Consider the following 72,089-nt stretch of genomic DNA (forward strand, 5'->3'; position numbering starts at 1 on the left):
ATCCACAGCAGCCCTGGGTGCATCATATCAATTTTTACTGTGAAATAAATTATACAAGGTACATTCAGATAATTTCACTTAGTGATGAGTAAATCTAGATCAATGTAACCTTCAGCTGTATATTTTGTTCCTGTCATACAGGTGCATGCAAATGATTTCATTTCCTTACTAGATCAATGTAACCTACAGCCATGCTGTCAAATTTTTACTGTTAACAAGAAAGAAAGAACTATATTTTACAACTAAGGTTCACAGATCCTTTCCAGCTGGTCATTGGACCAACAACTTCTTAGTATTGATCCTTCGCGGATTATCCATACCCATTTACAGGGGGTCTACTGGAATCATGAGTGGAGATGACTTATTCAAAGCCATCAGACTTTCACTTGCTGATTGAGATCGGAACCCACAGCTACCACTTGCTGGATATTGCACATGACATCATGTAAAGAACCAACGCTCTAATCAACTGTGCTATAGAACTTTGCTGTTAAATGGATTATATGATACAAAGCGTATGAAGATGATTTGATTTGATTAAGTGCTAAGTTAAACTAGATCACTGTGACATAAGTAAGCTGGTAATATTGTGTAATATATTGAGGTTTTTAAGTGCTGTTGAGATCCTGCCTTTCCAATACTAGTATCTTGATTTCTAATGATTCTATATTGGACAGGTTAGCAATGAATTCAGTCATTGATATTTGTGTGAGAATTTCATAATTGGTTAACTCTAATCACTGTAACCAAGTGAAACTGTTCGACATGCAAAAAGCATTTTGGTTTTTAAATGGGAATAATAACATGTGATATAGATTGCATAGAAAATGAAATCAAATAATTATGCTCCAATTTTCTGATCTTGCTGTGGCTAATGAAGTGTACAATGAAGTAAAATTTTATTAGGTTAGGGATCTTTACAGTGCGTGTAGCACACTTTCAATGTCTGACCTTTGAAACTGAATCATTTCCATACGAAAAACCAAATTGAAAAAACTAAAGATGAGCTCTTATTCTTGTAATATTGACAGTTGTGTTTGTATATTTAATCATTTAACAATTGTGGAACAACAAAGATTTTCCATGAACATTTCAATTGTTTCACAAAAAATACCTTCGCATTGTGTTAATTTTAAATGAAACTCAATTATAAATGTTGATTCTGTCTCATTCGTTTAAAATAAAAGATGAATATAAAAAATCAAATTGATTCCATTGACTGTCTGGGAATGTAAGAAATGCTTATAGTAAAGGCTTGTCCAAACAAGCAAGAATACTTGCTTCACTATCTGAACAAAGCTTGGGATGGCTCACTTCTGATATGAGTAGAAGCCGCAGTGGCTCAGTGAGTTAGGCTTGCTCGCTAACCTGAAGGTCCAAGGTTCAATCCCGGTAAAGGTCGAGCTAAATACCTTCGGATTTTTCAACATGGTTTCCCCCTGTTGTGATGCAGGTAAGAGGGGCTGACATGGAAAAAGCGTCTAGTCGTTAAGATGAGACAGTAAACTACAGTTATTAATTTCTTATGCAATACGTTTATTTAAGCTTCCTTAAATAGCCATTGATAAGGATTTGTATCTAGTTTGCTTTTATTAAGGGTTTCTTACTTCATAACTTCAGGTAAAAGTGGTTATAAAAACAATATATAATTGAAATTACAAAAGCACAGGCAGAGGAGTAAATTCAGTAACACCAATTACTGTTATATGAAGAAAAAAATAGAATGTGTAATAACTTTTTTCAAAAAAAGTCATATTTTCGAACTTATCTTTTCAGATTATATATATATACATTTTATGTACACATCTCACTACTGTCACTTGAGCTTTGAGCCGAGTGTTCTCAGATAACTGATACTTTCCAAAGTTGTTATTATGACATAAAAGATACCAAATGAATGCCCATGTATGTATATTATGATTACTGATGTTCATTTGGTTTGCTTAATGACCATGATTTAACAAAGATAATTACTACTTCCAATGGGTGGTTCATATTGAAAATTCAGAGATAATAATAATTGCATGGTTTCTTTCAAACCATCTAGCTAAAATATTGCCAAACAAGAACTTAATGAACTCTCTATCAGATAAGTATTGGGTTGTTGGAAGCCAAAATACTACCAAAATACACAAAACGAGGTTGCAAAATGATCGTCTATAATTTTAGTTTCCGAAATTTTAATGCACAAAATGTAGTGAAGCAAAACTTTGCAATATATTATCAAATTATGCAAATTTTGACAAAATTGATTGCACAATACCATACGACTTTCCACTACATAAATAGTAAGATTTTGTACTACATTTCTTTGGGCTAATGAAGACAGGTAACGCCATGCACAGTGCAATCAGGGAAATTTTGCCAAGACAGCGGCATTAGCCTACTCTTGTTCGATTTCCAACTGTCGAGGGATCTTTACGTTCACAGCCTGTAGCCTTGGTTTATTGTTCCATCCAAACGACTAGAGGCTTTATCCAGGTCAACCCCTCTTTTGTGCATCACTGAAATATTTTTATGAAAATGTAACAATATACACCATTGTTTCTCAAGTAAATCTGCAAAAGAGCTACCATTATTATTTGGAATTGCCCAAAGTGTTTTGTGTGCTGAAAATGGGCGAAAATCACTTCTGTTGAGCTTATTTTTTCTTACATTTATAACAGTAAAATTCATAATCTCTATTGTGCTCTTCATACAAAAACAAGAAAATACCAGATTGTAGCTTTCATGTCACTTCCTTAGTTACCTTATGTCGCACGTCACTTTGCAACTGTTGATGCGCCACATATGGTACGCACGTCACTTGTTCAAAAACTCTGATATAAACATTTATGTTTCAAATTTGACAAGTGAAAAAGATAATTTCAAAATCAGACATTATTGGTTGACTTAAGGTGCGAGTACATGAGCAGTCTTGGTCAGAGATTTTTGTTGCCGATTAAAGTCTTGAGTAAAATCTTGTGTGTGCCAGTGCTTCCACGAAGAGATTGTCGCATCCTAAAATTTTTTATAATATCAAACAAGTTCGATAATTGTCTCCGATTATTTTATCATCTGCAAAACAAACCGTCATCATCCAATCAGATTCCAAATTGAATTATGTAAACCTCAGGACACTACCAGATAACTTAGTCTCTTGATAATTGACTTTTTGGACCTGATTCTAATGAGCTAAGTGCTAATAACTTTAACATTATATTGAGTAGATTATCTATGACATACAACTAGCTTATTTCCATAACAATATATTGACAATGGCTAATATCCATATGTGGGGCTCTTATTAATTTATTCTGAATTGACTCCAAAATATATAATTTAGACTTATACAACCATACCAATGACACTATTATACTTAAGTATATGAAAATGGGATCTGGTTACTGATGTAAACCAGGATATGGTCTAACCTATTGTATTTTTAATGTTTCATAGATCTGCTTTTGATAACTATATTGTCCAATATTTGAATTAAAAGTGATATATCGTAGGTGACCGCTTGAAACCTTGTATAATGATATTTTACGCGGAATTACTTTCGAGAAAAACGAAAAAAACTATTTGTTAAAATCTTTTTTATTACTTTTTTTTTACCGCTATACGTGGTTTTCATTCTTTGAAAATATAAACCTCGTATAACAATTTGAAATCTCCGGCCTATTCAGCCAAAAACTTGTATAATAATACATTATACGAGGTTTTTCATTTTCATCTGCAGAAAAGGAACATTGAACCTCGTATAATAATATATTTTATAAGGTTTTAAATCTGACTGTTTATATATGTGTTTTTTAATTGGTGTTTTTTTAGTTATTTACAATCAAGCTAAGAATAAGAGGTTTTGATCACAAGATCCACGCCTTAACGAGCTTTCAAACGGTTCCAAAAAGTCAAAATGACCAAATATGGCAGGTTTCAAGCTATAAGTGAAAATAAGAAACTAAAAAATGTTCTTAAATTATATCTTAAACCAAAATTGACGTTACAATATTCACAAAACCCAAATATTTGGGAATGATATACTGCAGTGCTTGCCTACTGCTGGAAGAACACTAACAGTTTTTGTTGCAAACGCCAATCTTAAATATAATTAAAAAGATTATTGTGTTTTCTGCAGGATTTTAAACATCAAAACAGTTTGACACTTGTTGTCAATTTTGTTGGTAATCTGATAGCAATCATAACTTGAATCTCCACAGAGCTCATCATCCAATCAAATTCTTCAACAACCAAAAGACCGACTGGAGATTTTCTGTCTCCTCTTGTGCCTTTTTGCCTGTCAGATTTTGGCAGTCAAGATTCTAGTCTTGAACAAAAATCATGATATGGATCTTTTTCTAAGATAATGAAGAACCTATAATTATAACTGGCTCATTATATATGACTTTTATGTCACTGTAAAGAAGACTGATATCAGATGTTTTATATAATAACTGTAACTTATACTAATTATAAGAATTTATAATTATACCTGTCAGAAAATTAATGAAGGTTTACATTCTGCTTGAAAAATCCGATAGAAAAGTCAAAATTTGTTTTTTAAAAATCACTTCTTTAATATACAATTTATTGGCCCAATGCTATATTAAAACAATGATAGATTTATGTTATGGATGTTTGGTGGAAGACATCAGAATTTGAAGACACTTGTGAACTTCAGATCATCTCAAATCGTTTCAAAAGAGGTTTTCTTAAATTTGTATGTATATCGGGTAGACAGATATCATCAATTTGTGTCATTCCAATTGCCATGTGCCATTTCAATCAGACGTCTGTGGTTCATGCAATTCCACCAAAATCATCACTAATCGAAAAATATGCTGTATCACGTAAGGACCTCGCAATTAGTGATGTCATAAAACTCTTAGTTTTAGTGGAATTGCAGGGACCAAATACGTCTGATTGAAATGGAATGGTGCAAATTGATGCAATTTAACTTTTCTGAAAAATTTGTAACCGTTTAGGGCACAATTTAGATTTAAAAATTTGAATAGCAATTTTTCATAAAAGTTTCCGTTTGGGATGATCAAGTTAAATGTTCATTCGCTATTTATAGAATTTGAGTAGCAATTTTAAATATTCCAGTGGTAGACTTCAGATTGATTTTGTTCCTTAGAATTACTTTCTTTCAAGATTTGGCCTGTCAGTTTTTTTTCTCATTCCAAACTGTCAAGGAATTTTTAACAAGCATAGCCTGTAGCATATACAGCCCAGCCTCAGTTTACCTGCTTAACTTGAGCCTGTACAGTAAAACCGGTTTTAGTTACATTACCTTATACATATTGGATTATATGACTTAAGATTGTTTCTCTGTAAAGCTCCATCACACCAGAAAGGCGTCCTTACTGAGTTGCAACCATGACAGAAAATTAGCTCAGAGAGTTTTAGCTTCGCCATAAGCCTGTAGGAAGCATCAGGTATCATAAGGTTGGTGCTATTGTTGCAAATGATCGCTGTGGAGATTGTCTCCATGAATGCAATAAAAATGAAATGAACCAAGCCCATAGACCCATAGATTTATTAAAAACCTGCCTTGAGAACGCAATATGGTGGAATATATAGTAGTCTGAGTGCGACTGTTACAGATTTTGTCATTTTTAATGAGTCTCTTTCTCTCGTTTTCTTCACGTTTTTTTGGATCCAGTGCATTTTGGTCGCCGTAAGATTGCAAATGGTCGCAATCAGGTGTGACAGAGCTATTTAGATAGCCATCATGGGTCATCGAAAATATTAAAAGTACAGCAATAATAAACACGTATTACTCATTATAAAGCATGTATTTTGAAGCAGATATTGTCAGAAAACATTTGAAAGGAAATGCTCCATATATCAATCTGTCAAGCCTAGTCAAAATGTACTTTAAAAAAAACTCCACCCAAATCAATGGACATTATTTTATATTTTCAATAGTGTTTTATAGCAATCAATATTTCTAGTTAGATGTTGTTGTTTTTTATGTTATTGAACACATCTTGAATGTTTAAGTCAAAGACCATTGTCTCTAAAAACATGTCTGAAACTGTTACATATAATTCCAATGTTTCCTGGACCATTATCAAACAAGTGGTTGCCTAGCAAGATACGCCCATTTTCCTGATAAGTTTTACGTATATCAAGGTCAGTTGTCAATCTTTGTCATATCGTACCAAAAATCTAAATAGTCCAAGATATTATTGATTTAATTTTAAACCTTCACATAAAATTTCATAAAATTCTGACATAATCTGTCACCTCTATCGTGTTCACAAGCCACATTTAAAATAATTCAGCGTATCAAGGGTTGAAATTCTGTAATCATTTGTCGAATTATACCCTTATGTGAACTTATCCAAGATCTTATGAGTACATACTATAAATAAATATACACATTAATATTATAAATAAAAAATGTGGTCTCTAAGGGGCTAATGATGCTGACAAAGCAGTGTGGCAAGACAATGGCATCAGCCTACTCTCTTTGGATTTCCAGGTTATTTTTGACGTCTGTAGCAAAGTTTCTGATTATAAGTGGTTCCAAGATACTAATACAAAGAAGTGGGTAATGCAATGTGTCCAGGGCATCAACAAAGTTTAGTAAACACTGTGAGCATATGTTACTGTGTCTGACAACATATATTTCTAATAGCCATTATTATTTACATTAAACATAAGGATTTAAAAGTTGATATTTCTGTTACCATGGAAATTTAAAAGGAAATATGTTCTGTGATTCGATTAGGTGAACAATAGTTTGGAAAATCAGATTTTTTTTTTTACCAGTTTTTCACTTATTTGTACTGTTAGCCTAATAAAAAATTTTTAATTTTACAATGAACATTTCATCATGGTGGCTCAACTCCTTGCCGCGGTTCCATCAGCTAATAATAACATGATATATACCCCTAACAGTTGGAGAAGTGGTCATTACAAAGAAAATTTAAATATATGATATTTAAATCCATTTATAACCACTGTTAACACATGAACACATACATGTGTACAGGTCAATAAAAAAAATATCTGGAGGTTTGCCTTGAAAGAGAATCTGGGAGCCTGAAAAATCTGGAGATTTGCCTTGAAAAATCTGGAGATTTGCCTTGAAAAATTGGAGATTTGCCTTGAAAAATCTGGATATTTGTCTTGAAAAATCTGGAGATTGGGTGAAAAGTCGGGAGATTTTTCCAAAGTTCGTAAAATCATGATTTGAAACTCCAAAGTGATTATTTATTTTTCTAAATAAGCCTTAAGCCTTGTAAATTAATTAAATTGATCATATGCCTACAATGGCTTCATGACACAGTTAACTAAAATAAACAAATCTATAATAGGGATAGGCCTACTGAGAAATCTCTAGAAATAGTGCCTGATATTTCAAGTTTAGGGCCCTTAGGGGCCCAAAAAATTTAATATTGTTATTCCTTCAGAAATGATTGAATCAAAAATAATGTCAAGGTGAAATTATGTGAAATGAAGACAAGAAAGCAAGCATGATCCCAGCCTTCTAAATTAAATGGTACCAATAGGCCTACATCATACATGTAATATTCAGTAAATAATACAGTGGTGTAACCTATTTGATGAACATGTATGTAATATATTGACAATTGTATCTTTGGTATTGCAAAACTTCCCTCATTGCACACTGCATGGCAATGTCTGTCTCCATCAACCCAATCATTTGCAGAAGAGTAAAAACTCATTTCATTTCAGTTTTGAATTTTTTTTAAATTTTGATGCTAGCCCAAAAAACCTGCATCATTTAAAGTTGGAATCCCCTCTGAAAAGCTAGCTGTTTTTATATTCATAGCAACTTCTTCAAGGACAAAAATGGAGGACTATTATAAAGGAAAACTTGTAGTTTATGCTTCACAGATTTTTGAAAAATCAATCTAAAAATTTAAACATCTATTCATATCTATATCATTTTAAAAATCTCTTTGTTCAAAGTATCAGCCCTTTACAGAATATCTGTTATTAGGTTTGTGTGAAATGGTTTGGTAAGAAGTTTTAAAGAAATTATTCATTTCAAAAATATTGTTTTATTATGTCATGATTAAATGACGATTTATTCATTTCCATTTACAAATTTTTAATGTAGTATACAAATACCAAGCATGGAAAATGTATACAGCCAATTACCGGAATAATGAACCAGGAATTCATTCATTTGAAAATTGAACAAAAAGTAAGTTGATCCTCTCCTGGTGAAATTCCCGTCTTAGCACACTATGTAACCTTTCTGGTCTTCATAATCCAGAAACAGAATATAAGACATTAAAGTCAATTTCCTTTCATTTTAGTTTTCTTAAGGCAAAGATTCTGATTGTTTTCACCAATAGAAAGGTTTGTTCGGAAAGGCAGTTAATTAGTCAAAGGAAAGATACTGAACTGTGTTTGTACTTAAATGATTATCAATTACTGTTAAGTCAGTGAGTTCATCAGATAGAGCTACATGCATCCCATTGGAAAAAAATATGCCATAATTAAGTTTACATAAAAGGATCAATGCTATACATCTATATGAGTTCTTAACATCAAGCATGCTTTGATGCAATCTAATTAATCAATTTCGTTATTTTTTTTTGATATTTTTTGTTATGTATGTAAAAAGTTTCGTTCTCATGACATTATGATTAAAAGATCTAAGCATTTCATGTGGTGCTGGCACGATATATCAGTGAATTGATATGCATATCATATTTCATTCCATAAAAAAGGTGGGAATTTTTATAAACACGTGAATGGAATCACAATTTTTTTTCACTGACTAAGCCACTCCAATCAACTATATTACCAAATATCAAAGTTATAAATTCATAAATATGGAAACTTTGCAGATAAAGTTTTTTATCCCATTAACCAACATCACGATATGTATCGTATCATGACCATTGTATCGCAACACGTATCATATCGTAACATGATTGGCGATACACCATGCTAATGTCATGTAAGACTCATTACGTGATAACAAGAGAAGCCCAAAGTAGATCAATTTGATAGCCTCCTCTCAGCCAAAATCTCACAATTTGTGTTGTTTATCTAGAGACATGAACTCATGGCACCCTTGAATTGGTTAATAATTATGTCATTAGAACAGTACTGTGGTAGAAAAGTTGGTTTGATTACAATGGAGATATTGTAATATAATTTTCTATGACTAGTGTTTCATACAATACTTTGTATCCTTTTCAATGTATGGCAGAATTTTGTTTCCTGAAATAATGGCACTATTGACAATGTTGCAAATTGCTGTTTAATGAATAAGGGTGATGACAACACAGTGTTATGACTGTGCACATTTGGTAAAACTAAAATTTACACAGATAGGCAAACAACTATTGGCCAGTTGACTTCGAGTTTATGTTATTATACATGAAGAATTCCAGTGTTTCAAAATATAAAAGCCAGCTGAGCCTGTAATTCTGTACATACAAATACTAGTTTATGTTATTATACATGAAGAATTCCAGTGTTTCAAAATATAAAAGTCAGCTGAGCCTGTAATTCTGTTGCAAATACCATTTACGTTGGTACAGAATTTAATATGTGTAATAATTGTCTTTAATTTTGTCTGTTACAGATCTAGTGTCAGATGATAAGAGCTGAAATATTTATTAGTATATTAGAATAACAAACTTATTTATGATGAGACCAAAGGGATAAAGCAAGAAGATGTAAGATGAACTTCAAGCAAATATGTCTCTCTGATAAATTTGGTAAGAAAATTTTTCTTTTTAATACAGGTTGTTTCGAAATTACACCTCCCTCATACACGGCATAAACTGAAATAGATAGGGACAATAACTAAAATGATTCAGAATAGGAAAAAATTTGCTACAGACACAAATATTTATAGATAAATATATCCCTTTATAGTTGTCCATAAATCAACTTCAATGGAATAACAGCTTCAGATAATCTATTTATAGAACAACTTAGGTTAAAACGGGTGTAGTAATGGACACCATACTTAAAAACATTACAATTTCCTGTTGAAATTCTCTAATTCCAATTATTCTGTCATCTGATTCAATCATTGGGGAGTCTCAAGTATACCGCGATAACCATGGAACCACATCTAGATTTTTCCAATAACATTAAACAAAGTAAGAAACACTTCACTCTCTTGTTCCAATTCCTCAGTGACTTCAAATAACTCTCGGTTTCAATTATTTAGAAACTAGATTTTTTTTCTGATCATTAAGTTGAAATCCCTTGAAAATATTTCAATAGAGTTCCAACATCTTTTATAACCAAAGTTGCATCATTTTTTTTACACAGACCCAAAGGCAAATAAATTATGTATAGGTCTTTTAGATCAGTACAGGTAATTCAGAATTAAATATATAGAATTGATTGGTCTGATAATAATATATACACCAAGCATTCTACAATGAGGGAAACATAAGGCCTCAGTTTATTATCATTACTGTTTCCGTGAAGAACATATATCAGTGAAAGCTAACCTGAAGATCCAGGGTTCAACCACTGCATAGGTTGAAATAACACCATCAGATTTTTCAACCCGGTTTACCCCTTGTCAGTGATGCAGATAAGAATGGCTGACATGAAAAAAGCTGTGTGCTACAGGCTGTGCACATTAAAGATCCATCAACAGTTGGAAATCGTAAAAGCATACACCATTAGCCCACATGGTGCAGAAAAGGAGGACATAAAACTCCATTCATTTCATTTTTGGCATGTACAATAACATGATAACTATTTAGATTGAGATTGTTGCTGCAAATCATTCATTCCATCTTCATTCAAATTTTTCATGAAAGATCTTAAGTGCCATATTTTCTTGATCTTGACATCTCAAAGTATTATTCATTAGCTACATTTTAACATTTCACTCCAATAAGATTTTTTGGAGTTATTCATAATGGAACAAAAATTTTGCTTCATTCAACAAATTAAAAAAGTCAGATGCTGATACAAGAAATGAAGATTCATATGAATAATAGGATGATTTGGCTCACCCAAACATCACAAAATAACCATACATTAATAGCTTCCAAATGCCTTTAATGGAGGACATCAAAAGAGGTTGTCTAAGTATGTTTTGCTCAAGTGCTATTTGGTTTGAATTGAACTTTTTGTTGTATAACAGAAGCCACATAAGATATGATGGTACTATTGTCAGTACTATTTAATTTGAATTAAAGTTTTTGTGGTATAACAGAACCAACATAAGTTATGATGGTGCTAATTTCAGTACTATTTGGTTTGAATTGATGTTTCTGTGGTATTACAGAAGCCACATAAGTTAAAATAGTGCAAATTCCTTTTAAATGGCTAATAAATGTGCATAGCATAACAGCTCCTAATGTAGTTTAGAATTATTTTTCAGTTTGGTTCTGGCTGTATATGGTCAGTGAGATGTTCCAATTAGTTCAAGGTAAGTTCTAATTTGTTACTTTGATTAAGCTAATATTTCAATTCTCTATCATAATAGTATATATGTTAAAGGGATTGTAAAGAGGTTTTCTAAAAATTTTATGTGTATCGGGGACACTGATAGCATCAATTTGCACCATTGCAATTTTCAATCAAACATCTGAGGTTCTTGAAATTCCACATAAACTAAGTGTTTGATGACATCACTAATCCCAAAACATGCATTATCACATAAGGTCCTTTGCTATTAGTGACATCATCAAAATCATAATGGAATTGCATGAAACAGACGTCTAATTGAAAATTTGAATGGTGCAAATTGATGCTATCAATGTACCCAATACACATTACAAATTTAGAAAATCTCCTTACAGTCGCTTGAAATTGCTCAAAATGTGACATATTTAATGTTCTGTTATAACAGGTTTGCTATCAGTGTCCTCGATAAACATACAAAGTTTAGAAAACCTCTTCTAATAATCCCTTTAAGGCCTTATTCTTAACATTTTTGATTCTAAGTACCCCTTTCTCTTAGCAAGCCTCTGATATCCATTTTCCCACCAATTGTCAGCATTCATAATACAGTTTTCAAAAATATCGGGTTTTGCCTTTGAACTAAAAGAGAAAACCAACATGTTCCTATCCAAATCAAAGTCCACGAGCCCACACAATTCATGATGCAGACATTACTCAGTCTCAAAAATACACCATATCATAAAAAAAAATTTGAATTCGTGAGGTACTGGTATGATGTGGACACAATGTTAGAAAGAAATAAAATAACCATATGGAACAATGAGGAAAGATGATTTTGGCCGTCTATAGAGTTTTCACATACTGACCGAGATAAGAACCCACGATCACTGTAACTCATCAAATGAATTCATTCCACTGCCAGCTGTATTACAGCTCATCCTGTATCAATAGCCCTGCATCACACACCACCTAATATCTTCCATTTGTACATCAAGGATTTAATTAATTATAACAGTAATATGTAACCTATTATATTAATACACTCTTTTTTCTCTATAAACCAGGCTTATATTATACAAAATAATAGAGTAGATATGGTGATATAATTAATATGTCTGTAGCTCTAGGTAAATTCAAAATAAAGCCTTGTATCTCCAGGTAGTCTATTTGTATTTTTCTAAAAGATGACTCAACGAACATATCATAGATAACAACATCATTAATATAACACTCTTGGCTGTTTTCATAAGGACATTCTCTATCGTAAACAAATTACTTGTCATGATCATAAATGATCCAATTCTGGGCATGATTCTCAAAATAGACTCAATAAAAGTGAAGCATGGAGATAATTTCTGCGTCCTAGTTGAGTGAACATCATTAAAATAACACTCTTGGGGGAATATTCTCAATCATAAACAAATTGCTTGTCATGATCATAAATGATTATTTCTTTAACCATGACAAAAGCTAGGCTAGGTGTAACGGAAGGGTGTAGGATGTTCGAGACCAAGCTGATCCAATTTTGGGCATGATTCTCAAAATAGACTCAATGTGAGAGAAGCATGGAGAGAATTTGCTGCGAAGGTCAAACAAATTGCTTTTCATGATGATAAATGATGATTAATCATGACAAAAGCTAGGCTAGGTGTGTAGGATCCAATTCTGAGCATGATTCTCAAAACAGGTTCAAAGAAAGCTTCAGATTCCGCACAAGGAGGGAATTTTACACATCTTCACTACTCCTCGTCTTCAAAACACCTTTTGCTCAGCACCAGTTTCAGGTGAGCTGTATAACATGACAATTCAAAATGGCGGACGACTGCAGAAGTGACAGTTCAAACGATGAAGAGCAATAGAGAGTGCAGTTATTTTTGTTGTTATTACTGGTCTGGCTATCAGATATGGTATAGACAGCTTAATCTTTATCATGTAGGATTGATTCTGTCACAACTTCACTGGGTGCTGCCATCTTTAAATGCCAATAATGCATGCGCATTGTGCCTGTTTGCCAGAGGTAGTTTCACACAGTAAACCGTACACAATGTACCACTGGCCATAATAAGATAGATAGATATTTTCCACACAACCACAAGTGGCCAAATGCACCCTAAAAGTCACCTGCACAAGATGCACAATTAGTCGAGAATAATTGGCGCCATTTTCTCTCTGTGCCTGAAAGGCTGGGATTTAACAACAGAATGGGTAGGGTAAACAGGAACTATTTGTATTGTAAGGGTAAAAAGGCTGGGAATGGTTGTGGGTGCTTGCTTAGTTATCTGTATGTATATGCCAATATTAAAGATCTAATTCTGAAATCTCTTACAATTCATGTCACTTATTCAAAAGTCTTCCAGGAATTATGGGCCAATGACCTGCCCTGATGGACAAATAGAGCCAGATTACATGGAACAACCTTAGTTTTAAGTAATTAATCCTGGTATTATACTACAATATGTAATGGATATAATTATTGATGTATCTCTAAATAGACTCAGATTATATATTGTTTCATACAATTTCTTCCAATTTTAATCTAAATTATGGAACTACATGTATATTTAAAAACATCCTGTTATGTTATGTTATTAATAATGGCAATAACCCTGAGTTTCTAATTGATAAAAGTAATCATCAAAACAAAAACAATGGGATTAAATCTGTCATCTCAAGTTGCTATTTTGAAATTCAGGGTGTTCTTCAATGTAATTAAAACTGGAGTAAAAGTAAAAATAAAAGTGTATAAGGATTACTACCTCAACTGATTTAGTTTGGCCACAATTCTTGTTTATAAAAGATGAAAATTGTATGAAAAATCTGTGATGCTTTCCACTAGAAGGACACAAAAATCTTAAAGGAACAGGTTTGCCATTCTTTTAGACCAATCATACTTTAGTCTCAGAAACAGGAATTTTTTTAGCTAAGCTAATTAGTTATAGTGTTCACATCTCACTGTCAAAATTTGAGCCTTTAAATCCATGTGTGTCCAGAATTATCTGTGTTTAAATGTTAAAATGATGACTCGTAATTTTAAGATACTCTTTGATATAAAGAAAAAGACATATATAGAAATAGTGAGTAAAATTACTAGTTCGAATTAATTTAAAGGAATTATGCAATTTTCGTACATTTCTAGTACTTCTGAAGACTATTACTTATATTCAAGACTCAAATCAACCTCCAAAAATTGCATACCTGTCTCTTTAAGCACTAATATGAAATTCAGAACCACTTAGAGAAATAACTGTTCAAAAAATGTCAATAACCTTAGTCAGTAGATTCTGTTTATGTTGAGTAACATATTGTGTGACTTGGTTCCATCTTAAAGATTTCAATTAATGATTTTTGCCTTAAAATATTTAACAAGAAATTGGAGGTTGTTGATCTTTAACAGAAGTTAATTCACATATCATTAAGGCTGCAACGATTCACCGTTGAATAGATGAACCGCGATTCGTTCCTTCTTATCGATGCATTGCGGAAGAAAAAAATAATCGCGATACATCGGCCGGATTCTCATAAATATAATTAACTCCCTTTAATGACTAAGAGCACGAAATCCTCGCGTATTTGAGAAATTATGTCATGTTCAAATGTTAAAAAATTGCTTTTCATGTATTAATTTGTCTTCAGCATTTTTAATTTTTGTTAAAAAACGATGAAAAGAGAACATGTTAATATGCCAAGTGGAAGCTAATCGCATGGGATCTGATATAAACTTTTTCTTTTTCCAACGTAATATGTGTTTGCATAGTCATAAAATAATTTCACGAAGCTGTATTCGATGGTTTGATATTTTATTTATTTTTTTGAAGAAATTTGTTTGTCCTTGTGTGTCACAAATGATGAAAAGTGAGTTTTGTACTTCTAAGCGTGCTAAAATAATTTAAACTGTGTTAAAATGTTATTAATTATCAGTTTTCTTTTTCTTTCCCTTTTAATCAAAGAATCGCGATTTATTATCGCAATAAATCGTATCGTTACATGAGTATCGTTCAGTGTATCGGATCGCCACTTTAGGAATCGTTGCAGCCCTACATATCATTAAGGTCTTTTTTACCTTAAGAAAAGGTGAATCTTTTAGTTAGCTTTATATATTCTCTCTTGTATCGGTCAAATTCAGAATTTCTGATTTTGAAGTTAAAAATTGGAAATACCAGATAATCACATTTTTTGGGGAGAAAATGTCTGATCTTCAAATATTAAATGCTATTCAAAAAACAGTATAAATATGTAATTTCTTCTGTAAACAAGTTTAAAGTAAATATTGAATTTAAAAATTTAAACTTTTGAAATACCAGCAAATCCCATTTCAATTTCTTGGGATTAATTTTAATTCAGAATACTGCTTTTCTTTTGAAAAAACAAATTTAGCAGAGATTTTTTTTTATCTTTAATGCTATTGGTAAGGATTATACAATTGTTGATTTAAAAAAAGAAAAAAAAAGGCAAAATAATGCTAGTATTTCTAATTATTTACTCTTCATATCCAAAAAAAAAACCAAAAAGACTCAAAAAAAACATTTAAATTTATGTTCAAAATAACAATGAAGCAGTTATAGTATCTGAAAACATTTCTAATTATTTACTCTTCAAAACCAAAAAAAAAAAAAAAAATTTCAATTTATGTTCAAAGTTTTATTTTTTTAGACTTTATTGACAAAAGAAGTATGGGCCATTGATGGAACATGAAACACATATAACAAAACTTTTTACCACAGTCTTAAAACAATTATCTCTGAAGATATAAAATACCCAAAAAAATTGTCAGTGTAACATCTTGACTTTGAATGACACAGTTAAAAAAAATGTTCCCATTTTCAATTATAAAAACCAGTTAATAGAAAACTGGAAGCCATCGAAGTCAAGAAATAAAATAGTTTCAACTAATCTGATTGATGTAATGTCACTTCCCAGTAGGATTAAATCAACTGTTTTTTTTTTAGCCAATTTTCATTCCTTCGTACGTTAGTTCTATTTTTTATGCCTGACAATCTTGAACTGATACTCAGAAAACAGACTCAATGTGTACAAGAGATTAGAAATCTGCAGGTTTAGAAGGATTTATGAGGCAAGATGGAAGAATTAGAAAATGGAAATGTTGAAGAGTTTTGCTGCCACTTTACAATTTAGTTTTAAGATTTGAATTTGTTGAACTCTTGTCAATCATTCTGAGAACCATTCCATTTGAGACTACCGAGGTGAGATGGTCTCAGAATAGTTCTCAGAACAGAACAGAACAGAAAAATTTGGTATTCCAGGAACAGTTTGTTGCGCATGTGCCTTTACACTTTGACTTTTCTCCTCCGTTTCTGTAACCATGCAAATAGTTTTCATCAAGGTTACCAGGACATCTATAATTACCTCTGTGGAATGAAGAGTTCCATTAATATATATCTGGGAGTAGCAGACCATTCACACATTATAAATGAACTATTCTCGGAACGCCTATTATTTTATTGTAAACGATAATTTTGTGATTTTATCGCGTCCTTGTCTGGACTGAGAGTCGAACATTTCCAAACGATCTTATGTAAACGACTCTTTATGTGGTTGACATATAAGACATGATAACTGTTCCCTCTTTTGATTACTTACTTTTGATTATAATCATACTTACTTTTGATTATAATCATACTTTCATTTGATCATACTTTCATTTGATCATACTTTCTTTTGATTATAATAATACTATCTTTTATTAAGATAGCTTGCCAGCGCAAGGTAATATACCCCCACTGGCATCTTTGATTTTAAATAAAAATATGAAAGAGCAAGGGCAATAACTCATACTAAATATTTTACGATTCTTCTTATTTTCAATAGGGTTCATCCTTGGGTGATTACGAACACTCATGCCGTTAAAGTATTGTAAAGTGTTTACGAGCAATTTTGGACAGACAGACGGACATGGGTGACGGCAATATACGCCCCCCATTTCATGTGGGTGTATAAAAATCATACTTTCATTAGTTTCATTTGATTATTTTCATACTTTCTTTTGATTATAATCATACTTTCATGATACGTTGTGTAGAACATCATAATTTAATGACATGGATCTTAAAATGCACAATAATGCAAAAACTTTTTTAAAAATCAGAGCCTAGTTTATTAACTAATAAAAAATTCACAGACATATTTATAAATATATATATATATAAATAAGTTATTGAAAGTTTATAGAAAGTTTTTATTGTATGGTGAATAATATTATTCTTCCCCAGACAAAACCTTTTGTTCTTTAAATTTTAAACATTTTAGATTAAATGAAAACTATGAAAAACATAATGTTGTCTGCAAAATCATTATAACATTATGTTTTATAAGGAAATAATCCAATTAGACAATGAATTCGTCTGGAAATACTGGTTTTTTTTTTGAAAGAAAAACACCCACAGAAAGTATTGTAAAGAGTCATAAAGATACATTTCATCAATGGATTTGTTATGTATTCTATATATATTACTAATGTAAGTAATTACTATATAAATTGTTAGCCCCATTGTGGGTCATGCGCTATGTTTTCTCTATTCCTGATTATGCAACTGTTTTTTCTATGTGCATGTCATCTTTGCTTTACATAAATTGTTTATCTGAACAACAAGCCCTTATTCAGTGACATTCATTTTTGATTTGTTAAAAATTAAAGAATGCGATAAAGATTTTTATGGCATCATCATGTATATCCATGTGATGCACAAAATTTAAAGGTACAGTGCAACAATTTGGTGGCTGATTTGGCCTTGAATATATGTAAAAACTGTATGAAAATCGCATAATTCCTTCAAATAAACCTCAAAAAAGTTATTCATTTCGCTAACAAGCTTATCTACTCTCTGAAATTTGGAGTATCTGAAAGTTGAATGTCTTGTTGATATAGACTCTGACACCAAGACATCTTCTGTCATAGCTGTGTGTAGATACGGGATTATTGAGTCTAGTGTATATACATGATGTCATTGTTCAGATATTCAAATATTCAAGTCTGTTAAATGGGAAACTCGTTGAGATAATATTCAAACATAGTTAATTATGGATACACCTAGATTTGAAAGCTCTAATTTTTACAGTAAGCTGTAAACATTATTACTGCTTAAATTTGCAGAACATTCATGTTTCTGAGACCTATGAATGAATTACTCCTAGAAATCTCGCTCCTGTCCCTTTAACTAAAAAGTGTTTTGTCCTCTCATTTTTCATATAGAAGTCATGCATACTTTCTATTTTTAGCATATTTTGGTTAAGTTGATCCCTCCATGCTTTCCAAAATGTCTTTCTATCGTATCTAGTGAAATCCATACATCCAACTATTTTTATTTTAGAAAATAAGAAAATTTCATAATTGATTGGTTAATAAAATCATTTTTTGATATCACTGCTATAATCATCTCTGTTAAATCTTTAAAAATAAAGCCCCAGTTGTTATCCCTATAATCATTTAGCATGTTCCATGTATGCACTACAATTATAAAATCGCACAAGTATTATTTGCTGGCTTTTGTTTTTCACTTTACTCAGAAATACATGGACCACATGTTTAAATTATGTTCAGATTTCTACTAAATCTAATTAGACTGACTGAGAAAACAGAGGAATTTGAAAGTCTTGGCTGGAATTCTGTTGTCTTAGAAGCCATTGATTTTCGACGGAGCAAGACTTACGAAAGTTAATCTCTTATTGAAAATCGTTTACAAATGGATGGCTGACGTATCTATAGAAATGGCTATATTTAAGAAAGGAGACAAATACAATTGTTACAAATAATTGGCTGTGACAAATTGATCTAAATCTATTCTGATGCCACCCCCATTTTGTTTACTGGAAAAATAAAGTTAATTACCTACAGTATCAGAGTTTTTCAAGACAATAACGAAGTGAAAATTTTCAAGACAATTTTTAAGTCTATGAGACATTTGAAAACTCAGAAGTACCATGTACTTTAAGATAAATACAAAGTCAAAAGAACCAGATTTCTTTAGAGTTTGAGACATGTGAAAAGTCAGAAATACCAGATGCTTTCAAGACAATTACAAAGCTAAAAATAAAACAGATATCTTCAAAGTTTATAAGACATTTGAAAACTCAGAATTACCAGGTACTTTCAAGACAATTACAAGGCTAAAAATAAAACAGATATCTTCAAAGTTTATAAGACATTTGAAAACTCAGAATTACCAGGTACTTTTAAGACAATTACAAAGCTAAAAGTACCAGATTTCTTCAAGAAGAGTACTAGATTTTTCAAGACAATATTCCGAACCAAAAAGTACCAAATTCATTCAAGACTATTTCAGTTTTTTTGGTTATATTTCAACCAAATATGGTGACAAAAATGCTAAACTTGTAACTGTGATTTTATATTTACAGTGGATATGAATTGCATTGGATAAAAGTAATTCCAATGTATCAGCACGATTATTTATAAGCCTCCTTTAATAACAATGAATGAAACAGAATCAGTCTGTATATAAGAAATTGTGTTATAATTGGAATATTTAAGTATAAAAAAAATTATATCCGAATGTTCTTTAACAATTGTTTACTTCTAAATAGTGATTAAATTGTTATATTTTATAAGTTTCTGCTGTTTTCTCTTTCTGTACTTAATAAATGAATAGCGATTATTGACACAATAAATGGTTGAGTATCATTGCGCTTTTTTTGTAGGTCGAAAATTTGTTTTGCTAAAATTTGTGAAAACTTTACACCAAAATCTAGAGAAATGTGTCCCTTAATGTATCTGAAAGTTTTAACTAACAAAATCCAGCCATTGATTTTTAAACGCCAGAACTATTTAAAAAGGTAAATGAAATGAAATGAATGGTGTTTTACGTCCTACTTTTCTGTACCATGCAGGCTAATGAAGACGGGCAACGCCATGCAGGGTACAATGAGGGAAATTTTTGCCAGGAAAGCGGCATTAGCCTACTCTTTTTCGATTTCCAACTGGCGAGGGATCTGTAACGTGCACAGCCTGTAGCACACGGGGCCTCGGTTTATTGTCCCATCTGAACGACTAGACGCTTTTTCATGGAAGCTGTAAGAAAACTACTGTGTAGATTTAAGTAAAATAAATGCCTAATTGTAGAGAAATATGTCTCCTTCATATTCTAAAGGTTTCAACTAACAATATCGAGCCATTATAAAACCAATCACCAAAACTAGGTTAAACTGCTTCATTAACAATTAGTACTCTCCATTTTAAATTAACCCTTTTAAAACAAATTCAGTTTGATCAAGAAGATACATAGATATAAATAACATACTTTAGAAATATTTTCAGGTATAATTTACGACTATTTTGATATTAAAAATGTTTTACAAAAAAACAGAATGTCCCTCTAACTATGTCTGCAAAAATCTAATAACGTGGCAGATGGTAATATATAATTCATATAGTTTGTGGTAGGTACCACCGTCCGTTAAATACCATCCTTCCGTATCAGACAAAAAATCTCTCATATTAATATCCTAGAATGACTAATGAAATATTTAAATCTCATCCTAGCTGAAGGCTTCTCAATGTTCTAATTAACTGTGAATATAATGCTATATTGCATGGAATTATTTTCAGTATGTACTTCCTCTATCAAAATATTATTCATTACACCATTTTTTTTTCTTTCGTTAAAAATTGTTATAAATTTCTAAATTCATATCACATTCAAATGAAATATAGAATTTTTGTTTGTCTTTTTCTTTTGGCCTTGTGGTAATAATGATGACATGCAATGTCTTTCCACAATTTTCAAAATGGTTCTGTGGTTCCTGCAATTCCAATAAAACTTAACAAAGCCAATATCAGTTATCTTCTTATATCATATAAGGCCCTTTGTGATAGTGACATCATAAAACAGTTAGTGTTAATGGAATTGTGAAAACCACAGATGTCTGATTGAAAATTTGATTGGTGCAAATTGATGCTATCAGTGTCTATGATGCACATATAAAGTTTTAAAAAAACTCTTCACAATCCCTTTAAAACACCAGAGGTGATGCCCTTGCACATTTCTCATATTGTAATATAGACACAATCCAGACACCTAGCCATCTAACTGCGTTGTAGTGTAGTAGACATGATTGACCATTGGGAGTAATCAAGTCCACAATGGAACTGATCTGATGCTATTACAATTTCAGAAACATCCAAGGAATTTTGATTTTGATTCTTCATTATAATATTCATTATAGCTGTGTCACAGCAGACTTCGACCTTTTGTGACCCTACTGAGACTAAAAATGTACATAATCACTTGCAAACGTGAAAAAAAACACGAGAAAAAGTCCTTATTACAAATTCTTCAACCTGTGACATATGGGACAATTTTGTGTTCTTAAAGAAGCGTTTCTTAAAAAACTATGGTGCACTTCATTTTATGGCATTTATGGAGATGTTACAACACTTCTCTATTCTGTGGCTATCTCGATGGCGATTATTGGCAACAATAGCGCTCACCATGGTATGTGACACTTCCTTGACGCTTATACGTTATGGGATCTTAACATTCTGTGAGTTAATTTTCAATTGCCGTAGCAGCTCAGTAAGGAGGCCTTTCCAGTGTGACAGGGCTATAACAAAATTCCCATCTAGGTACTAGTTGAGTTAGAGCCGACAAGTTATGTACTAAAAGAAAACACATGCTGACAATTTCAGCCCAAGGGTTTTTAGAAATAGCATGAAATCTGATAAAAATATGTTACTGGCTACTTTTAGAAAATGAAGAATAATATCACTCTAGGGTTAACTTGTACTTTTAGTTTATGAACTAAGAACACGACTGATGCAGATTAATTTTATTGTTCTTATTAATTCTATACTAATTAACTTTTTATGTTAGCTGAAGCACTGATAGAAGAGTTACCAGGTTAACCCTTTAAAGATGGGTTCCCTTATTTTCATTTATGAAACTTAATATGTTAATATGTATATGAATAGAAAGTAGAATGGTTCTAATAACTTGCAAAAATACCAGTTTGTCTCAAATGTCCATTATTAATTCATAATTAGCTCAATTATAAGAGAATTACCTGCAGAATTCCAATGAGTGAGCGATCGAGAAAGGTCAAAAAAGTATTTTTTGTTCATCCAGACTGTACATACTTGGACATTTATGATTGGTTAAAACTCTTAATTATATGCAATAAGGAAAGTTTGATATGATTAAGAATACATGATAATTCATTAGAAACACCAATTAATCAAATAGTTTGCTTAATTTGACACAAAAAAAACAAGGAAACACATCTTAAAGCACTAATGGCCACTTGACAAGCCTCAAAACTATAACTGTTTCCAACGGTAAAATTGCCAAAACTTTATAGTTTGGGAACATTCGACAATTTATAGAGGGTAAAATGAAATGTAGCTTTCACTTTACTTTGTGGAAATGTAAAAGCCAGCTCTTTCTAGTTTGGCAATAGGGGGTGTATTGGTAACAAATTGTTAGTTTGGCAATAGGGGGTGTATTGGTAACAAATTGTTAGTTTGGCAATAGGGGGTGTATTGGTAACAAATTGTTAGTTTGGCAATAGGGGGTGTATTGGTAACAAATTGTTAACTTCCAATAAACGATAGTTTTGTATATTGTGAGTTTATATTCTGTTGGACTTTTTGATCAAGGATAAAGATGTTTGGGATCAATTTAAACAAAGGACGTTCGGTAATGAAGCCTTAAATAAAGAGACTAAATTTTGAAGCAGCTTTACAGTATGGGTGCAAAGAAAAATTCCTTATTGTACTATTTTTCTGGCATTATCACATTAATCTTCAAATTTTACCTTTTCTTGATGCCATTGGCATTATTAATTGAGTAAAAACTAATGGTATCATGAATTTGAGTAAAAGTTGAGCATGAGAAAAATTTTGTAACCCTGGGCTACCAGATCATTTATGTATAATGTATTTAAAATATTTCTAACTAATGGAGCCCTCATACCATAACGATTACCAGTTGCTTATGGTTGTGAATAATGAAAGTGGTCATGAATTTCAAATGCAACTCAGTTGAGTGAGAGTTGCTTTCAGCACTTATGACCTCTATTCTTATTCGCAACCATACGTAACTGATAATGGCTATAGTTTGAGGGCCACTTTAATAACTCAGTGAGTGTATGGTTTACACTACTGCTTTCCTTGTTGGGCAGTAACAGCTTGATATTTTCAGTAAATACGAGACATATTCCTGTTACAACTTGGCATTTATTTTGTTAAAATCTGTATAAATTGTTTTCAATAGTTTCCATTCATGCTGTAGCTTTAGCTGTATTGTCCAGTCATGTCTGATTGAAGCTCCAAAATAACTGACAACAGTTTTAATCTTAAGGACATTTTCAATGAAAATGGGCTTGATTTTCTGAATTTTTCATGCATTCTCGATCAAAACTGGTACAAAATCTTAATTCAAGTGCTCAAATGCCTGGTTTGGAATTTCTCAAACAAACAGCCCTGCTTTTAAACTTAAGTCAAAATTGGAAAAGAGAAAGAAATATTACTTGTAATGATCAAAGTATTTTCTTGTGCAGCAATGTAAAAAATAAAGGCAATTATCAACAAAAAATTGCTTATTAACAGATAACACAAAGGTTATTGTACCTTCATATCAGATCAAGTGCAGTGGGAATACATGCTAATTGCCTGTTGTATTTATACTTCTAATGAAATGAAATGAATAGAGTTTCATGCTTTACTTTTCTGTACCATGTGGGCTAATGATGACGTGAAATGCCATGCAGAGTGCAAGGAGGGAAATTTTGCCAGGACAGCAGCATTAGCCTGCTCTTTTTGGATTTCCAACTGTCGAGGGATTGTTTTTTTAGTGCGAGCAAGTGACCATCTCACTGAGCCACCGCAGTTCCCTACTGCTAGTAGATCTAACACAAATAGTCGAATACTTGTATTATTCAAAACAGATTTATTTCACTATTTTATTTTTTTCGGCATTTGCATGGATTTTTCCGCATTATACGAGGTTTATATTTTCAAAGAATGAAAACCACGTATAGCAGTAAAAAAAAATAATAAAAAAGATTTCAACAAAATACGCGTAAAAATACTTTTTTTGCGTTTTTCTCGAAAAATAATTTCGCGCCATATATCATTATACGAGGTTTCAAGCGATCACAATATGCTAACTGACAGCTGGAAAATGAACATTGTAAGCTATAACTGTAATAATAATAATAACTAAAATATAAATTATTAAATATTACCAAAATTAGTAATGCAAGTGAGAAAATAAGAGATTTGATGCACAGCAACTCTATAATCAATCTGTTAATGTAATTTTTCTACTAAAAATGTCATCGAATGTTTGAGTATTGAAAATTATGAGATCGTGAATTTTACCATTGGACTATTTGATAGAGGCATTGAATATTCATAACAAGGCTCTGATTGATTGTATTCAAACAAATAGCTGTATCACAAATTTTTCTTATACTAGGGTATTTTGGTGTTCGTAATATCTTAACACTGTGAAGATGATTGAACCTATACATCAAGTTATTCTGTTCACCACTTCGCAATTTTATACTTCACAGCTTGTATTAGTCAGAGATATACCAGCCAAGTTGGAAACAATTTTAATGATGTAAAAATGCATTTTCCTGATTTCCCTGTTGGCTTTTAAAAATCTAACTGACTAAAATGCTTTTCTGTCATGAAATTTTAATGAGATTCTCGCATTTTATGATTGAAGGCACATAATAAAAAGTTGTTAACAAAGGAAGCTATGATATATTAATCCTGTTATTTTAAAATCTGCATGTGGATAGCACTAGAGAGCAAAATATCACAAGAAATTTTTTTTTTATGATATTTTATGTGATACAGATACTAAGCAAAATGATAAGATAGATCGCAAATAAATTTTAATTCCATTCACATTATTCATTCATCAATGGATTTAAAATTGTGATGCATATTGACTCTTGGATTTTTTACATTGAACTCTCTTTGATGACAGCTGGCACCAGATTTTTTCATTATTAGCATTATTAGTGTAGCCTAGAATTATCTCAAGATGAAATGACATATCTTATTAAGCTAACAAAGACATCAATGGCAGCTAATATCCTGATAAATTTTACTAGGACAGCATCATCAGCTTACAAAAGAAAGCAAGTTTACTTGATGAGTCTCTGCCGCTCCCATGTTACCCATAGAACATTGTGATTGTCAGCAAATATTTTTGTTTAGAATCGATACATATGTCAAGCAGTATATAAGCAAATGGCATTAATAGGTAATTTAAGGTGATAGTACGTCTTAGAATGAACATAAAATTTAAGTTCTCAAGAATGGTCAATATGAGTATATATTCACTTACCTGGTGTCATAAAGTTACAACAGAATCACCTGTAAAATCTGGAAAATTGGAAAATTCATAAAACTAAGTAATTATTAATCTTAATACTAAGCGTTTTTCAATAGTTAATTGTATATTTATGAATAATTACTAAGTTTTTTGGATTTATCGGATTATATAAGGATCCTGTTATGTTATTTATGACACCAGGTATATCTACTGATGAATATATGCTCTTATTGACCAAGTTTAATATTCTTAAATTTTATGTTCATTTTAAGACGTAAGATTCCTTTAAAAGGACAGCATGCACCCATTTTCAGTGTTTTTCTTGAAATATTTATAGCTTAGTCCTTATCAATATTAATGTTCAGAAAACAAGGATTACTCCTTCTGACATGAATGGAAAAATTGAAATGAACATCACAAAACCAAAACCAAACCAAAACTGATATATTGTTCAACAATGGGACATAAGATTATTGTCTGAGCAAAGTAAAAAGTTTTTTGAATTTTTTCTATTATTTTTATGAGGATTTGGATAGCACCCTCAAAATAGTAGTGTTAGTCTTAAAACATTAATGATAAAAATATAATCATAAGCACACATAAAGTCTTCAAAATTTGTTTTTACAGAGGACAATTTCTGGCTCATTTTTTATGACTTTTTGGGCTTGAAATTGCTAGGAGGGAAATGGGTTTCTTTTCAATGTAAACTTACAAACGATTATATTTTTATCAATGCAACAACATTCTAAGACTATCAGTATTATTTTGCGACTGATATTCCTATTCCTTTAAAAAATATCGAAAAAAAATTCAAAAAACTTTTTAATTTTCTAAGACAATAAGTTTTTTAATGCCTAGTTCACACCAACGGCGAATGCTGCGCTTTAAATCGGCGAGCAAAGGGCCATCATTTTTTGTTTACTTTTCCAAAAATATCACGATCTCCTTAGTAATGTTAAGCTAAGCTTTGCTCAAAGCTTTCCAACGATCTATTACTACCCTGGCGCTTTAGTCGAACTTTGTTAAGCTTTGTTCGCCGCTTTAAAGCGCGATCAAAGCGCCGTTGGTGTGAACTGAGCCTACGCTAGCCCAAAGAGCCCCTTTAAATTCCACAAAGACAACATTTTCTACAGCTTCATTAAAGAAAGACATTTTTTAATTGTAATCAAGAAAAAAGAAACATCTAATTAGCTGTAGCCTGTTATCTTTCACAAATTACTAGCAAATAAATAACTAACAAATATAAAAAAAACTTGACTTGATTTAATGAGGTAACATTACCTGAATTTTATTGAATCTTTCATATAAAATCCAAGAGATATTCCTCCATTAAAAAATCCTTAATTAATAAAAAGACATAGAGAGATAATCCTAAAATATTAGCATACAAAACTCTGCAGATGCAAGGAGGTATTTCAAGGAGAAATTTAACTTGACTTGCCTAAGAATTATTGCTTGCTTCCATCCTAGAAAATTGATGTGTGTACCATCCTGCCTTTCAATGGATTAGAAATTGAGCACCACTTTCATCATGTAAAAAAGCACTCAGCATTTTGGTGGGTGGGGGGGTGGTGCACCCTGATTTGAGTCAGAAGTGCTAGAAATATACGAAAATGAAAATTGCACAATTCCTTCAAAAATATCTAAAACTATGAAATTTCTTTTCGTATTTCTATATAAAAACGAAACATCCATTTTAAGTTTCATCAAAATCAGTCGAAAACTAAGAGAGTAATAACATATTCAAGATTTTGGGGCAAGGGCAATAACTCTGCTTCTAACGGTCGAAAATAGCTCAAATTCGAACTTGATCTGTGTTTAATGAATATGTATACACATACTGATTTTCATTTGATTCCATTAAAAAATCTAGACCGTTTACAAGCAAATATTGACAGACTGACGAATGGACAAGGGGTGCCGACAATATACGTCCACATAGAGAGATGTGGACGTATAAAAAGTGGTTAATTCTGAACAAACATGGATTTGAAGTCTAAAATTTCAGCACTGAGCTGTGAACACTTGGCTAAAAATTCAATTTTTTTTTTTCATTTTTTATTTTTGAATTAGTACAAAACTATAAGGACATCTTGTCAAGGCTGTTTTTATTACATATTGGCAAAAGTTCAGTGTACATTTGATTGATTTAAGTAAATGCCTGTTTAGATAAAATTTGAAAATCAAATTGATGGCAGTGGCCTTGCTTGATTAAACTCAATCCCATTTACAACATCTCTTAATTGATACAGTCAAATAAATGAGTCAACTTTAACCTGTAATATTGATAATTTTCTTGCGGAAAAATCTCATTTGTAGACAATTACAATGTGAATGCTCTAGGGACCTCCAGATAGGACTGTATATTGAATGATCATCAAGAATAACCATCAATAATAAACGAATGCTCAAAATCCTTTCTGATTAACCTTTGGAAACTGTTTCTTATTTTAAGAGATATTTGTCACTTTGTGCAATTGATAAAACTTTGGGTGAAATAAAATTAAAGGGACAGGTGGGTCATTTTTTTAAGCTAATCGGTAATAGTGTTTACAGCTAGCTCACCATTGAAATTTGAGCCTTCAAATCTATGTGTGTCCAGAATTATCTGTGTTTGAATGTTAGAATGATGACTGGTCAATTTAAGATACCCTGTGATATATAGAATTAGCTCAATTAGAAGAGAATTACCAGCAGAATTCCAATGAGTGGCCGATCAAGAAAGGTCAAAAAGACTATTTTTTATATCAAGACTGTATATACATGGACATTCATGATTGGTTACAACTCTTAATTATATGCAATAATAACATAATGATATGATTAAGAATACATAATAATTCATTAGAAACATGCATTAATCAAAATAGTTTGCTTTATTTGACACTAAAAAATAAGGAAACCCAACTTTAACAGTTGAAGTTTTAGAAGCTTAAAATCAAATATGCAAATCTTGTTAACATATTAAATTGTAAATATCAAATGCCTCAAGTGATACTGTTTTATTTCCAAGACATCTTACAAGAACAATGAACCTAACATTTAAAGAAAAGAAAATACAACAGTTATGGTATTTCCCTTCCAATTCCAGTTCAGCAGATTGAAGTCTTATGAATAGTCACGTTTTAACATTATGTCATTCATATCGCAATAATGAAGTAAAGAAAATCTGTAAATATCAGCTTAGGAATATAGAGTATTTCAGATATTCCCTCAAGGCAATTTATTATTCACTATTTTTCATTTAGCTATTTCTATGATTTCTATGATATTCTAGATTTCGGTGACATTAAATAGCCTACTCACTTACTAATTATATTACATCCGAATTTCTAAAACCCACAAATACCTAGTTTCCGAGGGCGAGGAATGGAAATGAAATGAATGGAGTTTTACGTCCTACTTATGTGCACCATGTGGGCTAATGAAGACGGGCAACAAAGTGCAATGAGGGAAATTTTGCCAAGACAGTGGCATTAGCCTGCTTTTTTTCAGTTTCCAACTGTCGAGGGATTTTTAATGTGCACAGCCTGTAGCACACGGGGCTTCAGTTTATTGTCCCATCTGAACAACTAGAGGTTTTTTCCATGTCAGCCCCTCGTACCTGCATCACTGACAGGGGGAAACCGGGTTGAAAAATCCGCAAGGTATTATCTCGAGGCGAGGAATGGAGGTTTCATTTATATACCAGTACCACTAAAAAAGTAAAGTTACATGAACTTTTATTTGGTTAGAAAGTATAATCAATAACAATTTAACAACAACAGATATCTCATCAATGCACCATAATATCTCATCATCACCAAAACCATTATTTTTGACAATTTTCATACATCTTTGGATCCCATGTATCACTCACTATTTAGCACATGAGAACATTTAGAAGGAAAGAAATAGAAGTCAGAAAATTTTTATGTGAAATTTATGCTTAAAAAAATCAAATCAGAACACAATTTGTTATACACACAAGTATTCTGTGTGATTTGTTATTAACAGTGACGATATATGGTTATTTTTTTTCATCCAATCCTTGGATGAAAACAAAAATATTGCTGTTTATCAGTGAATCATTGCAGCCCTAGTCCTGTGTTTTGAGATTGAACTCTTCATCAAGGTGATGGAGTTGTACAGTCATGAGTTTTACAATCAGATATTCTTTATATTTTTAGGTGATTCAGCAACAAGTTATGGCCGAGAGTTCTTCCTGCCTTATTTGAACTTCTGCAAAGAGGAATTATTCTTAGAAATAGTGCCAACATTTCCTGGAACTGACCACATCCAGTTGACAATAGAAGATCAGAACAATATTACTATTTATAATAACCAGATAAACCAATCAGAAGTGCTAAATATATCTTACATGGAGCTCCATGCCGGCAATACCACAGGTAATTGGATTAATGAACACAGATCTTAATGAAGGTGTTGGTCATCAGCTTAATTGGACATATCCTGTAGATAATGAATAACATTCACAGAGACAATTCAATTTTGAGCTATATGGCCACTTTGTATGATTTCTTCTTGTATGTTTGCAATTGATTTGATCCTTATTTGTCTAAATGTTTTCATTTAGGTACATACTGTAGTGGACCATACTTAAAAAAAAGGTCCATGCTTTACAAAAGGATCATACTCTGAAAAGGACCATACTTTAAAAAAGGACCATACTTGTATTTTAAAAAAAAAGGACCATACTTTACAAAAGGATCATACTTTAAAAAATAAGAATGGGTCAGATAGACCAAAACATCTGTCTCTAACCCAGCTTCTGATAGCTATTTGGACAGATGTGGACTGTTGTTGGGACAGAAAAAGAAAGCCATGTTAAAAGGGGACTTTCTGCATCTAAGCAAGCGTGGGGGTTTTACACCTATTTAGATACCTTGGAACTGCAAAACCCATATATATTTGGAAAGATTAATATTTTTTTCTCCCTACACCATTTATGTCACGTCTCCGGATTTGCTCTAATAAAAAAGGAAGAGTGTGATTTTTGCCCTACAAAATCAAGAACAAATTATATGAAGGTCTTAAGTTAACTATAATGATAGCCAAATTGTTCACCAAATTGAACAATTTGTGTAAAAGAAAAAAAAAGATTGTGCTATGAATTAATAGAGGTTTCAAGATCTTTTTGAGTTCTGATTTCAATTAAAAGTGTCCAGACTATTACACACAAGATGGAATTGAAATCCAAAGTTCTTGTGTCCAATTTGCCATTCCTATTGATCAGGAAAATTCAATTGACATCATGGTATTCTTAGTCTAGACTCTTTTTTTATTCCTTTGTTAAAAGAACTTGGTCTTCTTCACTATAATTCCGTGGAATAGGTCAAAAACGTCACTTTGTGGAATAATATAATTTAAAGCTGATGAATTCTATAGATATGACCTACTGGAAGTGATATACTGCTCTTGAGTTGGCTTAAAATATGTCTTATATCATTTGTTTTGATGGGTCGTGAGAAATATCAAAATTTATGAGACTCTAAGGAAGGTATCGTGGGTGACCGCTTGTAACCTTGTATATGCCATATTTGGTCATTTTGAGTTTTTGGTACCGTTCAAAAGCTGATACAAGCGTGGATCTTGTGGATCAAAACCTCTTATTCTTAGCTTGTTTGTCAATAACTAAAAAACCACTAACTAAATAACATGTATATAAATAGTCAGATTTAAAACCTTATAAAATATTATATTATACGAGATTCAATGTTCCCTTGTCTGCCGATGAAAACGAAAAACCTCATATACTGTACTATTATACGAGTTATTGGTTGAATAGGTCGGAGTACTCAAATTGCTATACAAGGTCTAAGCCTTTTAATCCTACCAGCCATGTAATTATACACCTCGGCTGATACCAAGTGATGTCATATGACATGTTATATGAAGTTGTATTTCAATAACGCTAAAAGGTAGTGCAAAGAGTTAAGGTTCCATGAAAACTTTACTTTATATGAGGCCACGATTATAAATTCCATTTATTCAAAATGATACAATTTTGACATATTATTCTGGTCAAGTTTTTCTGGTAATCCTGAAAAGCTGTATAGAATTGATGTAATTTAAAATGATATGACATCTAACACAGTATAGATTTATATGAATACAAAATTATGTTGCAACAAAATATCCTATTAAGATTGAAACAGAACATCCACAGAGCAATAAAATAATGAAATCGGCAGACAATTTTCAGGGTATGGAAATGAAAAGCCAGAAATAAAGAAAAATTTATATTAAGCATTTTCAAATGGCAAGACTAACAGTATTTGCACTAATAGAAAAACCAAAACTGCATCACAATGCTACACAAGGAAAAAACCCTTGTATTTCTTAAAAGTATTAGTTAAAATCACCATTTTAAGGAGTAAATAAAACTAGGATAACTAACACTATTGGCACTAACAGAAAAACCAAAACTGCATCATAATGCTACACTAGGATAAACCCTTATGTATATTGAAAGTATTAGTTAAAATTCCCAATTTTTCAGGAGCATATTAAGTAAATAGTGTTTATATGTTATCATGTGTAGTTATCATTGCAAAGTAATACTAATATTCTACATTCTGTTATGTCAATTCAAATTTAATATACCAACAAACTTGTGAAGATCAAACACCTTTCTTCCAGAAACTTTACAAATCTAGTTGAGAAAGAATCTTTTGAGCTTGATGAGGCTTTTCTTTATTATTGAAATGAAATGGAGTTTTACATCCTACTTTTCTGCACCATGTGGGCTAATGAAGTCACCATGCAGAGTGCAATGAGGGAAATTTTGCCAGGACAGTGGCACTAGCCTGATCTTTTTCAATTTCTTTCAACTGTGGAGGGATCTTCAACTTGCAAAGCCTGCAGCGCACAGGTCCTTGGTTTATTGTCCCATCCAAACGACTAGACGCTTTTTCCATATCTGCCCCTCTTACATCACTGACAGGACAAAACGGGTTTGAAAAATCTGAAGGAATTATCTCGACTTATGTTCTTTTTTATTGACAAAATAATCTTGAAACCAATCAATCCAGATATCAAAATTCCAAAAATAAAAATTCTAAAGACTTTGCAAAATATAACCGAAGATTAAAAATGCCAATTACAAAATAAGTACACTTAAGCTTATAGAACCAAACATAGTGACCTGTGTTTTACTGAAAAGCTTTCCAGCAGTAATGCCCCTAAACAAACTTCTTCTAACAAACCAGTGATCCTAACCTAAAATATAGAACCTGTCAAACTTTAGCAGAGATATGAGCTGAAATAGACCAATATCTGAAGATTGGAAAACTAAAAACTGCATTTTGAATTTGTTTAATATATTTTAGCACATTTCTTCCGACACCTTTAACCATTGTTAACTTCTCTTGCAGGTTTAAAGATGAAAACAACCAAACCAGTATCTGTATATATCAAGAAACATAAAGGAGATATGACAATGGTCTTTCCTACTAATGTTCTCAACACCCAATATGTTCTTCCAAATTTCTCAAGTATTAATGCTTTTGACATTTATCATGTGATAATGTATGCAATAAACCCGGATACAACGATAAACTTTGATGGCAATATGTGTTTTCATATACTCGCTACACATGCGAATGACAACACAACACAGACCTACGATATTGTGTGTGGGTTTTCTAATGTGTCTGAAGACGACAACACATCAATGCCAAAAGACAATTCCATGAATACAATTGGTTTGAACTCTTACGAAATGGTTATTTTGGAATCAACCACTTTAGATGCAGTGGTCAATATGACCTCAGACAAGTTATTTGGTGTGCTATTACTAGTGCTAGACAATGAAAGTGACTCCAATGACTCCTCTTGTGTTGACATGAACATCCAGACATTAGAGTCAATACCACCAGCATCTTCAAATGGAAAACATTTTTATTTTTCAAAATTTGAGCAGCAAACAAATTTAACGTTTCATATAACAGGTAAGTATTCATTTATTAATGATATACACATAAACAATTCAAATCTAGACGACTCTCCTCCTCATCCATGATCTGATTAATTTGTTTTGTTTCTCCTGTTCTGGGTCATTTCATATCAAATTGTCTAACCACTTTTAAAAGTAGCATAAATTGTGGCAAATTTTGTGGTAATAGTAAGTACTGATGTTGAGGGGATTTAGGCAATTGTTTATAGTGCAATATGGATGTTGAAGCTATTTTGTTTTTATGAAAGGGTTTCAAAAGATTATTTCTAATTCCAATGGGTGTGTTTTGGTGAAGCTTATAGTCTATTCTTATTCTTTATGCACAGTGCAATTTTTTTTTTTTTTGTCATTTCAAAAATTCCCATATCGTTTGTCTTCCAGCCTATCAAAAGTGTAGATTTTTTTTTCATATCTGAAATCCTCTCATAAATTATACACTTTGAAATGAAACCTATTTTGGACATAAAATTTAAAATCAGATTTTAAAAGATAACATTCAATTATTGTAAAAAGAAGTATTTAAAGTGATATTACGTCCAAAAAACTTAGTAATTATCCATAAATATGCAATCAACTATTGAAAACGCTTAATATCAAGATTAAGCGTTTTTCAATAATTACTTAGTTTTATGAATTTTCCAGATTTTATAGGGATTCTGTTGTAACTTTATGACACCAGGTAAACTAACTGATGAATATATACTCATTTGACCAATACGAGAACTTAAATTTTAAGTTCATTCTAAAACGTATCACGTTAACAAAATGCGATTCTGAAATCACTGGCGTCATGTTCCATCAAACGGTCTTATTAATAGTTCCTTCAATTTTAGCAAAACTTGATTAGAAATCGGAATGTTTCGTTCAGAATTGATCAGTATAAATTGATATAAATAAATCTTCTTTGAATTCCCATAAGATGCGAGGTGTCTTATGTTATTATGTTATGTGACACATTGTACAACAATATAAATCAAACTCACCAAATACATAATGATGTTTCTTCAGCTTCATGTATTTCTGTTTATTGATAGAGAATTTTAGTCTATGACAATTATGTCCTCACAGTATATCAAACATTTGATCCAGTACTAAGTCACCTCCAAAAGTGCACAGTTTATTTTTTGTTAAATGGTTATTTCACAAAGTTTTAAAAAAGTTTCACAAAAATATTCCACCATGTTTGTTTACATGAGCTTTCAAGGCTATTACATATCACGTGATCCACATATGCACGTGCAGAAGGTTAAATTGGGTCAGTTAATATTTTGGCCGTATTTGATTAACTATACTTAGTGATCTATGATTCATCGTTCCTTCATTGACCGAGTTCGATTGGTATTCAATTTAGCGTGTGTTCGACTGATGTAATTAGTGAATTTTATTGTAAATTGTTGTTATTGTAGTTGCGATTCCTTTTTTTGTACGAATACCTTTATATATTGTCTGTTGCTGGATGGAGGCAATTCAGTTATTTGTTGAAAATATCAAAGAATCGTAGAAATTATTTTATTCACCAAGATTAAAATAATACTGATGAATGGGTTCATTCATAAGAAGAGAACGTAATTGGTAAAGATCTACTAACTTCTCTACTTTTAATAATATACTTTCACAAAACGCTTTGTCTCTTTTTTTTTTTCTCTGGTACGATTCATTCAGTAGAAAACAACAAAAACGCGTCGAAAACTTTTTGCTTTATTGAACTTATGAATATAAGGGAACAAAAAAAAGTGTTTCTCGGATTTACTGTCTCAGTATATTGAATACGTGATACCTACCAAATTAATTTCTTATTGTGCGACTAAAACACATTTATAAGATTCAACCGGGCATCCCTGGGTTTAATAAAGACTTTGAATCAGACATAGACAATCGTGTAATTAATTAGTAGTCTACATGTCTCTGTTTACCGAATCCATAGAAAGCAACGACCTAGACATCAGGGATCGGTTGGAGTTTGTCCATGCTGGTTTCCAATCCGGAAATTTTTCAGAAATGAAAAGTAACAGGGAGAGCGAATGCTACATACTTTAAATATGTATCTGTAATTGCAAATTTTCCTCTGTATGATAACGACCAAGCGTTTGCTTCATTGTCAACTAAAACTGATTCCCGGCGATTCCTGACTGGTCTATACGGCCTAGGGCTTTTACAAGTAACCCGCTTATTGTCATTAACTTATAAAATTACTTAGTTTTCATCCCTTTCAAATGGCATGAGTTCTACCGATAAATCATTTGATGATTTAGTATCCAATTGCGTTTTACTGTGATATTAATTTCGAATTTAATACAAAGAAGAGATCAACCTTGGAAAATAGGATACGTCTTTATATCTACAATTATATTGTTTTACATTATAAAATGACATATAATTTTAGGCTAGAAATCGGAAAGGTATGGGAAACTAAAGCTAAGACGCTATTGCTTGATAAAGTCGAAACCATCATCGTCGAAAAGTCGCAAGTTATTTATTACAGTAATTGTTATCCATATAATGTGTCATACCCCTAGTTACTAAATGCCACTCAAGGAAGCTAGGATAGTATCATTTTGAGTATAAAATCATATTGTATTAAAACAAATTTCCGGCATCTTGCAACTTCAAAGGAGGCCTTGAGTGATCATTGCCTATATCTGAAATACACTAAATGGGTTAAAATATAGCTAATTATACGTTGTAAGTGGTTTGTATTATTGCAAAAGTCTAAGAGTTAAAAGAAAAAAAATACGTTTTATAGTTAATTAGAAATTTAGACAATGTTAAATACGATGATTGTTTTTGTGGTCCTAGTTTGAAATTTAAGAAGCTAATCTTGTGAATGTAATTTGAGTCTGACGTTGCTTCAAGGGTTATAATTAACTAAAAAAAAATAATTACCAGACATATGCTTATAAATTATTCAATGTTGAAGGGGTTTCATTTATTTTCAGCTAGATCAATTATGAACTTCATATTTTCTTAAGTTATTCTTAGGGACAATATGGTACGTGTACAATATACTACTGAAGGTGGGATAAGATAAAAATGCGATGGATCCATTGAGGTACTTTGAATCGAACGTCGACCTGAACCCATATTGACGTACCGACACATTACATAATAGTCTCCGCTTGTTCCGGCTTCCTTGATAGTGTTTCGTCATAAATAATTTTTTGATGCCAATTTGAAGGATTTCGTCTGGTAAGGATGTCTGGACATTTATCCTACCGAATGAAAATGTCCGTCTATGACTTATAAACAGTGGCGGAGCCATGGGGACACTGAATACAGAAATTCATATTCCACTAATTATTAGTTAACTTCATTATTAGTTCATTGCTTGGGAATATATTGTTTCACAAGAATATTAAACCTTTTCATCTGTATAGCCTATAGGTTTTTAATTCAGTAGAGTATATGTTCATCTGAACTTTATAATTCAGCGTCTGAAAAAGCTCATTTACCATTGTCATTATACACGATGTTATACCGTAACATTTCACTAGAGACGTTATAAATTCAGCAAACTTAATCTTACGGATCTTTGTCCTCTTTGTTTTTATTCAATTTAAATATATTTTGATTTTGAATATCATATGTAAAAGGTTACGCATTTAGATATATATATGTAAATTATATTAATATTATTGCCAGACAGGGTCACAAGGTATGGGTTCTTAAGAGAATTGTCGACAGATTTTCTTTGCCAGATTTGTTTTGCTGTCATAAATATTCTGCTTATCCGATATGGAATATTCCAGGTTATAACACCTTTATGTAAATTATTCTGGCCGATATACCAGACGAGGACAAAGTATATCTGGTCCCTGTGAAATAACTAGGGAGTTTATAAATTAAGTCACACTTGAGGTTCATTTAAAATAAATCTTGTCATATACATAAGTACTCTTGGGGATCAGTTTTGTCAATATGTAAATTATCTTAATTTTTGTATCAGACGAGGTCAAACTATATCTGGTCCCTGTGAAGTAACGGGGGGTTTTAAAGATTGAGAGACACTTGGGTTGCGTTTAAAATTAATATTCTTATATACATAAGTACTCATGGGGATTAGTTTTGTCAATATGTAAATTATCGTTGTTTTTGTATAAGACGAGATCAAGAGGAGAGGTATCCAGTAACTGAGGAAATTAGAAATTCAGGAAAACTAAGGAGAATCGGGCGTTGAATGTTAATACTTCACAATAATTTTCACGGCCCAGCAGTTGGTATAGCATGTTTCCTAAGCAATGGTACCATGATCGAAGTACCGTTGCTAAAGGAACATACTGATGTGGCAAATTGTTTTCCTTTAATACATTGTATCAAACGTAATGTTGGATTCTTGAATGCTAATCCATTATATTTTAATCTCTTTTTTCAGGCCTTGAAGATGGAACAATTAGCATAGAAACTGACCAATCATCTTCTGAATTATACCTAACGTCCAACGAAACCCTTCACTGTGACTTCCAAGCAGCCAAATACGTTTCATTAAGGGCATTAATTCCGGTACAAGTGCACGTTTCGACCGTCGTAGTAATTACGGATACGCAGGAGTATTTAATCAACGATTTTTTCCTTCCTGCACACGAACAGTTCTTACGTTGCTCTGTGAACGATACGTGTATATCAGTGTGTCCCAATGTTATTAACGAGACGGTTCTGAAGTCGTCGGTTCAAATTTTACAACATACCTTTCTTGATGCAAGTAATTCTATCTTCTCAAATGTGAAATCAGAAATAACTGAACACAAATCAGACAATTTGATACTGCAAAAACTGTGGACAAATCATTCATTTGTGTATATTACTTGTAAATCTGAAACAGGGAGTGTATACCCAGTTGCTACTGGGGTGAACAAACTATACGCTGCTTGTGTTCGAAATTCGAATCCCATTGTGGCTGGCGACGGACTAGACAACGATTGCGATGGGCTCATTGATGAAGAAACGGACAACGGCGTGGATGATGATGGCGATTCGCTTGTAGACGAAGATACTCTTCATAAGTGTGCGGTGCATCAAGAAATGACGTCTTCACATTCTATGAGGATGGCGAATGTGGAAGTCACGAAACGTGAACCACGACTAGAGGACATTCCTATAGACGTCACTGATTCCGCAATGCCTCTAATTGCTGTGGTTTTATCTCTTTCAGTGGCCATATTCGCTGTATTTGCGGTGATTTCAATATTCATGTTCTTGGAATTAATGTCTCGACGTAAACAACTTCGTAACACTAAAATACGACCATTCGTGTCTTGATGATTATCGGAACTCCTTAAATTTGATTGTTTTCCACCACTGTTACAGTCATGTATTAGGAAAGGAATTTATTTGCTCAATTGATCATAGCTATGATTAGTACTAGTAGTATACAGAAGATTGATGATGGTGCTCTAACCAGATATATAGTCAGTAATCGGCAAGAGTCATTTGACCACTGGGTGTCATTTGGTCCGGTGGTCTCGTATTAGTGCGTTGGGCAACCTTCAAGGGATCACAGTACGTAAATGACTAGAAAGTTGTGTAGTGATTTTGTGAAAAGAGTCAATAATAACCGCCTGCCGACTTAGATGAAGTACGGTTACCGACCTCATTGATTAAGTCGTCGTGAAAGTTAGAAATCTGCCAAGATTGCTTTTCCATTTATCCAAGATGGTCAATAAAAAGATATTAATCTATTGATTTCGGCTCATCGAGGACAAATATACTAGTTGTTAGCAATGTTAGTGATACTTGACGAAGGGCAGTTCGTTTTGTCATTCCAGATTAAGCTCTTCAAGTTAAAATTGTTTACAAACTAGAGAACCAAACAAACTCTGGTGCTCACTATTTCATAGATTTCAAGCCTGATTATCTGTAAACGCATCAGTATGCCTCGAATAAGTGGCATCATTTTTTCCATTAAGTTTACTTTAAGAATCAAAAGCACTCAGACCCCAATAATTCAAGATACGATGTGTCAATGTTATATTGCAGGAATGACGAAGAAAAAAACAGGTCAACGCGCGGTTCACAATAAGTATTACGACCACCTTTCTGTAAGTGTGATATTCTCCATATACAATTGCATAGTAAGATGATTTGAGAAATGGAATAACAACAAAATGTGCCATATCTTAATAACTATATGCCCTTTTTCAAAAATTGTTATTTGTCAAGATATATTCTGTGTAGTGGGCACCTTTGTTGATAGTATTAAAATAAACATCAATTTTAACATGTTACTGTGGCGTTATCAGTTTTGAATTAGTTTCACATAGCTCTAAGTCTGTACTTCATTTTTGGTGGTGTGACATTTTTTTAAAAGGATGTGTGTTTATTGAAACGTAAAATTACAATTCCCAATATTAATCAAATAAATTTGAAGAATTAAAAAAATATTAAAAAGTGATTACTTTTGACCTATTCAAATATTCCACAATAATGGTAAAGTTAACGATTTCATTATCTTAGTTGTTTATAGTCATATTTTCAGTATTTTTCACCCACCATTTTTGAGTGAAAATTCTTTTAAAATTCACTCCTTTAGACAAAATTTATATCTATGGCATCAAATTATTTTTTATCAAAGCCCCTTGACGATTGCAAAAGGCAGGAAGGCAAAACGAAGTCTCCCTCTTTAGCTGAACAGCATCTCTCATCAACTGTCTCCTGATTTCAGATTAATAGATCTTCTTTATACATAGAAACGGCGTATTGTGATTTAGTAGATTATAAGTACCATAAATAACGATGTTCAAACATTTCTTCCGTGTATATATTATCTGTATTAATAAATTTCATCCCACTTGTACATAACTTTGTCTAAATCGGATCTTTATTGTTTATTGTCCCATCCAAACGGAACGACTAGACGTTTTTTTCCATGTCAGCCCTCTTAATTTCAGGTGCATCCGGGACATTTATAGGCCTTTTCTGCTGCCTATAAATTTCTTTCAACAAACCTCTAATGTTGATCAACTTATGCACACGTCTAAGAATAACAATATTCTTCCAGGGCAGATGTTGGAATCAATCCGTACCGAAAACTTTAATCAGTAGCAACAAGATCTCGACGAGTAGATTGGGATTACACCAATCCAGTGCTTCTACAGGGAATCTTATAGCACCTTATACCAAACCATACCCGTGCGTTCAATTCACAACTTCGAATGGTTCTTCAGGAGTACGGAGCATCAGAATTTACAATGCCATTTTTAAATTATAATCAATTATATCACAGATATTACGGGGTCTGTATTTTCTCAAAACAGAATACTATTATCGTGTTCTTTTTTAACATTGTTTATTCAAATTTAAAGTTGTCTGTTTCTTATATAAGCCCACTACTGTCAATTAAAGGTTATCACAAATTGCTCAGCATTTTATCAAATATTTTTTTCGTGGTACAACTAGTAACTTCAGGAAATCTCATCAATCCATCGTTGGAAATCCAAGCCTATTGGGTACTCACAAACTCTTCCTAATGCGTGAAGAGTAGCTCAGTGGAACATCATCGTTGTATCGTTGTTTCCATACAAAGCATATTGCTATTGAAAGGCATTAGGGAATGACATGCTGATATTATTCATTATGTAATTAATTATGTATTGCTAGTAAATGAATTATGATATTTGTCATACAGTTGTTTACTGAAAAACTATCCAGTGTGATGACACCGATGTTGATTCATTTCATGATGCATATTCCATGTAACTACTACTACTGAGGCCCTGTTTGCTTCGAGAATTTCACTCTAGGATTATATTTAAAGAGAAGGAGGCTAGAACCGCTATACTGGCGATATTGTTATACATGGCTAACTGCATAGTCCGTCCGAGACCAAAAAGGAGCATTATAAAAACCAACTCTATCGCTACTCCACAATGTTACGTTCCTTCTTGATTTCAAAGACAGGAGGATTTTACATTAAATAAAATGCACAAGGCTAGGGTTACTACGTTTGACTTGAACGGCATGAGCACTAGTGATAATTAAAAAAGGAGTCATATTATGTTACTGTGAATAAAGGATGTTATTGAAAAAAGACCCTGAACGAATATAATCCAAATGTCTAAAATTGATATTGAGATGAATCCGATAAAGTCGCATTCCGATAATCCATAGCCATTTACGTCACACTGCAATATATTTGACTAATTGTGTATATTCATATCTTGAAAGCTATCGGAAAATCACACGGTTGCAGTGTTGAAATATTGACATTTCCATTATCCTACAAACGATTCAATATTAATTTAGTTATTTCAGACAATATCACTGTGAATTTCAATAAATAAACAGTTTTAACTATTGTATATTACTGATTAAAAGCTTATGTCACAATTTTAAAGTGATATACCCTGGAATTGTAGATGCTTGATGAAAAGAGTGCCTGGTGGGGTTTAAGGTGGCAATAAACAATGTACGGTGTCGGCGCAGCGTACGGGGCGGGATTATCGATTCAGTAGAAAATCGAATTGTGTCCACACCCCGATCATTTCTATTATTTTCAATTATCCCGCATCGTACACTGCACCATACCTCTCTATTCACGGTTGACAGATATGAAGAGTCGTGCAATGATGTATTTATGGACTTTTGGATGTGGTGCAAAACATAAATATGGACAGTTTTTTTTTCTTTTTGAACAAACTTAAGGTCTTTGATTAATTTTGTCAAACTTATATTTATTTCCAAAACGAATCATTTCCAGTACGTACAATGGCCGCTGTGATGAGTAAATGTGTACAATTTCGGCCTGAATCCTTCTATTTGACAGTTTTGCAACACGGAATTGGCTTACGCGGAGATGAAGCGTTGCTCGGGTGGTCTTGTCCAAACTTATCTGAGATCAAGTTTAAACATAAACTTTCCATAAGGTGAAAAGCAGCACATTTAAACGCATAAATATGCATTTCAGAATCCAACTTAAACTGCTGTAATCAAGTGTTGATACAACATTTCAATAAATGTCAATAGCAACAGTATAAATAATAAATACACCTATTGTTGATTGTACATGGAGTTATGAGATATTTCTAAATGTTATGAGATAGGTCAATATGTGTAAAAAATATATGACAAAAAATATATGATAACACACACAGAGTTAATAGGTACAGAAAACACATCAATGATTCTTACTATTTTTCTTAACATTCTTTTTTCTCATTTATTAATTAAATCAGCTGAATAAAATAAAGTAATGTATGAAGATGGGCATCACTAATTAATATTTCCCAAAGTCCTATTGGTGGAAAATCTGTTAGTTGAAACTGTGCTGTTGAGAAAAAGGAAAAGTGTTCATTTTGGACAATATGTGACGAGAACCCTCATTGAGGGTATCTGTGATGAGAGTGTTCATTGAGGACACCTTGTCAAGAGAGTGCTCTTTGAGGACAAATTCTTAGGAGAGCATTTATTGAGGACAATCTGTGAAGATAACGCCCGTTGAAAACCATATGTTAAGACATCGCTTATAGAGGACAATATTTCATTATTCATTACGGACGATCTATGAAGAGAATATTCATTGTGGACGATCTATGAAGATATTATTCATTGAGGACGATCTATGAAGAGAACATTCATTGTGGACAATCTATGAAGAGAACATTCATTGAGGACGATCTATGAAGAGAGTATTCATTAAGGACAATCTATGAAGAGAACATTCATCAAGGACAATCTATGAAGAGAACATCCATTGAGGACGATCTATGAAGAGAACATTCATTGAGGACGATCTATGAAGAGAACATTCATTGAGGACGATCTATGAAGAGAACATCCATTGAGGACGATCTATGAAGAGAACATTCATTGACGACGATCTATGAAGAGAATATTCATTGTGGACGATCTATGAAGATATTATTCATTGAGGACGATCTATGAAGAGAACATTCATTGAGGACGATCTATGAAGAGAACATTCATTGAGGACGATCTATGAAGAGAATATTCATTGAGGACGATCTATGAAGAGAATATTCATTGAGGACGATCTATGAAGAAAATATTCATTGAGGAAGATTTATGAAGAGAACATTCATTAAGGACAATCTATGAAGAGAACATTCATTGAGGACGATCTGTGAAGGGAATATTCATTGAGGACCATCTATGAAAAGAACATTCATTGAGGACGATTCATGAAGGGAACATTCATTGACTACGATTTATGAAGAGAACATCCATTGAGGACGATTTATGAAGAGAACATGCATTGAGGACAATCTATAAAGTGAACATCGAGGACAATCTATGAGGAGAGTTCTTCTGAAAAACCTTAAAATAAGAATAAAATAGAAAAGAACGCCCCATGAGAACATTCCGCAGAACAGTACATTTTTTTCATATACACGTTTCAACCTATTCCAGATAAAACTAGCTCAATGAATATATCGATTTCAATCCTCGCTCAGCAAGGACATGTTGATGTTTCTGATAGATTTCAATATGTTTTAATAAAACTGTCACTCTGTTATAACGTTCAAAACTAATCTGCTCAAAAAGGTCTATTATAGACGTGTTTATGTAATCTTAGATTCATCTCAATTACGACATTAGTTGGGTCAATCTCACCATGTAACAATCTAACATACTAACACGCCATGTGTAAAAAAAGGGGGGGGGGGGGGTGTTTGCATAGGGGGCAATAGCTGAAGTGACAGATTGATTCCAGCTTCCAGTTAAATATAGAACTTGTTCGAATATTGTAGGGGGTGGGAGGGGGGCGGCGAATATAGTTCCGGGGACATCACCCCCGTGCCCCCTTTTAGGTACAGGCCTGCTTACCAATATATTGTGCACTATTCGAAAAGGATACCGTGTTATCAAACAAAGTCACTAAATCTTAATAGTGAGCATGCCCTCCATTGCCAAGAACATCCCACCACAATACTGATAATAGTGTGATAGAAAGGTGACATCGTGCCAACGATTCCTCTTCTGGAATCAAAACCAACCGGAAGCCAAGTGATCTACAGCCATAATTATACAAAGAAAACACAGTCCTGGCACTGAGTTGACCATCATTAGCAACCTAATCAGGGTGAGAAAATTCAATACGTAAGTCTACGTGTATCTAGTATACAGAATCAATATTTTACTAATAAACTGAATGTGTTCCTCAGAAAACAGGGACATACTATTGCATAATGAAAGTAACGCCCTATTTATTTATCGTTAAATGATGACTTTTGGAAAAAAAAGACAGAGAAATGATACAATACTGCTCATGCTAAAAACGTTTTACGTTTACTTTTCTGCACCTAATAATGTTCATTGTAGACTTAACGTTGCACTTTAGCAATATGAACCCGATATACAAGTCATGTTGAAAATAATGCACAGAAATAATTTGATGCCTTGCCAATTATGCTTTTAATGTATTTTCAAATTACGCCGATAATTTAATATTAATTATCCAGTAATTAGCTATTATCGTATTTTATTAAATGTATACCTTACTTCAAAGTCAATTACTAAACATATATTAAAATTTCATTTTGAAATGAGTGGAATGGAATGGTGTTTCACGTCTTGCTTTTCAGCCAATGAAGACAACAACGCCATGCAAGAGGAATTAGAAAGGTTTGCCTGCACAAACATTCTCGTAGTAGACTTAAAAGGAGAATAGCACAGATGGTGATTTTTATTTCTCATGAAAGCACCCTGGGTAAGATCTTACAATTTTGTAGTCTGCTGATCAACTTTCTCTGGTCCAAAATAGAAACACAGAGGACCAAAGAGAATAGCTGACCTGCTTCCAGAGAAGATGATAAAACTCGTTTGTTTGGACGCCATGAGATACTTAAATGAAGCAACTTATGTTTTCTCTGTTCACTGCAGTGTGAATGGTACTTGAAGAATATCTATGGGCAAATTTGAAACTCTCACATATTTGTTATAAAGTAAGTTTTTGGCTAAGTAAATCATCATAAAGCGTTCTTTTAACTACCATTAGTGACTTGTGTTTAATTAGCTCAAGAAAGTCATAACTTGTTTTGTATTCGGCACCAGTATGGAAGCATTTCAAAAATGAGAAATAAATTTCCGCCATAAAGATGCTATCGCCATGTTTTCGTCGAAACAAACAAACAGAGGTGGAATAAAGAGTCATTTGTGAGTAATTCAATCAGGCTTTATAGAGTTGATATCAGCTAGTGAAGGGTGATAAATCGCCCAATTCCCATTTGGTGATATGAATATAGAAATCCCATAGGACTGACAATCAATTGATCTCTTTAATTCGACCATGTAGGAAGAAGGTGCAACATTAAATACATCATTCCACTTAACAATTAACCTGGTGCCGTACAAGTATTGGCCATTGGGAATCCGGAATCGTTTGGATAGGCAGGGGATACCATCTACTCCTCAAAAATGCCAATCGCATCCTAAGAATTCCTTGCGCAAAACAGCTCCCTGGCATTCATTGAGACGAATTCAACTAACCTATACCATTTGCTACACCAAAAGCCTCTTCTGATTTAGGCAAATAGAAGATCACTGAACAGTGATGTATTATCAGAATCATTCTTGACGTGCATTGGTCACAATTATCCTTTAAATTGCTAAAATGACAAGAAATCAGAAGAGTAAAAACATTTTGTTATTGTAGATGCATAGAGCAGTATTTTAACAGTGGAAATATTTTGTTATTGTAGATGTATAGAGCAGTATTTTAACAGTGAAAATATTTTGTTATTGTAGATGTATAGAGCAGTATTTTAACAGTGAAAATATTTTGTTATTGTAGATGTATAGAGCAGTATTTTAACAGTGAAAATATTTTGTTATTGTAGATGTATAGAGCAGTATTTTAACAGTGAAAATATTTTGTTATTGTAGATGTATAGAGCAGTATTTTAACAGTGAAAATATTTTGTTATTGTAGATGTATAGAGCAGTATTTTAACAGTGAAAATATTTTGTTATTGTAGATGTATTGAGCAGTATTTTAACAGTGAAAATATTTTGTTATTGTAGATGTATAGAGCAGTATTTTAACAGTGAAAATATTTTGTTATTGTTTATTGTTATTGACAGTTTAAACACCACATGAATTTTAATAGTGAAAATATTACAAGATCACAATTATGTAACACTATTGTAGAAGAGATTAGTCGTAAAAAGAACCTACGCCCTTTAAAGCAGGTTTCAAACTAATCATTATGGAAACCAATTTCCTGCTTACAGCTTTACAAACCATTACAGACCCTGATATCCACTGCATCTTTTGATTGTTGAAAGTAATAAAAGACGACGAAATGAGCATCAAATCAGTAATGAATGCGAGGAACGAAACATGTAAAATGAGAAGATTATGGGAAGATCAAGGGAGACTTTACGGAGTTGCTAACTATCACCCTCAGATCACGGCCATCAACATATCTAATTAAAAGAAACGAGTCCATTGATTAGTTTCCTACCAGCAAAGAAGTCGTGACCTTTAAGCCGGTAGGCGGCGGAACCAACCAGGGTGCGATTATGGAATGAGATTTAATCGTGGAGCTGTCACATCTCCATAGTCGGTAAAATTTAATAAAGCTATTGTGTTATTGAAAAAATAAGAATGAAAAAAATTATGATATTTTATGTATTATCTCTAAATGGGGTTAAACGGATAATGCAGTTGGTAATTAGAGAAATTGTGTCAGGATTGTGTTTCAACGATAAGAAGCTTCTTCAAATTTGCATCATGGGCAAGCCCCGTATTCTCTAAACGATCTTAGCGCTATCACGTCTTCGGTTCTTATCTTCTAACATTGATTCAAGGACACCCTAGCGCTAAAAGGCCTAATTATACTGAGCGCGACCGCGAACGCGACCATTACGACTTTTCGCGCGACCTTCCACACGGATCATCGTTCGTATTGAAAGCGCGTAAATTCGCTGATAAAACGAGCTCAGAGTGAACTGGCAGACAGGTATGATCTTTGACCTCACCCTCTGATTGGCTAATGTAAATAGTTCAAGCGGTCTTTTCCCAAATATTCGCTCTGGAGGCAATCTCCGCGGTTTTCCACGCGAACAGAAATTCGGCCGCATTCGCGTTCGCCCCTAGTATAAACAACCTAATACAAAATCAGGTTAAGCAATCCAATGCGATCGCGGTCGTAGTCGCACTCAGTATAAACGGACCTTAAGATCGTTTCGAGAATACGAGGCCAGGTCTGTAAAAGGAACATTAAAAATCTTCAAAAATCATTAATGAAAATCTGCTAAACAATCTTTAAATGCAAACCTTAGTGTTTCGTTTCATATTGTTTTCAGCAGGTTACTATACAGAATTTGATATGAAATGCATATCAATTTTGTAAGAGCATGGATGGAGAGCAGAGTCACCAGCACAAAAAAGCCAAACGAAATCAAAACTCATATCGAGGTATATTATACTTTGAGTAAGCTAAGCAATGAGCACTGATCGAAATAACCACGACACTGTCCTTAATTCGAGATGATATTTTTTGTTTTTAAAATGTTCAGATTCAGATGCGGTAACCACATTACACAATTTTCCAATATATTATATTGTATATTAAATTAATTGGTTTTTCTTTGGCATCTCTTAAATTTCTTTTAGTTATCATTTTCCATACAGTTTTATGTTCTTAGTAAATCAAATAAGCTTATTGAACATTTCATAAAGTACATAGCGTAACACATATATCAACCTATATTTTCTTTTTTTCCAATAACGATTTTTCTCCGAAAGCTTTCTATTTTTTGCTGTTTTTTAAGTAAATCAAATTTCAAATTCACATTATTCCATAAAAGTCTTATTTTATTGAATTTATTTCGAAGTGATCTTAAAGTAGGTCCCTATCATATTTGTTATTCTGCTCGACAACGAATGCCATTGAACTCGTTTCATAAATCATATTTCTACATGTCCATTATGTTTAAAACTGCTAACTAATCAGAAACACACAATACTCAAAAATTAATAGAACCTTTTTGAATGAAGTGTTATTTTACGTCATACAACGAAATGCGGTGCGCCTACTCAGTTAATTGCAACACAATCGCAAAATACAACGAACAAAAAACATCTTTGAATGGTACCGGAAAATAATCATAGTCCCGCTAATATTTTGAGGCCGCTGCACCTGAATTAATTTTGAGATCAACGTCAGTACCCACAACGTCCATGGATATTTCCGACACTTTCCCTTCAAAGTATCGATTTTGATTAAAAATAAATGGATTTTCCTGGTGTCATATGGGTATTTTACGAGAATGTAAAAGGTACACACTGTTAATCATGCTTAGAGATAAAATGTTGGTTTAGGAGAGTTGCATCATTTCAACTATACATAACAATGAGTGATGATTCATACTGACGCCACTGCTGCAAAACATAACTGATAGAAACCTGATGAATGATAGAAACCTCAGGGAAATGGAATGGTGCAAATAAGACCTCTCTCTGATCCAGGTGGTTGGTAGATGACTAGTAAGCGTTCGCTTCCAGCGAATGCTGATATCGCAAACTAGGTAGTTGTTGGTAGTCGAAGTAGTTGGTAGCTGGATTGGTTCAAATTGGATGATTCTGTGTTATTGGTTTGGTTGTTGATACTTGTTAGATCTTGTCGGGTCGAATATTCCATTTAGATCTTGCTACTAATAGTCATCCATGATGGAATGCGATCACCTAAAGCAATTTTTGTTTTAATTTGAAATCTGAACCTTTTTTTTCTTTCCAAAACTGCAGAATGTTTGTTGGCGTTCTTAATTTTTGTTAGACAGCCATTCTTGTGAAAATTGTTGTCCTTAGGAATTGTAAATGAACTTTTCTGAATGTCCCCACCAGGCATTTGCCATTGTTTTTCAAATGAATTATTGGATGCATTCGTCATTCGAACGATTTTTAGATTGCTATTGGTTTAAAGGGACGCAATCCAACAAAATTCAATAGATGGTAACACGCTAAAGATCCCCCGACAGTTGGAAATGCCACTGCCCCGGCCCTGGACTAATAACACAGTGTACGACTGTCAAATATTTTGCATATCAAATACGTGTTTTATACGATTTGTGTACTACGTTACTTACATTAATGTATCACGTATACGCTGTACATGTATATAGTGTTTGGTACGAAATGAGACTTTGGGTTCAGTATGCCTATGTATCACTGTGATATTATGTTATTGGTACGTTACATATATAGTAAATATTCACCATAATGTAGGCATATCACCCTTTGTTGTCCCGTTCAATACAACCAGCAATCGAGCAAGCAAGATAGTTCATGCCCACTTTAAGAGCCTTCAAGAGAAATTCCCCCATGTCTATAAGCAGAAAATGATAGTTGCATATTCAAAAAATAAGAACTTAAATGATAATATTGTTTATAGTAAACTAAAAACAATCAGTATATAACAGATACTATACTTCTATGCCTATGTATCACTGTGATATTATGTTATTGGTACGATTTATCACTTTGGGTTCAGTAGGCCTATGTATCCCGTCCACGTTACATATATAGTAAATATTCACCATAATGTAGGCATATCACCCTTTGTTGTCCCGTTCAATACAACCAGCAATCGAGCAAGCAAGATAGTTCATGCCCACTTTAAGAGCCTTCAAGAGAAATTCCCCCATGTCTATAAGCAGAAAATGATAGTTGCATATTCAAAAAATAAGAACTTAAATGATAATATTGTTTATAGTAAACTAAAAACAATCAGTATATAACAGATACTATACTTCTCGCCCATCGGGCGAGTCATTTTTTCTAATTTCAGATCAGAATAAGAACAGAAGAAAACCCAATATCAAGACCCTTAATCCTAAATTCTAAATAAAGTATCTGCTCCAATGCCTGTACATCTGGGAGAATCAGTAGAATATAGTTAAATTAGATCAATAACGCCGATAAAGATAGGTAATTTTTACTGCCAACATGTTTCAATTTCATATTTTTTAATATTATATATATATATATATATATATATATATAGTGGTACGATTTATCATTTAAGGTTCAGTATGTATCCCGTCTATAGTGTTATATATATATATATATATATATATATATATTGGTACGATTTATCACTTTAGGTTCAGTATGTATCCCGTCTATAGTGTTATATATAATATAGTGGAATATATATATAGTGGTACGATTTATCACTTACGGTTATCGTACCACGTCACTTCCTTAAACGCTAAAATATCGAATATACAGTGTTAGTATTACACACCTTTGGTTGAAATATAACCGAATGCCTCTGGTACTGTTTATGACGCTGGACAGAATTAACCAGAATTGGAATTCAGTGTACCGCCTTCACTTTGCTCTATTTATCGCGTCTACAACTCGGTCCAATACATCAAATTAAGATGTAATTGTGAGCTATAGATATTCGATGGATGTGTTCCGCAACTCTTTTACTTAAAATTCACTGTTTCTTTTAAGAAGAGTGATTAGATTTTAAAGTTTGAAGTTAATTATTCTAGTATTTATTAGTCTAAGTACCATAGTCTGGTTGGTCTAAGATAGTGATAATAAATGATATGTGACTTTCATTATCACCAGACGACCAATGAATGAGTTTTTAATTACACTTGACTTGATTCATTGAAAGCCTCTTCTTATAGAAAGCAAATACATCAGTCTTAAAGTCTCGTCATTAGATGTTTCAATACTGAATACTAGTTCCAATCACAACCTTAATTCCTAACCAATTATGATGTAATTTAAATGATGAAATGGAGTTTCACGTCCTACTTTTCTGCACACGTATACACGCAAATTGTAGTACCTGCGCATCAGACTTTTGCCGTATCGGAATGAATGGGCGCTTTTTTGTTACTGACCTGTATCAACGACCTATGCCGGGATCGAACGCCGGACCTTTGATTTAGTTGGCATGAGCGACCACAGCTCTGAGTGCCAATGATGCTGGTGAGAACCTCTGTCCTGTTCTCTAATCCTTTACTAACTATTTAAATACTTGTCTTCCTGACCCTTATTCAACAACAGAAATAAGCAGAGACTTCAACACATACCTAATAATGTCAATGGCGTTATTGTGGTTTCTTCTTTATTTTCCAATTTTTGTTTTGATCTCTTAAGACGCCATACTCGGAGATTAAGTTCACAAGATAAGAGTCTGTAAACTTTAATTAGGCGTAAGAATAGAATAGTTCATCTTTATTCTATCTATCCGATTTTCTTAAGCAGCTCAGTGAGAAAAGAGTCAACTTAACTTGATAACTAGTAATTGGACTTTAAAATATAGAGAAAAAAAAATTGTTCGAAAAGAGGACAAATTTCTAATCAATTTCGTGATTACGTTGAGTGATCATTCAAGATTTATGAATAAGAAATGTCATAGGAAATCGAGTGATAAAAAGTAAGATGAAGTAGTCTGGAGTAATGGTGACACCCTATTGTGGTTTAACACTAGATGTCAGCTCTCCTAATTATCAGAAATGTTCACATTCCAGACAACAACATCATACAAGATCCTTGAGTATGCCAAGGTGATTCACATAAGAGCTAAAATTCCGAAAAACATGTTCCTGATCAAAATATTTCTTAAATGAAAACTAATAAAAATGATCACAATATACAGATGTTAGAATTCGCGTTGACCTAAATGTACTCACGACGGTCCGAGTACTTTCACTTATCTATTTGAAAAAATCCTTTTTCAAATAAAGTATTTGTTCCATCCTAGGCCTGTCCATTTGGAAGATTCAAACCGTACCTTCCCCTAAAACTCTTCTTCAATCATATGAATAAATTTTCAAAAATCTCTTATGATTGCCATTGCCTTTAAATTTGTTGTAAAAAGGTTCTGTAGCCTACAAGGGTGGTTTAGTTGTATTCACTCCACTGGTTCAACTCGAGATGGTCGTGTAGGATGTCCTCCTTGAAGAATTTCAATCAGAGCACTACCTCCTATAAATGCTCCAACACCAGTAACAGCAATCATAATTGATATTAAGATAGCTATCATTGGATTTGAAAGAAGGATCCAAGTTTTTGGAGACTGTCCGTAGTTATAATCCACAACACACACAGCATCATTGGATGAGGTATCTTCATCAATATTGTTGTCCACATCATCATCTTTGCTGTTGATGTACTCTTCATCCACAATCCCGTCACAATCGTTATCCATTCCGTCATTGACTGCTATATGAGCCGATGTGTCCATAATGCACGAATCATAAAGATGTGATTGTCTGAATGCACCTGAGTATATGAAGCGTTTGCGGTCTTCCTCTGACAGACGCAGAGAGTGGGACCAAACGTATTTGGTTTTTGGAATCGTCACTAAGCCCGTGTCTTTCTGAACAATCACAAAATACCAATCACCATCTTGAGAAGTCTCCACGGGCTGATAAAACATACTTTGAAAGTGAGTTCCGTTTCCAATTCCCGCGAAGCACGTTGCACCAGTGGGAGTTGAGAAAGAATCACATAGAAACTTTGGAAATTGTTCTAAGGGAACTCCGTTTATTAGTATTGACATTGTATATGTTTTATCAGTAAGTATGACGTCCAACGTATACACCACGTAAATTGGGGATTTCGACTGCACATAAATATATTCCTTTGCATATATAGGAAAATAAAATATTCCATTTGTTGTTTGGTAAGATTCTGTTTGGTTGTCTGTTGAAATATGAAGTTCTTCTATGGAATTGTTTCTGCCTGAAAAAAGAAAGAACCAGAATAAATTCATGTTCCTAGCCTTTACTGTCATTTGGAATTTCTATGTCAAATTGTTTTGCATGATTTTGCATGTGTAAGATTCGTTGCTGTTACATATATTTGGCAGTGCTTACCTAAGATTTTCAAAGAGGCGTTCTTCATCCAAAACTCTATAGGTAATACAAAATGTTTTCCCCAGGCTCCCGCTGAAAGACATTCTTCGATGATCACCAACGTTGATGATTTCTTATAAGACCCACTGACAACCACGACTCCAGTATCAGATTCCACATTCACACCAGTTAAGTCACATTCACAGTCGATCATAAGAACATCGTAACGACTTAGAGAAACACTGATGGTTTCACCAGGGTAAAACCTTCCTTCATTAAACACCACAAAGCTTTTCATGTCTCTGGGAATTCTGATTCGTACCACTGATTTACTTGGGGTCGTTATAGCTAGAAATGCTTTGTCCATATAACTAGGAAGATCCGTCACGACTATGTACTGCTTTGACAATGATGTTATTGGAAACACCAAGAAGTTATCTTGCTTGTATTGGACGTACACCATAATGTCTTCCTTAGATGTGGCAACAATGGCACCTGAAAGGTAAAATATGTTTAAGATTGAAAATTTCAATTATAACTTTAAAAATGAGCTTACTTTTTTTGCAAATAAGTTCTTATCCAAAAGGTATTTGATGAAGTTTCGTCTATATATACTCGGCCAATACCATCGTCATCTTAATATATCTAAGAATTATATATTCATGTGCGATGAATACACATCTCGCGTTCAAGTGTCAATATGGTTGAATCACAATGAACAACTAGTTACCAGAATATGTAATTCCATTCATTTTCAGTTGTTTACATGGCAGTCGAGTGAATGGAAACTCTTCACCCATTGATAAAATAAACTTCTTATAGGTTCCTTTGATGGTGACCACTGTCCGAAACCTGGCACCATATCGCCATCTGACCACAACGTTGACAGGAAAGTACTCGTCGCAAAACGGTGCCATAAACACGAATGTCGTTCCATGAGTGTGGTCCAGAACTGGAATATTGAAATATAACATCGATCATCTTAAGTCATCTCAAAAGTACAAAAGACGATGGCTCCTCAACCCCGAAAGAATGAGCAAATGGTCTGAAAAGAAACTTTGTCTTGTTTGGTTGGCAATATCGTCGCGACAGCAATAATAAGTCTATATTTTAACCAATTTATATCACTCAAACGTTGATAGATCATAATACTCATCAAAGACAAAATAATAGATATCAACTTCCGAAGAGAAAAAACACATTATTGTGCACATTTCAGAAGCGTATCTTCCTGCTAATGATCAAAAACTAGAAAGAAATTGGGAAAGGGGGCTTCGCATGTACATAACATATTTACCTGATGTAAGAACACCGCAACACCAGGAAGTCCAGATGAACCATTGTGCGACTAAAATTTATATAAAGTTAATAAATCAGGACATTTTCAATGGACAAAATAAGAACAGAAAAGTTCGGTATTATTAGAAATTCGAATAACGACGCATGAAAAGTATTACAAAGATGAACCACCTTTTTCAACACGGCTCATTTTGTGAAAAGCGAAAACTGTGAAATGATTACAACGGATAATCCTGATTCAGAATAAAATTGGACACTTTTAACTGTGTACAGATTGTTTGCAAATGTCAAATTCGGAGGCTAGTTGATAAAAATTCATCTGAATACGATATAAGTGACCCTCGCACCATTTGCGTATTGTTCCGAATAAGAATAGTGGTCACAAGTTTCGAGCGCGACTCTAATGTAACTGAGTTGTGAATTGCGTTCGCAACTCATGACCACTTTTATTATTCTCAAACATACGCAACTGTTACTGTCCAACTTAATATAGTTTTTGCATTTGAAATCTAGATTGGTCACTTTAGGACTATCTAGTAATTATTACAATAACGACAAATACAAACACTGATATCTTTTTTAGTTGTAAGCCCACTTAAAATCTATTATTTCAACGGACTGTTTTAACAATTGTGATAAAACAAATTTAGCCGTTTTAACCAAACCAAAGTGGATGACTGTTTTAAGTGGGTTCACTTAAACACAGACAATTGGATTTATCATTCTTTTTACTTTTTTACTTAAACCTTCTTATATCAAATCAAATTTAAGATTAATATAAAGTATTAATATTTCAAACAAAGCAAAAGTTTCTTGTACTTTTGCGAAAATAATGTTGTTCTCAGATGCATGAGTAATTTTATACATTATTTAGCTACATGTATATCAATACTTAAAGATAGGGTTCCTTATTTTTTAGTGTCAAATTAAGCAAACTATATGATTAATTGGTGTTTCTTATGAATTCTCATGTATTCTTAATCATGTCATTTTGCATATTATATTAAGTGTTTTAACCAATCATAAATGTCCTTATATGTACGGTCTACATCAACCAAAAAGACTTTTTGAACTTTCTTGATCGGTCACCCATTGGAATAATTTTGTTGGTAATTCTCTTCTAATGAATTAATTATGGACATGTGAGACAAACTGGTATTTTTCCAAGCCACTTATTAATATAAGTATTAGCATTTTCATTTTTCATATTTTTTTCAACTTGTATATCTAGCCCTGTTTAACACAAAATCGTACTGTAAAAGTTATATAAAAATCGGAAATCCTTCAGATCCAAACATTTAAAAGTGTTTGAAAACTCCTTGTCCTTGTTACACATATAAAAAATTACAACAGAAACTTTTTTTACGATAACACATAGTTAATAAGTCTTATGAACAGTTTCAGTAACATTTATTGCTAGACATAACCACTTTATAGCCTAGTCGAGTAATATCAAAAAACCTTATTAAAGTCAGTAATATCTTTTTAAGTAAAAATATGAGATTGTTACCTAATTTCATTGTCTGTGGTGGAATATCCGATAAATCCAGAGAAATGTCACAGAAGCATGTACTCTTAATCCGTTTCTCGGCTGTCCAAACAAACAATAGCTAGCACCGAAATGCGGCGATACCTTCAATCCTCATTTATTTTTGTGTTCTTTACGTGACCATAATCACTTATCAACATAGAAGTCAATTCCTTGATTGGATTGTCTTGAAATCAATACAACATCGCATCAAGAGAAAATTGATTAAAAATGGAATTAAATCTAATTCCGAGTTGAGCTGTCTCATCTATTAAGATTGGTTTATTAAAAGGGCAGTGTGGGTTGTGGTATTTCGAGAAATGTCAAGTTCGAGGTATCTTTTGATTATACGGTAGATGGAATCAGTGTAACACCAATAAAGAGAATGTCAACTATACATAACGTCATATTAAAAGGACAGTGGTGCCCTTTTGGAGGGTTGGTTTTAGTCTTGAATATATGTCAATAGTCTTCAGAGGTACTAGAAATGTACAGCATAATTCCTTTAAAAATACTTCGAACTAGGAATTTTACTCACTATTTCAATATATGTCTTTTGTATATATAACAGAGTATCTTAAATTGACGAGTCGTCATTTTAACATTCAATCACAGATAATTCTAGACACCTTGCCCGGTAAATCTTCCTTGGTAATGAAACGTTGATGGGATATCGACACGCTTAGCACCAGGCATAAAATATCACTTTGGATATTTTTTGGATCGGGAGTTTTTGAATATTCACCATGACAAAAACTAGCGATGTAACAATGGATCGAGGCCCTGAACGTAACCCATCCGTATATCACAGCTGAACAGGTAGGACCAAATTTGCCGGACTGCTTTGAGCCCTATCTTTATACTAACTATCTACTAAATTCCATATTTAAAATGGGTAAATAATTGAAAAAGTTGAAAGTCGTTTTTCTGCTCGGTTCCTGGTCGCTTCAAATTGTTCAAACATTTTGTTAAGTCGTTTCACATAGTGCATTTCTTTTTTAGTGAGAACCAAAATCTGGAATACCTCGATAGCATTGGGATCAGTTTGTTTCCGAAGACGTATGACCTTAGTTTAAAAACACTTATTCTAATGATGGGAGTATATCAACACATTTATATCATATTTACATTGTAATAAAACGCACTTTAAGCTGATGGTTTCAAAACTGCCAAATTTTTAAATTTAGTTAGTCCTCTTATATTAGATAATAATGCCATATTCTTTGAACAAAGCTTCAAGAAGAAAATACATTCTAAGGGAAGTAAATGGAAATAAGCATGAAAACCACTACAAATGAAAAATGAAAATGAAATGAATGGAGTTTTACGTCCTACTCTTCTGCACCATGTGGTCTAATGAAGACGGGCAACGCCATGCAGGGTGCAATGAGGGAAATTTTGCCAGGACAGCGGCATTAGCCTGCTCTTTTCGATTTAAGTCACAATATAAATATGTTCCAAGTACAAAATACATTTTGGTTGTCTTGTCTCAGTTTGAAATAACTTGAATTAAACTGGAAATTGTTTCCTTTTTCACTCTATCAATTATGATAATGGATCATCAATCTTTCATACAACATCATTTTGCAAATTTAGATTGCAATATGTAATTAGAAACATCCTGAGGATACATATTGCACAACAAAACATTTTTTTTTTTTGAAGATTTTGCTTTTACCTCAACTTTGGATATGAAATTTCCATGGGATAATTCAAATAATTAACCAAGGCACTCGAATAATACATCAAAAACACTTGTAAACTTCATTTAAACAACAAGCGAGCCAAAGCTGTAGTTATAAAGTCCTACAAAAAATTACCAATGTTGGTTTTTTTGTTGTTGAATATTTGAACATCTGAACAACATATATAACTAGAACCGTGAGGTAAAGAGGCTGTGCGTGTCCGACCTGATACATAGGCGAAACGTTACAACGAAACGTTGCATTTTAAAGTCATAGTGTGATTTTTCAGCGAAAAAAGCATATTAACATTAGGTAGTTAAAAGTCGGTAAGCGACTTAACGTTCGGTAGTGAAAAGACGCATTAATTTGATAACATTCGGTAGCAAAAAGTGTTAACATTCGATAGTAAGTCGAAGAACGCACTGCAAAAAAACAAAACTATATCACCTGGAATAGCCTGATACTCTCCGAAACAAGAAAGCAGTCTGAATTGACGTAAAATGACAACAATAAATGGGATTACTTCCCTTTAAGTAGTGAAACTGGTAAGAAGGGCTGACGTGGAAAAAGCGTCTTGTCGTTCGGATGGGACAATAAACCGAGGCACCGTGTGCAACAGGCTGTGTACCTTAAAGATCCCTTGAAATCAAACATGAGCAGGTTAATGCCGCTGTCCTGGAAAATTCCTTCGTTGTACCCAGCAAGGCGTAGCCCGTCTTCATTAGAACACATGGTGCAGAAAAGTAGGGCGTAAAACTCCATTCATTTCATTTCCTTTCATTTCATTTAGACACTAACATATTGACCTGTCAGAGGCAGCTTGATTCTTACATTTCGAGCCATTTCACACAAAAAAACGAAATAATACCATTTAAATGATTATTAATTTCGCCCCTATGTCCTTGTGTATTGAATCTAATTCTGACCCCTGTAAACTAAAGATTTTATTATTATCATTATCAAGTAATAATCTACTTAAACTTTCGACTTTTCCAATTTCTGTTAGATTGATCAGAATACTGATCTGATATTTACATAAATATTAAAATTTCATTGTCAAATTATTTTGCGTTCTGGAGACAATTCACATGAGGCATGCCATAATTTATTGTACCACATAATTTCAATTTTTCTTCTACTCCAGGTACATTCAAAAGTTTTGGCCATTTTAATAATTTTTTATGTCGGTCATATTCACATTTTTTCTTGACCAAATAAAAACTAAATACTAACCAGATAACACAAATTTCTAGTATTGGAAACTAATCAAGCATAGTTCACTAATACACAAGTACTTGCTAGTTTTTATGGATTTTTTAGTTTGAACTCTACACCACATGTTAATCTACAATTTATTATAAATCAATTTACGATAAAAACAATCACAATTTTTAGTGCTGGCTTTTCTATCCTCAAAACGACACCAAATATATAGAATCAAATGACTAGAACAGAAAAAGTATTGAACCAATATTTTTAAGTAGTGTGGAAGAAAATAGGATTGTAAATACATGGATATACAAAGCAGTACATACTAAGAAAAAACTGCAATATTGTTGTGTGTGAGGGCGTGAGTGTGATTTTTTGAGTTTTTTGGGGGGTTGAGACAAGCTGCTCTATCCTGTTTTCCAAATTACCTTTTTCTTGAAATGATACCTTTTTCTTAGTACTGTTGTTGGTAGACTAAATCGATATTTTAAGGGAATACAACTACAAAGTGGATGTATACGAAATATTGATAGACTACGACTGGAGTATGGAGAAGAATTTTGCCAATAACAAAATTTTAATACACAGCTCTTGAACTTTTACATAGATTGAATGAATATAAAAAAAAATACGGAAAACTAATTAGCAAAGAATTTTATTGATTTATATATAAAAGAAAATGTTTGAATAAAATATTAAGTTTGAACAATGAATGAACCAATAACAAAATGGTATAAAAAAATAATAAGCATTATGCTCTCAATGTATATGAGACAAAACAATAAATAAATACATTTCTTTTAAAGAAATACGATAAAATGATCAAATGACTATGTTGACATAAGATGAGTATGTACTACTTCTTTCAATAGAGATCTGAAACATACTATAGTGTGTTTCAATTATGCTTTGTGATGGACTCTTTTAGAGTGATTTTCAAACCAAGCTTGTAAGATGCCATTTCTAAATAGACTCTATTGGTAGCATTCATTAGATACATATGCACCCAATTGCATTTCTGCTTATCCCCCTTTATTAGTTGTATGGTCAATCATATCATAACTCTGGATAAAAACAGAATTTGCATATCAATCTAATATTGCTTCCACAATTTGCATATTTAAGCATGTCATTTGAAACAATGTGCATACCAATCATAATATCTTTCACCATTTGTTGTGAAAAATTTGCAAAAATCAAGAAATTTGCATATTATATATGTCTTTATAAACAATTTGCATATATATGGTATTTTGCTTCGCGGATTTATGAATAAAAATTGTCTACGTATCAACCGTAAATGCATAGAACTTAACAACACTAGACGCAAGGCCAATTCAATTTGAATGAACCAAATAATGTCGTGTTAAAATATAGATAATTGAAATATATAGCATTATATATTTCATAATGGCGTTCTTGCCTACACCTCTCTTCCAAAATGTCGGACTTCTGTATGTCTTGATCAAACGATCCCAAAATCAACTTCTTTCAACTTGCTGCATTATCAACCGCCATCCATCGACAAACTTTTTTCAAAAAAGAATAGTCTTTTCGAAAAAAGGCCCCCAGAATCTATAAATAAGGCGTACAGAACTGGTAAACTAAACGTTTGGATTGTTCAGTCTTCTTGATGATTCCTTTGCGATAATATTGACGAATGGACCGACTTAATTTGTCGTAATTCATTTTTGGTCGATTTTTACGAAGGCCCCATTCTTTGGCTAGTCTTGAAGAATCTTCTACTTTAAACACACCCCTAGAACGATCGAGCCATTTGACACAATCGCCGAATTTGTCAGCTTGCTTTAAAAGTTCTTTGATAAACTGCCAGAGAGGTATATTTTGTCTTTGTCGGGGAGCTGGTCCTCTATGTGGTGAAGGTGTGGAAATGTGATGACCTGAAACGATGAAATAAACGAACATAAGTAAGGTTGTAACCTCAACAATGGTAACTGTATTGTTTGTGGGTTGGTGTGTTCGATCACTTGTCCTCAAGAAGGTTATGTAATTCGTGACAACCTCCTGGTACAATGATACTAATTAAGTAATGTCTTATCAAATTCGAGCAGTTTCTATTTACTTACTACGTCATCAAATGTTTACTCATCTCATCTCGAAACTACGAGAAGATTCTAGAAGGGGATTTTCCCATCTTAAAAATGCGGTCAATGACTTTTTTTCAGTCTGAGTCACATGGTGAACACATTAGTCTCAAAAGGTGACATTAATGCATGACGACAATTTATAACAAAATAACACATAAAGATTTATTTAGTCAGTCAGATAATACTTTAGCCTATTTTCTTATAAATAAACAAATACCTATTTCCATCTGAATACATTATGTCTATCGGGCAATAATTCTAATGACAAAACTTTCGTTGAGTTAATAACCTTTCGGGACTTGTGGCATGAGGCCAAAATATTCAGTTTGTCAATTCACTGTTACTTACTTCTAGATGAGTTGGAATCTTCAGAAGAACATGAACTATCTAAACTAGGCGAGGGGGAAACACAAGGTACGGGATGATATGATACGCTGTCGTTTAAAACTGGTGTGGGAATGTTTGATTGATGACTGGGATAATCTGTTAATCTGCAAGCTGAAAAATAACAAAAACATTATTAAAAACGTTATACTATATAAGCAACTGAGAATATTTTTAAAAAAAATGTTATTGTAGCAACTGTAAATCTTTAAAAACGCTATCTTAGTAACTGCCAATAGTCAAAAATGGTATCTAAGTAACTGTAAATTGTTATAAACGCTATCATAGCAATCTCAAACCGTTAAAAAAAACGCTATAATAGCAACTGTAAATAGTTAAAAACGCTATCTTAGATTGGTTTTAACTATCACCAATCTTCATTACCTATTCCTAAATCACATAAGAGTAAGAAGTAAAACTCTCTTATATTTTTGTTATGATCTGTTTGATGTATATAGATTCTAATGTAAAGCTTACCATTTTTCCAGATTTCCAGCTGATTGAAAAGGGTGGATCCGGATTCAGGACTTTTGCACACAAAATCACACTCTGATAACATGCATAAACTAATTCCGTTCATTCGGATAAAGTCCATATTGGGTTTGATTGAACCATATTTTCTACAGATCCAATCAATCCACTTATGAACATCGTTAACACCCCAGAACGTTGGATCTAAAAAGTAAAAAAAAAAACAATTTATTAACTACAGACTTTCGGTTTTGAAAAGAAATCAGATGAAGTTCTGTCATTTAGAAATTAAAGTTCTCGTAAGAGTATATAGACGATTTTGGTGTTGTTATATACATTGTATAGAGCACACGAGATAGAAATGAAGTTATAGCAGACGACGAGATTGAAAACATTAAACTTAATCTAGCAGACGAAATTCATATATCAGCAGACGACATTTCGCCCGGGAGTAAACATTAATATACTTTCAAACGTTGAACAATTTTCAAACTAATTGTTATTGCTTACCTTCGCTAATGTTCAAGGACAATGCTTCTTTACGAATATCTGTTTTAACGACGGACACTAGCATTTTTTCAAAATCTTGAATATTTTCGGGTTCTCCTTCTCTGACCGCTCCCATCTGGGTGAAGGACGAAGTAATATGTTGACTAGGTTGATTATTATAAAAAGGTGTATCTAAGTCGTGGAATTGTTTGATATCACTGTTTTCTAAGTTTGGTAACTGCTCTGTGACATCAGGGACTGCGTCTGGGACGAAAGTGACATTGGAATGCGACTGTTTGCAAACTTGCAGAATTGAATCTAAGGTCTCGTCGTGTCTGGTGATGTTATCTAAACGATAATCCATTTCATCGGCTGTGGTGAAGTTCTGAAACTGTGGAACCTAGAAAAGACAAATGAAACGAACGATATAAGTAAAGATTAACTTAACGAAAAAGCATCACTTGTAATTCTTGAGTGAAAGATAAACCTATCTGATTATGCATCAAACATCGAACTTTTTTTTCCGAAATTACAAAAAAAAAATAAGTGATAATCTTGAAAGGATTCTACTGGTTTTTTTTGTTCATGGTAGGTAACAAGTTTTTGTACTTACAGTGTGATCGTATTCCCAAACCATGTCTGCGCCTTCGTTTTCTATGATGGAATTGTACTCTTCAATAAACTTAAAGTCTTTGATATCTGCATACAAATAAAGAGAAGTTATAGGAAAACTTTCAATATATTTTATAAAATTTCCATTGCGCAATACAAATCCAGATACACTTTTTAAGTAATAACGAATTAAGTCAAACGTTCAACTTAAGCATAATTTTCAAAATCTAAAAAATAACTAACATTCAAAACTTTTCCAAAGTTAATGTATTGCATGCAACAGTCAAAGATAAATGAGTTTAAGCTTCTTAAAGGTAAGCCTTTTTATATCGCTTTCCGAAATTGAAAATAAAAAAGTTAAATAAAAACCTAAAATTTCCCCTTTTCCCTATTTTTGATTTCATAGTATTATCACTATGTATATTATAACAGTAAAAGACTTAGTCTTACCGTTATCCATTGATATGGCTATCCTTTATCACAATATTTGTAAAAGTAAGGATTCCCCCGTTGAATTAACTATTTATAGGTTGGCGAATGGATTTCTGGGAAATTATCTCATGGCCTCTTTCCAAGCAAACCTCATTACGCTGTTTATTGTTTATCTAGCTGATTGGATAAAAATCTAGCTGGAGCGAACCTAGAGTATTGACAATCTGTTTTTGACCGAAAATGGCGGAAAATATTTCTCAGATAGCGACATTTTAGCTTAAAAATGGTAAAATAACATGTATTTTCATGCACTTAGTGAGCATAAAAAAGAAATAGGTCATGGTTAGTATTATTAAGCCCGATTTCTTAGAAAATGATGAGAAGTCGACCCAGAAATCTGATTGGTTAAGAAATCGCTACGTCACGACCAATCAAATGCAAGTATTATTGGTAAATAACTGTGCTTATCAACACCAGCTACGGGGTACAGAATGAGAGTATGTCACGTAAACCCTTAAGGCCAATTTACACCGATATCGAATGCATCAATGAATAAATTACTCAGTGAAATTTCAGTTTTTAATCGGTATTAATTTGCGACATTTAAAAACGAGTCTTTATAAGTAAGTGATCAAAGCATTATGACGACTTTTTAGCCTAAACTGCGCAATGAGTTGGTCCCCATCGGTCAAAACCCACCAAACAGTAAATTCGGTTGAACTAGCCTTTACCAACACTATTTTCTTTATGTTTTGTTTATTGGAGCAAGTGAATTCATAATATTTAAGGGAGTGGGGACATCACGCCAGTCGTATAAAAACACCACGCGGTCTGTGGTAAAAAAAAAGATTATAACGGTTGATTTGCGGTGTATATTGGGCAGACCACAAGCAATATTGTAGTTTATTAACAATTATAATTGAGAGATCATTATTTATAATTCCGATTCACCCAAGGAAAGACAATTGGGACAACACAAACCACAAAATATGACATTTATTATGATTTTTTTGTTTCAAAATATCTTTTGGTCTCTGCCAATAATTGGATCAAAAAGGCATGGGAAACAATCGCGATTAAAGCCATAAACATTTTATATTGCTTTTATGGTATTATTTGGTCGGATCGAGATATAGAAATATTACCATTATATATGGAACCATGTTCTTAGAAGGCGCCCCAGTTAAATCGAACAGTATTCATTTTGATTGAGCACCATTTTCAATGATAATTAATTCAGATTACGAGCTATGCTGTTCAGCAATTCTAGAGCACACCATCTTCCAACTTCGGGATCAAGTCAGTACGCCTACACTAAACCCCCATCACACACAGCCCCTTCTCCGCCCCTCCCTGACCAAAATTCAACAAGACCTCATCATAAGAGTTCGGAAGTTTATTTCCTCTCATCCCACGAAATCTTTCCAAAACTTAGCACGAATCTATCATTTGTATTTCGATCGATATCATATCTGGAACATCAAGACTTTGATACTATAAAAAAAATCCATTTATCATTTCAGCTCTAATTGACGAATCACGTTTTCATTATAGGCAATGAATAATGTTGGATTGAATTTAATATAAATGATTTATTTCTCTATCAAGTTACATCTATATTATCACTGACACTGGTTAACAATAATACCAAATAAAATAGCTTAGCACCTATTGTTGTTGTTCGTCTAGTTTTTATATTGTTCACATGCCGAGTTATTACAAACTGCGTCTACTACCTTGACTGCAATATTACAGAAGTTCGTAGTGATTTGATTGGATTGTACGATTGTGAATACAACCAATTATTAGATACAGTTCGTGACATTGACACTGTGATTATGTATTTAGTTCATAGCTTTGCACATTTTTTCCTGTTCTATTTCTTATTCACAAACGGTTTAGACTTCTGTTAACAAATAGTTTTTTTTAAAAGAGAGGACGGTGTTCAGAGTTGTTAACTGGCTATTTCTCGGAAGAGGTGGTTCAGGTACAATTTTCAGAGTGAAAAAGTGGTTTGTGGTGGTTTTGGCGCGTTCTCGCTAACCTAAAGGTCGAAGGATTTTTCAAAAGTTGAAGTAGGCCTACACCATTACTACTGTCTGAGCAAAGTAAAAAGTTTTTTTGAATTTTTCAAATATTTTTATGACAATTGAAATATCGAAAAACTTGCATAGACAATAGTATTTAATTTTCTGTTCAAAGGTAATTGACTCTCGTTTAGATTCTATCGATAATTGGTCTTTACCACACCATAACTAGTTTTCCATCCTGTGGTCCTTTATACCAACGACCACATGTTACCCAAAGTGTTAAGAAACCACCAATCTGTGACCATATCTTCAGGCAGTTCACAGTATCTCATCAATTCCAATAACGGGCCCTTCGATCAGATGTGTTGCAAGCTAATCAAACGAGCTATTCTCTGGGGTTATTCGGAACATTTACAGGTGAAAAGGTTTGATATTGCATTAATTGCTAGATTGAATACAAACAATGTGCTAAATGCCATTAAAATATCCTTTATAGTGGTAAACACCTCAGAGGCTGACATGAAAAAGGCGGCCAATTTTTTAATTCAGGCTAGTATTGGGCTCATTGGACTGTTGAAAACTCACTATTATGAAATATTTATTACTCTACCTCAAGCCAAAGAGAGTAAATGTGTTACAGAGAAGCGGACTATTGAGTGATTTTGACACGAACCTTTAACACCATTTCAATATCAAAAATAACCAAAAGTCGCCCTTCATACAAAAGAATTATAGATAGGAATTTAACGGAAAATCGTTCAGATGAGATAAATAATCCAAGTATGATGTAAATACTCAAAACAGTGAAAAATAAACCGGGTTAATGATTGGTTAGAATTTCCCCCGTCCAAAGTGAAGAGGTCTTAAAAATTACGTTGCTTGAATTATGGTGTCGAAAACAAAGTTAAACCGCAGTACATGTAAACACAAACCACTAAGTACTTGACATACCATACCACAACAACCCTCTCCATTACGTTACAAATAGGACTATAAATATCAATTTATTAAATTTGAGTTCGAGAGGTTATCATTGAAAGGGATTTCGTTGGTAAACAACTTTTTTAGGCGGAGTTAGTACAGGAAAGCCAGTCTGGACAATATCAATCTAGGCCGATATGACATTATATTAGACAACAATATAACATTTTGAACAATCATAATAGGGGTTTTGTCTGTTTAGCTACTGAACAAAATACAATTGGATGAGATGAGAGCAACCCCTTTCACCATATCAATGACAACCCTCTGAATACCACTGTCAATTAAAAATAACAACTAAACCGACAAAACCCCAAACGTAAACCCTAGCTATAATTCTTCGCCTCTACGACAACGACTTCCGCCAATAAATACTTTACATCACATAAACAACGTGATCATATAAATTACCAGATCAGATAAGAACTTTATATTTGAATGAAAAGGGTTAGATAGTACATATTTCTTCTTATCATTGTTTGTCAAATACTTATTACATACTAATGTATATTTCAATATACACTTCCCTCTGCAAGATCTTAGATAAGCTAATTAAATTTTAGGAGATACCCAAAGAGGGCCTCACCAAGGATAAGCAGTGTTATAGGTTTAAATGCTTATCTGATGCTATCCCGAATACGGGTTTGACATGGACTTATTAACCCGTATTAAACTAAGCCCGTTACACTTCCGTTTGTGTTAGATGGTGATGAGAACATAGTCTCATGAAAGCACTGGCCTAGGTCACAGAGTAAAGATTTATAATAAAACAAGGTACAAGTTCAAGGTTAAGATAATTAGATACGTTAGGATGTCTCTGTGTGTAAATGAGATTGGTGCTATTTCAATCTGGCCAAACAGATCAGTAGTACGAAAAGACATTCTTTCCACTTTCTAAAATAAGGTTTGATTTTCTTTCGTGTTATTAACGTTTGTAAACATAGCGTGTCTGACGAGTGAATTGTTTTGATTGGATGAAATTTCCTAGAAAGATTTCAGGGCCAATTTTGATTGGATAATATTTAGCGATGAATACGTAATTTCCCTCAAAAGTAATAATAAAGACTACATAGAACGCACGATATTTGTACCTAACTGAAATTTACATTTTCAATAAAAAATGTTTTTTGGTATAATATGATCGAGGTTCTTATATTTCATAAAAAGTGCAACGGCGTTACTGAATTTAAGATACACGATGGCACTCTCCGATTGAAATTGTCAAGTTGGCATCCCTCGGAAAGTCCACATGACTGGTACCGTGTATTTGGTATATTTCTTATTGGTTGTATATTGGATATACTTGTAGAGAGAATGATCAGATGATTCAACGGGGGTCAGCTTACTCATGCCCGCCCACACAAGTAATCATTAAAGCTACATAATATCATTTTTGAAGCTACGGTATTCTCCAGTGTATGAACATATACCGATTTGCAATATATTTTTAGAAGTTCATTCCCTCAAGGCTCAAATTAAGTTAGCACACTTTAATTGTGAATAGTTGCTTATAAAATGACACTGGCCATGCATATGATTTGGTCAGATCATGGATGGCAAATGGAGTCACCCATGACTACACGAAACGAAATATCCAGATTTGCATTTAAATCAAATTGGTTATGGAAATATGGATACATAGGTGTATTCATTCCTATGGCTGTATCAGTAATAAACTGTTGACATTGAAAATATTATAGAAGTCCAAGATCATTACAAAACTTATTACTAGTACACAGGTAAAAGTTCTTTCCAAAATAGTACAAAAAACGCTATAATGGGGTCGTATACCTATTATCCATTTTGAAATCTCAGAATAGGTTTTCGTTAAGCTTGCATACAGTAAGTTTAAGTTACATATGTACATGAATTAAGTTTATAAAAAAAAACCAATAAAAAGCTAAAATATAGTCTGGCGCGGTGTTAGGTGTTAACAATATCCATTATAATCAAATCGACACCCACATGTTCAGAAAGTCAACCTCCGCATTGTCTACTGTACCTAGGATTGGTTTAGAATCATTTCTGCAGCATGTGTATACTTTTCATGCAAAGTCAGCACGAAATTCCATAATTTGGAATGATTTTTTTCATTACACTCTGGTTATTCAATCGTTCATCCAAAAGTAATACTTTATGAACTATATTTCTGAATGACTATTCAAATATTTTTGATTTTACAGACAGATTTCTTCCTTGATGATCTTTATCAGATGAGATAGATGATTTCACCTTTCCGGAACACCTGATGCGCATCAGCGATTGGGATAGTTAAAGCCTTGCAGTGGTTTAAAGGTTTGCTTTATCTGTCTATAGAGCCATATTTCAGCTGCCCTTTACACTTTGAGCCTTTTAACAACTTAAATATTTCACCAACTGATAGAGCTCAATTTCAGCTGCCCTTATCAATTTCAGAATATAACTCCGACACCCGGTTCTCTTACAATTAAACAAAGGCACCGCACAATTATAACTGTGTCGTTACTTTCGAGAGGGAATTCATTACAATTTCTGAAAACAGTTTTATACAATGACGTTAAAACATCGACAGTAACTGCACTTCAAAAGATTAATAACAACCAGGAAGTTACGTTTTGGAGCGGAATGTTTTTGAATGGTAGGAGAACTGGTTCCCGGATCTCAATTCTCAAAAGTGCTATGTATAGATGAAGTTAAACTCTATCAACTGTTAAAACAAAACAATATTTAAGCGACTCTATCCTATATTCCTTTCATCCAAATCTATATAATGATTGGGGTACGTTTTTTTTTATCTTATCATTAAAACGATAATTAAAATCAATAGATACGGCAAATAATGGATAGGTGGTTGTCAAAATGTCCACCTGCTGGTAACTTCAATATGTAGAGAAGATTGCAATAGCGAACAGAATACTTAATGCTGAATTTGGAAAGTATTTGGCAGTAGTTTTGTTTATTAGAAACACATTAAAAAGCCATAAAAATGTTTTTCACATATTTTTGTAACAGAAATGAATAGTTCTCACACTATCTCACACTATTTCTTCTAAGAATAAAGAAGATCCGTCTTCGAGAAAATTACATTATCATTATCGCGGATATCATGAATAGTTACAAAGCGCTGATGTGCAAATGTTGAATTTTCAAATATATTGTATTATAAAAATGATTCGTCGGTCAAGACGGACAATTCCACAATATTGCGATATAAACGTCCCAGGGCATACACAACGTAAACGTGAAAAACTGAAAACGCTGAAAATACAGCCAAAGCCGGATTGATGAAATACATTCAAATTCAAAATAAGATACTGGCGATCCTAGAGTATAAAAGATTAAAATGCGGGGTTCGAAATAACCGATATCTGATAAATGATTTGGATCGAAAAAAAATAACCACAATCGTTGGGTTTTTTTTTTTTTTTTTTTGCACTTCTAAACGCTTTTCAGTTCTAAATATCATTAAGAAAACATTCATTCCTTTTGGAAATTATGAAGAAAATAAGCAGACAATCATAATTTTGTTGTGAATCCGAACTTTGACCATCAATTTATCTTTAATGGTGTTGGAGGTTGTCAAATTGTAAAAAAAAAACACGCATTACATTAAAATTGATGCCTTAAACGTCAGAACGTAAACAAGTTTGGCACTCAAGAGAAATTGATGAGTCATTCTCTTCCTAGATCAAAACTTGGTCACTGACCGAATTTTGGAAGTTATTACGTACACCCCAGTATTGCACAATTTATATATAAAACACGGTATGATGGCGTGTTGGAATCAGCTGATTCTTGTATACAATTACTCTGCCGGTACATGATAAATACAGCCAGTCTTGCACCATACATATAGTGTTTGAATTTAGGCAGGTGCTACCTATTCAATCGGTAGACATGCATTTTGAGTACAACAGCCCCTTTATCATTTATTTAGGGTGCCCCCCCCCCCCCTTTCCCTCAGGCCAGTAAATGGTCTTAGTTCTTAGTTTGAAGTTAAAATTAAGCCCTCTAAATTCATCACAAGCTATATAAAGTCCGTTGGCTCCGATGGCCTCTGGCAACCCCAAGACCCCCGAAATCGCCTCAGAGACAACTCTCACTCCACCCCACCTCCTGATCAGGCATTTTCTACATATACCCCTGTTTAATTATTTGACACAAAGGGGCAACATCATGCAGTATATGATTTCCAGAACAATAGCGCAAAGTAGGGATTAAATACTTTGTGGACAGAGGATAAAACTAATTTTGGCTTTTGTTGTCAAACACATATTGATAAACAATTTTGCACATCATTTCACAGTTTGGTCGATTGCCTATGAACATGTGTTTTCCTACAGCTAAATAATGTTTCATGTCTTTTCCCCTAAAAATGAATTTACGGACAACGTTTTAATTACGTATATATAAATATATATACTGGAAAAATGCGTAATTCTGAAATTTAATGAATTAGTTTAGCTATAGCAGTCGAGAAAAAAAGGTTAACCAGAACAAGGTCATTGAAATAATAAAAATACTTTAAAACGTTTCATGTAATGTTATTTAAGTTTATGACGTCATAGTCCCAAGTTAAGAGTAGGTAACATTTTAAGACATTTTTAAATCACTCTCACTACCTGAATCTAAACAAATTTTAGTTGATGAAGTAGATACATGGAAGTAAATGACATATATTAAAAATAACTATGCTAAATAATTTACAACGTTTTCAATAATACAAAAAGGTTATCAAGCACAAGGTCATAGAAATAATAAAAATATTTAAAAATGTTTAAAGTAATGTTATTGAAGTTTATGACGTCATACTCTAGAGTAAAGAGTAGGTAACATTAATTTATAAGACATTCGACTAGTTAAAGAGGCAATCTACTGCTAAAGAAGGTTCGAAAAGTTGGGTGCTCGAAATAATGAAAACTATCGTTCAAAATATGAAGAAATATGTCTCTGAACATAATCTAAAAGTTCTATCTACAAGTATTTTGCAATCTTTTTTTAGGACAAACAAAGGTTTACGTAAACGTTTACAGTCGTCGCCGTCTTTTTCCGTATACATGGAAATCAATTCACGCATAATTTATTACGTTTTTAATAATGATAATTTTGCATCATGCCCCTTTAACTCTGAAAGTTTTAACTTTAATTGATCGCGTCACGCAAATTTTTAAAACAAGTCTGTGCAAGGCAGACAGTGGATCGGTTAGAATGATATAAACCTCTCCTTATATATCATTTAAGCCAATATTCTTGTTGCTCGCACATAAATTATAAGCATCGTAATGGGAAATATATACATTGTTCCGACTTCATTTTTTCAGATATGCATGGACAGATACCGTTATAAAAATCGAACTGACATGAACCCGTTTGGCAAAAATTCTTCATTTTACACGTTGCTTTTGACATGAAAAAAACAAATTAATTTATGACCCCTTATGATGAGATTGATTAATTACATTTGAGC

General features: G+C 32.9%; 3 protein-coding genes across 3 annotated transcripts; 1 reads left to right on the forward strand and 2 right to left on the reverse strand.

Moving 5' to 3' along the window:
* Positions 1-10,051: 10,051 nt before the first annotated feature.
* LOTGIDRAFT_238409 (hypothetical protein) lies at positions 10,052-38,647 on the forward strand (the record flags this gene model as incomplete). The annotated part of the gene is made up of 5 exons (XM_009050114.1): positions 10,052-10,091; positions 11,339-11,386; positions 29,849-30,067; positions 33,056-33,631; positions 38,006-38,647. Coding segments are annotated over 5 exons (1,524 nt in total), but the record flags the coding sequence as incomplete, so codon positions are not given.
* A 13,822-nt stretch (positions 38,648-52,469) lies between these two features.
* LOTGIDRAFT_172933 (hypothetical protein) lies at positions 52,470-54,904 on the reverse strand (the record flags this gene model as incomplete). Its single annotated transcript, XM_009050115.1, has 5 exons — positions 52,470-53,302; positions 53,437-53,910; positions 54,146-54,367; positions 54,713-54,763; positions 54,886-54,904. The coding sequence occupies 5 exons, from the start codon at positions 54,902-54,904 to the stop codon at positions 52,470-52,472; spliced, it is 1,599 nt and encodes a 532-aa protein (XP_009048363.1).
* Positions 54,905-60,711: 5,807 nt separating this feature from the next.
* Positions 60,712-61,062, reverse strand: LOTGIDRAFT_140186 (hypothetical protein; the record flags this gene model as incomplete). Its single annotated transcript, XM_009050116.1, has 1 exon — positions 60,712-61,062. One exon carries the CDS (start codon positions 61,060-61,062, stop codon positions 60,712-60,714), a length of 351 nt encoding a protein of 116 aa, XP_009048364.1.
* Between the last annotated feature and the right edge of the window lie 11,027 nt (positions 61,063-72,089).

The sequence above is a fragment of the Lottia gigantea genome, assembly GCF_000327385.1.
Source record: "Lottia gigantea unplaced genomic scaffold LOTGIsca_145, whole genome shotgun sequence".
NCBI lineage: Eukaryota > Metazoa > Mollusca > Gastropoda > Lottiidae > Lottia > Lottia gigantea.